General features: G+C 41.8%; 2 protein-coding genes across 2 annotated transcripts; both read left to right on the top strand.

The window, feature by feature from the left end:
* Positions 1-11,640: 11,640 nt before the first annotated feature.
* Positions 11,641-19,039, top strand: LOC136675367 (lipoprotein lipase-like). Its single transcript, XM_066651871.1, has 10 exons — positions 11,641-11,816; positions 12,521-12,696; positions 13,412-13,591; positions 13,787-13,895; positions 15,007-15,240; positions 15,826-16,068; positions 16,483-16,603; positions 16,735-16,911; positions 18,059-18,166; positions 18,342-19,039. The coding sequence occupies exons 1-10, from the start codon at positions 11,726-11,728 to the stop codon at positions 18,418-18,420; spliced, it is 1,518 nt and encodes a 505-aa protein (XP_066507968.1). The 5' UTR covers positions 11,641-11,725; the 3' UTR covers positions 18,421-19,039.
* A 7,374-nt stretch (positions 19,040-26,413) lies between these two features.
* On the top strand, positions 26,414-45,074 carry LOC136675368 (AP-1 complex subunit mu-1). The gene is made up of 12 exons (XM_066651872.1): positions 26,414-26,632; positions 28,815-28,971; positions 29,097-29,164; positions 30,025-30,155; positions 30,387-30,534; positions 31,015-31,141; positions 31,457-31,599; positions 32,212-32,283; positions 32,413-32,571; positions 32,940-33,065; positions 42,010-42,085; positions 43,458-45,074. The coding sequence occupies exons 1-12, from the start codon at positions 26,591-26,593 to the stop codon at positions 43,478-43,480; spliced, it is 1,272 nt and encodes a 423-aa protein (XP_066507969.1). The 5' UTR covers positions 26,414-26,590; the 3' UTR covers positions 43,481-45,074.
* The last annotated feature ends 26,888 nt before the right edge of the window (positions 45,075-71,962 follow it).

Below are 71,962 nucleotides of genomic sequence, written 5' to 3'. Positions count from 1 at the left end.
TCGCTGGTTACAGGTTTAAATAAGTAATGGTGTTAAATTAAGAGAGTATTTCCCAGGCAGACACAGACAGAAGACGCCTGGAGGGAGGAAATCAAAGATGGTAGATCAGTCATAAACATGTCACTGGGATCCACGCAGCAGAGATCAGATAGTATTATCTTGTCCAGCCTTCTTACTCCCTGCAACCAGTAAATAGGCCTTTTGGACCAAATTCTGCTTCAAGATCCAAATAAGAGCAAATCAGGCTTCATGACGTAACATAATAAATGAGGTTAGAGTCTTGTTTTGGTGGAATGAACTCTAGGAGGATACTTGTAAAGACAGGAGCTGTAACAGAGCCCTAAAATGTATCTGCAGCACAAAGGCTGTCTGTAGCCATGTGGAGACCTGTTATATGACTATATCTGCACATATATCTTAAAGGAAGGGGCATATATATCAAAATACATGTACATATATACTGTATTCATATATGTAAGTAAGATATATATATACCCAAGGGTTGCCTGCTCGATCTCCAGGACTGACAGGAACATCCATGGCTGAAGTGCTCTTGAGCAGGGTTCTGAACCCCGAAACACTCCCCGGGTGCTGGGAATGGCGGTGCACCAATCCGGGTGTGTGTTCACAGGCCTTAGTGCACTAGTGTGTGTATGTGTTCACTACTACAGATGGGTTAAATGGGGAAGAGACATTTCGTTCATAGATACAGTTCGTACATTGTACAATGACAAATAACTGCACAATACATTAATATATTTGTGTCTTGACCTGTGGTTTTATGTCAGATTGTTTGCTGATGGACTCCAACTTGCAGCAGTCCACAGAACACTCCAGATGGATCCTTTCAAATCCAAGTTTCAACAAGGACTTCCTCCCACATTCCATGTGAAGAGGGAAAGCGCTGGCTGAACTCTACAGAGAAGCTCCAGTGGCAGATCTATTACTCATGTCTGCTTGTCCAGGGGTTGAATATCGAATCAAACACATGCTTTAAGAATGAATTCCTCCCTGTGAATCTTCAAGTTTAAGCTCTGACATAAAACACAGGCTTGTGTTGTACATCATGCCTAACACCGCTGATCATACCTCACACAAGAGAACAGCAGTTAGTGTGTGAAGGCTTTAGTGAAGGCTAACATTGCTCCAGGCATTCCAGAGGAGTGTGGTGATCTCCTTGTGTAGCCTCTGATTCAGAGAGCAAGGGGCTAGAGTTACATTAGAGAAGACATCTATCAGAAGAAACCCCCACAGGGACGTCTTGCCTCAAAGCTCACTGCCGCTAAGAGCATCTTCAAGTTACCCTCATAAGTGTTTTTAGAGGGTCGCAGAATACACCCACTGTCCTCACTCCAAATGTATTCTGTAACTGGGCTGTTTTAGCATGATTAGATCATGGTAATTCTGTAAACCTCAAGAACGGTCATGTTAAAAATAAGTATGGACACCCCAGAAAAACACAATGATGTGCCAGGTTCCCTTACCATAACATACCGCTTTTCTTCTTTCTGCTGGTAAGTCTGGATGGACAATTGGATTCAACGCTAACATTAGCAACACTAATATACGTACATACACAATAATCGTCTCTCTCTCTCTCTCTCTCTCTCTCTATATATATATATATATATATATATATATATATATATAGTGGGAGAAGAGGGTTGCATTGACAATCCAACACAATGGGCAGCACATTGAACACATTTTATAAGCGGTCAGAAACTTGTAAATAACTCATGAAAGAATAAAGTTACATTAAAACCAAGCAAACCATTGTTTTTCTCGTGAAATTCCAATAAACAATAAATTTGATGTGTCACATGACCCTCTTCCCATTGAAAATACAAAAGTTGGATCCAAAATTGTCAACTTCAAAATGGCCGCCATGGTCACCACCCATCTTAAACAGTTTCCACCCTCCCATATACTAATGTGCCACAAACAGGGAGTTAATATCACCAACCATTCCCGTTTTATTAAGGTGTATCCATATAAATGGCCCACCCATATATGCATATATTATGAACTATGGAGAGGGTACCAGCCCACTTCAGGGCAACACACTCTCCCAGTCACTCACATCCTCACACCTGTGTACACTTTCCCAAGGCCAATCCAACTACAAATGTTTATTTTGGACTGTGAGAGGTAAGCTGGAGCACATGAAGGAAGCCCAAGCAGACACAGAGAGAACACACAACTCCTCACAGACAGTGACCTGAGGCAGGGACTGAATCCTCAACCCCAGAACATTGGAGCTGTGTGGCAGAAGCACTACCTGCATCGCCACCAAACAGCCCAGGACATCAAATTCTAATGTTATTTTCACAAGTATAAGTTTGAATTGTCTCTGCTATCAATATTTAAACTTCATGTAACCAGTTAATCTAGTCACATTTGACTACATGAGGGTTGAAAGAGATTATAGGGTTTTGTAAATTGTTGAACTGAACTGAAATGTAATGAGCTTAGAATTATTTCTCTACAACACTTCACAGCAGTGTTTTCTGTCTGTAACACTCTCCACTAGTCTCTCTCTCTCTCTCTCTCTCTCTCTCTCTCTCTATCTCTCTCTCTCTCTTTCTAATCAGGCCTATTTCAGGATGGATGTGCTGTAGAGTGAGGAGTGCACTGTGCTGAAATCATCGCCCCATCGCTGTCTGTCCCTGAAGGAGAATTGGGATTCCCGTGTCCAGCAGAAATAGGCCGGTCTCATAAACATGCGCTTGTCACAGCCAAATCCTTCACAGTAGCAGCAGCTGTCAGCGCAGACTAAGGCAGAGCTTTGGATGTCTGGCCCCACAGCCTCACGGGAGCATAAACCTTAGGATACAGTTCCACATTAGACTCATTAAGCTCAGTACAAGCCTTGGGTTAGTTTATTTATCATATGAGTACTATCCTAGTATTTCATCTGAGTTATAAAAGGCAAGGGGAGCTTATAGACTCCAATGCAACATCAGTAAGTGTACACATACATTTTCTTATTCATTTGCTGTCAGTATGTTTCGGCCTAGTTCTGGTTCATCAGTGGAGGGTTAAATCAGTTTTGACCACTACCAATCCTTTTCTGCCATGTTCCTTTAGCGCAGGAGCAATTTTTTAAGAAAATGACCCCATTTGTAAGTATTCTGTGACCCTATGTTATTATCCCACATTTTTTCCTATTTCAGATCTTGTATTTACTAAAGTATATCTGCAGCTGAGTATGGCATGGTGGTCCTGAAGGGCATGTCAGTGTCTCCTAGCTCCAGAGTCTCAGGTCCAGGTTTGAATGGTGTATTTTCCCTGTGTTTGTGTGGGTTTCCTCCTCCACGGTTTCTTCCCACAGTCCAAAAACACACGTTGTAAGATTAAATGGAGGTGTCCGATTATCCACAGGTGAGTGTGTGAGTGATTGGTGAGAGTGTGTGATTTTCTGTGGTGGACTGGCACCCTGTCCAGGGTACATTCCTACCTTGTGCTCAATGATTCAGTCTAGGATCTGTGTACACTGATGTAGATTAATCTTTTACAAAATATTAATAAAAGCAGTTTTGAAAATATTAATGCATAAAATGGTGTGGACACTATCCGTTTCCCCATGACTTCATTCGTAAATCAAGTGACCCCTGGTGTAGGACCTCGTGCTTTACCCTCAATTTAGTCCAAATGTCTGACGCCGTCTAGTGGTGAAATATAAACCAACAATTTTCTCTAATTCGCACCCAGTAAACAAGGAACGTCCCTGGACGTTCAAAATAGGTCTAAAAATAGTCTGTCCGTCAAGGACATATTTTAAGCGTCCAATGGACGTCCAAAATCCAATTTAATAAGTTAGTTAAGTGGTGACCAATCGATAACGTCAGTGGACGTCCAAAATGCGTTTTATACAAGTAATTTATTTCGGGACCAATTAATAACATCTGTGGACGTCCATAATACGTCTAATAGTCGTCTTTTCAATGTCTGTGTTTGGACGTCTTTTCAACGTTTATTTTCAACTATAAGAGAACGTTGATTAGACGGAAGTCATTACGTTATTTCAACGTTGAATCAACGGCTAAATGTTTACTGAGCACGGGCTTGTTTCCTTTTTTTTTAGCTTTCAGTGAATCAACCAATGATAATAATTATATAATTCATATAAAATAAGGAATTTAATGAGCAGATGATATTTTTTTTACTATTTTTAAACCAGTTATGTACGTTTCATATAATACAGCCCAGCAGGTGGCGCCACAGGATAAACAGTGCCGGACCGTTCACGTTGTCTCATGCAAAACTTTTAGCCTTCTGCTATCCACTATAAAGCTAGTTCTTCAAAGGTTCTTTAGTTTTATCTAGAACCATGAGCATTCATTGCTACATGCTTGACATCATTAGCACATCATTAGCACATTAGCAAAAGAGCACAACACTTTTTGAAGCTATATAGAACACTTTTTAAAAATATTATACATTGAATTATATATAAAACATTCTCCATTAAACTGAAGTCTGAACTTAATCACATTTAAGTTGAAAAAAGTTATTTGAGTGTGTGTTGCACTGGTAGGAGTGGATCAGACACAGCAGTTCTAACACGCCACCACCACCATGTCAATGCAACACTGATAATGATCCACCAGCCAAATTGTAGCTGCTGTGGAGACCCTGTGACCATTGAAAATCAGGGGTGAAAGAGGGCTAAAAGGCTTTCAAAGCAGAAGGACTACTGTCTACTGTAGAACTACAAAGTGCTCCTGTAGAAACAAGGAAGTGATCATAATATTATGGCTGGTTAGTACCACCACAGTGACTGTTTTTCTGACAGTGCATAGTGATGTTGGCTCATGTGCAGCTGCTTCAGAGCATTCACTTTGTTTCATGCTCTTCTGTGGAGATTATTCAAGCTGTTTGTGCACAGATAAATCCCTAAAAGCTACAGGCTTTTGGATGTATAGTGTAGTTCACAGTAGTCTTAGTGTAGGGTACATTTTGTTCTGAGGGAACCTGGCTGAAATCTGTGAAATACAATGCTTTCATGTGGATAACTGGCTTTGTATTTTATATGACCCTTATACAGTGTCCCTTTAAAGACATGCACCAAGCCTGGGAACAATTATAGCCTGACATTATCTAATATGGAAGCGTTATTTTTACTTAGAATATTTGAATAGCCCATTTTTATAAAGCATTATTACTCAGTGCTCTGTGGGTGGGCCATGACAGATGACATGAAGGAAACATCATCGATGGTGGTGTTTCCTTCCTCCTTTTAACTTCAGTGTATTTTGAAGAACTGAGGTAGTGGTTTAACACCAACCACGGGTTAACCTCTGGTTTGAGGTTTCCACCTCTCCACTCTTTACATTTACTGAATAAATAAGGACCCTCTTCTATAAACATGTTCTACTGGCGAACAGGCCCCAGCTGTTGTAACAGTGACTGTGTGTGTGTTTGTGTTTTGCCAGCAGTACATTTATATAAAATTTATTAACAAATTGTATATAAATCGTATTCTGCTAGCTGCCACATTTGGTTGGATTCAATTTCAGTTTGATTTAATGACAGTTGTTAGCAATAAATGCTCTGGATCATGATTTATAGTAGACTGGGTCTGGACACTAGCATTGCAATGTGGATTGCAGTCTTTCACGTCTTTATCAGTTATGAAATTAACTGCTGCTTACAGTGATTGGCACAGCTCCTTCATTTCATCACAGAAATGTGCTTCTGTGAGGCTAACAGGAATATGCTAAAGGCTAATAGCACAAGCTAGATTTTGTTTTTGTGAGGATGTGTTTGTCTTTGTTAACATAATAGATTTATTAATAAGGTTTATAAAATGTGTATAGCCTAATAACTGCCACAAGGGCCATGTGCAGGAATATTTCAGAAATAATTAACAATTTTCCAAGGCTAACATTGCTAACTTGTATAAGAATTATTTGTAAATACATATCCAAAACCTCCTCCTTGGATCACCACCTTAACGTGGTGGAGGGGTTTGCGTGCCTGCGTGAGCCTAGGAGCTATGTTGTCGGGGGCAATAGCCCCTGGTAGGGTCTCCCAAGGCAAATTGGTCCTAGGTGATGGGCCAGACAAAGAGTGATCCATAAAGACACAGATGAAAAAGACAACGAGGACACAGCCTCCCTTGCCCGGAGCAGGGTTACCGGGGCCTCACCCTGGAGCCAGGCCTGGGGGAGGGGCTCCTTGGCGAGCGCCTGGTGGCCGGACTTTCACCTATGGAGTCCGGCCGGGCTTAGCCCGAAGGGGATACATGGGTCCACTCTCCCATGGGCCCACCACCTGTGGGAGAGGTAGTAATCCGGGTCTGGTGCATTGTGGATCGGGTGGTGGTCGGGGTCGGGGGCCCTGGCATTCTGATCCTCGGTTACTGAAACTGGCTTTTGGAACATGGAACGTAACCTCTCTGGTGGGAAAAGAGCCTGAGCTGGTGCGCGAGGTTGAGAGGTACCGACTAGATATAGTTGGGCTCACCTCGACACACAGTATGGGCTCTGGAACCAATCTCCTCGAGAGGGGCTGGATGCTCTTTCACTCTGGAGTTGCCCAGGGTGAGAGGCGTAAGGCAGGTGTGGGCTTACTCATAGCCCCCCGGCTTAGCGCCTGTACGTTGGGGTTTACCCCAGTGGACGAGAGGGTAATTTCCCTGCGCCTTCGGGTTGGGGAAAGGGCTCTGACTGTTGTTTGTGCTTATGCACCGAACAGCAGTTCAGAGTACCATGCCTTCTTGGGGACCCTAGAGGGAGTGCTGGAGAACACTCATTCTGGGGACTCCATTGTTCTGCTGGGGGACTTCAATGCTCACGTGGGTAATGACAGTGAGACCTGGAGGGGCGTGATTGGGAGGAACGGCCCCGCTGATCTGAACCCGAGTGGTGTTCAGTTATTGGATTTCTGTGCTCGTCACAGTTTGTCCATTACGAACACCATGTTCGAACATAAGGGTGTCCACAAGTACACCTGGCATCAGGACACCCTAGGCCGCATTTCGATGATCGATTTTATAGTCGTATCATCTGACCTGCGGCCATATGTTCTGGACACTCGGGTGAAGAGAGGCGCTGAGCTGTCAACTGATCACTACCTTGTGGTGTGTTGGATCAGATGGCGGGGGAGGATGCCGGACAGACCTGGCAGGCCCAAACGTGTGTTGAGGGTTTGCTGGGAACGTTTGGCAGAGGAACCTGTCAGAAAGATCTTCAACTCCCACATCCGGCAGAGCTTCGACTGCATCCCGGGGGAGGCTGGTAACATTGAGTCTGAGTGGGCCATGTTCCGGACCTCCATTGTTGAGGCGGCTGAACGGAGCTGTGGCTGCAAGGTTGTCGGTGCCTGTCGGGGTGGCAATCCCCGCACTCGGTGGTGGACACCCCGGGTGAGGGGGGCTGTCAAGCTGAAGAAAGAGTCCTATCGAGCCTGGTTGGCTCAGGGGACTCCGGAGGCAGCCGACAGATACCGAGGAGCCAAGCGGCTTGCAGCCTCGGCGGTCGCTGAGGCAAAAACTCGGGTGTGGGAGGAGTTCGGTGAGAACATGGAAAAAGACTTTCGGTCGGCTCCGAGAAGTTTCTGGCAAACCGTCAGGCGACTCAGGAGGGGAAAGCAGTTTTCCACCAACACTGTATATGGTGGGGGTGGGGAACTGTTGACCTCGACTGGGGACGTCACCAGACGGTGGAAGGAATACTTCGAGGATCTTCTCAATCCCACCGGCACGTCTTCCGCAGAGGAAGCAGAGCTTGGGGACCCCGGGGGGGGCTCGTCTATCACTGGGGCTGAAGTGGCCAAGGTGGTAGGGAAACTCCTTGGCGGTAGGGCCCCGGGGGTGGATGAGGTTCACCCCGGGTTCCTCAAGGCTCTGGATGTTGTGGGGCTGTCCTGGTTGACACGTCTTTGCAACATCGCGTGGACATCGGGGGCAGTGCCTCTGGACTGGCAGACTGGGGTGGTGGTTCCCCTTTTTAAAAAGGGGGATCGGAGGGGGTGTTCCAACTATAGGGGGATCACACTCCTCAGCCTCCCCGGTAAGGTCTATGCGGGGGTACTGGAGAAGAGAGTCCGACCGATAGTTGAACCTCGGATCCAGGAGGAACAATGCGGATTCCGCCCCGGTCGTGGAACACAGGACCAGCTCTTTACCCTCGCTAGGATCCTGGAGGGTGCATGGGAGTTTGCTCAACCAGTCTACATGTGTTTTGTGGATCTGGAGAAGGCATTCGACCGTGTCCCTCGGGGTATTCTGTGGGGGGTGCTCAGGGAGTATGGGGTACTGGGCTCTTTGTTACAAGCTATCCAGTCCCTGTACAAACAGAGCAGGAGTCTGGTTCGTATGGCTGGCAGTAAGTCCGACTGGTTTCCAGTCGGAGTTGGACTCCGTCAGGGCTGCCCGTTGTCACCGGTTCTGTTCACAATTTTTATGGACAGAATTTCTCGGCGTAGCCAAGTGGCGGAGGGTGTCCGGTTTGGTGGTCTCAGGATCCCATGTCTGCTTTTTGCAGATGATGTGGTCTTGTTGGCTTCATCGAGCCGGGAACTCCAGCTCTTGCTGGACCAGTTTGCAGCCGAGTGTGAAGCGGTAGGGATGAGGATCAGTACCTCCAAGTCCGAGTCCATGGTACTCAGTCGGAAAAGGGTGGAGTGCTCTCTCCAGGTTGGAAGTGAGATCTTGCCTCAAGTGGAGGAGTTTAAATACCTCGGGGTCTTGTTCACGAGTGAGGGAAAGATGGAGCGTGAGATTGACAGGCGGATCGGTGCAGCGTCAGCAGTAATGCGGGCTTTGTACCGGTCCGTTGTGGTGAAGAAAGAGCTGAGCAGAAAAGCAAAGCTCTCGATTTACCGGTCAATCTACGTCCCAACCCTCACCTATGGTCACGAGCTTTGGGTAGTGACCGAAAGAACGAGATCGCGGGTACAAGCGGCTGAAATGAGTTTTCTCCGCAGGATGTCTGGACTCTTCCTTAGAGACAGGGTTAGGAGCTCGGACATCCGGGAGAGACTCGGAGTGGAGCCGCTGCTCCTCCACGTCGAGAGGAGCCAGTTGAGATGGTTCGGGCATCTGGTTCGGATGCCTCCTGGACGCCTTCCTGGAGAGGTGTTCCGGGCATGTCCAACGGGGAGGAGGCCCCGGGGCAGACCAAGAACACGCTGGAGAGACTATATGTCTCGACTGGCCTGGGAACGCCTCGGTATACCCCCGGAGGAGCTGGCGTCGGTGGCTGGGGAGAGGGAGGTCTGGGTTTCTTTGCTCCGACTGCTTCCCCCGCGACCCGGACCCGGATAAGCGGTGGATAATGGATGGATGGATGGATACATATCCAAAACATTTCACCACCTGCTTAGACTTCATCCAGCACTTTGCCAAGGTTTCATATATATGTCAAATGTTGTTAAATGTTTCATTTCACAGTAACTCAGCATTAAATAAACCGCAGAGTCAAGTCTGAGCATTTTTAATGAATATTTGTTTTCTTGTCTGACTGTCTGTATATAGCACACTGACAAACATCAGTTTTAATGGGAGAGTTCAACAACACAGCGCTACTGAGTTATTCAGGTCATCCAGTTCAAGTTTGACTTAACCCCCTGAGTGTTCTTTCCAACAGAGGCTTTCCAACGCTTGTCTGTTTTGGTGGTGGGTTTTGGCCACCTCTACACTCAGTTGAAGGTGTTCTGAGAACAGTTGGGGGGCTTTGTCTGAAATGTGCTCATTGTGTTCATGTGATGTGAAGGAGGGGCAGGGGTAGAGGCCTATTCCTTTTATCTTATTGGATAGGAGATCTTTGATTGACAGGGCTGGGGCCCTCCAGATACCACTGGAACTCAGTGTGTTCTTCACTGAACGCGATTACTCAATCTTTCCAGGTACTGCTGAAAAAGCACATAAAGGAACATCAGGAAACATAGCCGCATTTGATTTCCTAATGATTTGCCAACTCTGGGTTACATCTGCAATGAAAAACGTGTATCTGCATTTTTGACCATTTGTAGTTTAGTATATAATATTACATCAAATAATTTTACATTGACTTCCTTTGAAATTTGAGAAGATGATTGTCTTCTTCTATACATTTGCTATTTTTGAGAAGATTAAACTCTTATGGGGTTAATGCTTTTTGGTTGGCATATGTCTGAGTAGCCAATTCACCTACCAATGTGTGTCTTTGGACTATGGGAGCAACCTGAGTAAACCCGCGCGGACACAGGGAGAACACACCAAACTCCTCACAAACTGAGCGGAGATCAAACCCACAACCCCGGGTCCCTAGAGCTGTGCTTCACCGTGCTGCCCTAATGAGTATATATGTGGCACCATAAGAGAGAGATTCTTTTATTCATCTTCTGTAACCACTTTATCCCCACTAGGGTCCTGGTGGGTCTGGAGCCCCCTGGATTCACTGGGTGCACACAGTTGACAGGGTGTCTATCCATCAGAACTTGATGAAATAATCTACAAAAATTAATGCTGGTGTTTTTTGACACACAAACGTCATTGTGAACTGCAGGGGCAATAATGCAAACAAAAAGTAAGATATGGTTTCTTTAAAGAATGCTGTGCATGCAGTGTTTCCTGTTTTCTTAGAAAAGTAAGAAATTTGAGGTACACATTCTTTACATTGTGAAACTAATGTAGTAGTTTAGGCCAAAACATATGAGTAAAAAACATTTTAAATAACTACATGAATATAAATCACATAGCCTTTATAAGTAGACCTAAAATCTCATTGGTCATTTATTGTGTATGATGTCAGCAATGGCAAAAATAGTACAATATGTTTTGATGGACTGTCTCACTCTGCACATGTGCGTGACAAGGAAGGACCACATGATAAACTGAACCTATGTGAAATGATTGGATGTCAGGGGCAACCCTTGGTACAGAGACACAGGAATGGAAATTGAAATAGATAAGCAAGTGAAACACAGAGACACTATATGGCCAAAAGTTTGTGGACACCATCCATTCTTTCTTCTGAAATTAAGAGTATCAATAGATGAATTGGGCTTTTATTTATTATGCAGTAACAGCTTTTTTTGTTGTGGTGTGGTACAGCCATACACTACCTTTCACCACATTGTTGTGAAGATTCGATTGCGTTCATTAAGAAAAACATTAGTCAGACAGGGCGTTAATGTTGGGTAACATCTTGGCTCACAAATGTCTGCCCAGTTCATCCCAAACGTATTGGTTGGTGGAGAGTGCTGCAGTGTTTTAAGACAGTTCCAGTGCTCCACAGCTTGGTCCTGGAGGACTTTATACCATGTGCAGAAGGTCTGTGTCCAGAGTGAGGGATGCTTACAAACTCACTGACACTATTGATTACAGAAGACATACTGGATGAGTAATTGTTTAGTAACTTTTGGCAATGTAGTGATGAAGTGTAAGGCTTTTAAACGAATGCTGTTGATAAATAGTGCTAATTTTGTTTATGACGTATTTATAGTAGCGTCGAACTGGAGTGAACGTGACCGTGCCTTGCTGCTGCTGTTTGTCTTTAGGCAGCTACCCTTTGCTGGCACTTGGGTTTTCGGGATGCTTATCCACGCCCCCTACTCAATTTGGTCCAATCGGGAGCGAGAACGAACCGCTTGTTTGGTATAAATCAGAGGGGGGCAGCAGTAGGTTCCCCAGAGGTTATTATTCTGTTGGAGAGTTAGGTTTGAAACGCGCGTTGATTTACTGTGGTTTCAATCCTAAGTGTAAAGCTCCGTTAACCCGTTCGCACACTATACTATGGGAAAAGAAAGTGTCTGGCTGCTGGTCATCGGATTTTCTCTCATTTCATGTGATTCTTTCTCTAATTCTACTCAGGCTCCTTTTTCAAGTAAGTTTATTTATTGTCTTGTTTTTAATTATTTATTATATTTTTATTTTTAATTACGCCAGTCTTGCTCACAGTTTTTAAAATGACTGCTTTATAATATGTACAAATTGTATACAGGTTTTATGGTATAAACGTATGTTTTTTCCTTTAATTAAAAAAAAAAAAAAAAAATTCCTACTTGGAGCTACGGAGTCCTGCCAGTGACACACTTCCGTGATATAATTAAACTGCGCTACTGTGTACATAACTCGTTCCCACGCAATAAATAACGGGTTCCCATATCTAATAACGTATTCCAATACCCTAATAAATGGTTCACACTTATTATTAAGACATTCTCACGTTTAAGGTTATTATAAAGGGATGTAACTAGCAGGTAACAAACCTAATGTCGAATAATTACCTACTAATTTTAGTGGCCAATTTTTATTGTGCAAGAACATGTTGTTTATACATTAAGTTCAAAATAAATTCAAAAAACTTTCCCCTGCGGTGAAAAATTTGTTAATTTTTGCACACCATGAATGTCACTATTATTTGACCCACTATTTATATTCCTGTTTGGATATTAGCTCTGTGGTCAGCTCGTGCACATTTTGGTCACCATATTGTAATGAGGTCACTCAAGTTTAGCTGTAAAGAAGCCATTCATGTCACCCCCAGGTGTGACTAATTATGTCTTGTTTAATTTTTATATGTATTAGATAACACAACTGACTGGATTGAAGACTACAGTAACATTGACACTAAGTTCTCAGTGCGACATCCTGAGTTTCCAGATGAGGATCTGTGCTACCTTATTCCGGGAATTAAAACCACTCTCTCAGACTGTAACTTCAAAATTGACGGCCCAACATTTCTGGTCATCCATGGCTGGTCGGTGAGTTTAGTACAGATTGCAGCTCTTTGCTTGTTGAAAAGGCTGGCAGCAAAAGTGTCATAACACTAAAAAACACATATTTAAATGTTTTTTTTTTAATCTCGAGTTTTGCCAAATGTTCTCCCCAATTATTAGTTGCTCCAGTTCCAATTTTTCACTGGCACACAGTGCTGGAGCAGCCTTGGGAAGGTGGAGGCGAATATAGGCTACCTCTGAGATACACGAAGACATTTCACTGATTCTTTTTGAAATGCCGCTGATGCAACAACACTGACGGGTTTAGCAGGTCATAGGAGAATGCAAACTGTCAAGATATGTCACATCAGCTGACAGAGGCCAAGCTATCTCGCACCTATGGGGGTGAAAGACCGCTGACCCACTAAGAGGACATGGCCAATTGTTTTGTCTAGGTCTCTTGGCCTCAGATGATTGAGACATCTTCTGGATTTAAACCTACAATCACAACCTTTCCAAGATACACATTCCATTCGACAGTACATTCATCTTACATTGCATTGGAAAGGCATATTTTAAAACTATTTAGAACCCAATGCAATGATTTCTATTCATTATTAATTTTCCAATGCACTCCAATAACAATGACTCAATTTTCTTTATTACTACTGACGTTCATGATATGCTACATGATACGTTCATAATAACTACTATTATAAGTAGTAATAAGTATCTCTCTCTCTCTCTCCCTTTCTCTCAGGTTGCAGGCCTGTTTGAAAGCTGGATCCATAAACTGGTGTCTGCTCTGTTTGTGCGTGAGCACAATGCCAATGTCGTGGTGGTGGACTGGCTGGACAGAGGCAGCCAACACTACCACACCTCAGCGGAGAACACCCGACTGGTGGGGCAAGATGTGGCCAAGCTCATTAACTGGCTGGAGGTAAACAGATTAGGAGAGGTTCAGTTTCTAAACTAAACGGATGTACTGAATTTGTGTACAACCCTTTTGCATGGATATAAAATACTACATTACCAACTTATCTTTGAGCACATTTGCTGATGGCTGTAATTGTCTCATAATTTCTGTTGTGTTCTCTTGTGTAATCTCTTGTGAATCTTTTGTTTTGCTGTACAGAGTATAGGTTATCCACTTGAGAAGCTGCATGTTTTGGGTTATAGTCTAGGTGCCCACGTGGCAGGCATTGCCGGAAACCTCAGCAACAACAAAGTGAACAGAATCACAGGTCAGCACCATCAGTTAACATCAGCCTTAAACATGATTAAAGGCTTTTTTGTTTTAGAGAAACAAATATATTGCATTTTTCTCTAAATTGTTGTTTGAATTTCCTTAAGGATATTGCATATTTAAAGGTCATTGGATTGATGATGGGCGACACAGTGGTGCAGCAGGTAGTGTTGCAGTCACACAGCTCCAGGAACCTGGAGGTTGTGGGTTCAAGTCCCACTCCGGGTGAGTGTCTGTGAGGAGTTTGGTGTGTTCTCCCTGTGTCTGTGTGGGTTTCCTCCGGGTGCTCCGGTTTCCTTCCACAGTCCAAAAACACACGTTGGTAGGTGGATTGGCGACTCTAAAGTGTGTGTGAGTGAATGTGTGAGTGTGTGTTGCCCTGTGAAGGACTAGCGCCCCCTCCAGGGTGTATTCCCGCCTTGCGCCCAATGATTCCAGGTAGACCCTGGACCCACCGTGACCCTGAACTGGATAAGCGCTTACAGATAATGAATGAATGAATGAATTGATGATTGCATCCGAAAAATCACCATGTAACATACATGTGGCACAGATATACTTCAGTAGGTTACTCAAAGTATTTTTCAGACAGGAAAATGTGCTCCTCTGTGATTTTATATCCATCTGGATATCTCATGTTGGTGTTTTTCTCCTTCCTACTTTGTGAAAAACGCAAGCAGATTTACTAACATTAAATAAATGAAACTGCTGAAGTTTCCTACCAAAGACAGTATCAGTTTCTTCAATGTAAGAGAACTTTCAAATTCCATGTTCTTGTTCATTTTACTTTAATTTCAAGGAGTCATTACACACATTACACCAGCCATAGTCATGGACGGCGGCACGCATCTTGCACGTTTGTCCGTAATGACTCCCGTACTTCATGATAATGAACCTGGAACCTGGCATCTCTTCTCTATCTCAGTGTCCTTTCACACATTTGGACACCATGTTGTAAAGAGATCACATGATCACGTGATGCAAACATCTGGTTTGGTAGAAAATACAACACACCAGAAAGCCTCTCGCCCGATAGTAATTTTAATGCCCTCCAGGTGCATGAGTTTCTCAGACGTGCACGCACTGATTTCTTGACTTTTGAACCACAGGTCTTGACCCAGCTGGCCCGACCTTTGAGCATGCAGATTCTCTGAAACGTTTGTCTCCAGACGATGCCAGATTTGTGGACGTCTTACACACAAACACCAGAGGCAGTCCAGACTTGAGCATCGGCATCCAAAGAACAGTGGGCCATGTGGACATTTACCCCAATGGGGGCACCTTCCAGCCTGGGTGCAGCCTACAAAACACCATGAGGATGATTGCCACCTACGGCTTTTCAAGTATGTGGTTTTTTTCTTTTGCTCCTATTGATCAGTATCTAATGGGATTTTCTTTTTTCAGTTTACACCCTAATCAGCTCAGTAATCTCAGTATGACACACCTAACTGAAAAGAGTGGGCACATGTGAGTTCAGGCTCTAATATGACCACAAAATCAGAAGTGGACAGTGTTCTTCACTCCAGAGAAGCATGAAGTTGCTATCCAAAGAAAAATATCTTTCCATTTTTGTGGATTTTCAGTTTTAATTTGAACACAGCAGCTGTCCTCCACATTAAAGTTTCATTTAAAGCTCCTCACACTCAGAACTCAGAGTTTAGAGATGAGTATCATAACACTAACCAAATAATTTATAGTAATTTCTGTTATCAGGCCTTATTTATAGTCATATGAAGGCTGAAACATGCAAAACACTGCATTGATTTTATATAGTGTCCTTTACCATGTTGTATGAGCATTCCCAGAACTCCCAGATGTTTCAGAAGACTGTTTTAATCACTGAAGGCAAATGTAAACTAGTTGTTAAGGTGATAAAAGTTAAGTCAGAAAGAGTACTAACATTTGTGTCTCTTCTGCCTTGTAAACAGACATGGACCAGCTGGTGAAGTGCTCTCATGAGCGCTCAGTGCACTTGTTCATCGACTCCTTGGTTAATCAGGATCAAGCAAGCATGGCTTTTCGCTGTAGCTCCAGAGAGGCTTTCTACAAGGGCCTCTGCCTGAGCTGCCGCAAGAACCGCTGCAACAAACTAGGATACAACGTCAACAAGGTCCGGACAACCAGGAGCGTCAAGATGTACCTCAAAACACGCGAGATAATGCCTTACAAGGGTGAGTGTGGGAGATTTCAAGCATTATGTGGTCATACTTTTCTGATAAAACATTCAGCACCAGGGGGAAACCCAGAAAACGTAAATCTTAGATGTGGTTTGCATTTTCTGCTTCTGAAGATCCAAGTAATTAAAAACTGAGGTTGCGTTCTGGGTGGCCACTCCATTATTGTAAAAACACCAGCAGCGCCATCATTTTCTTAGTAAGAGCTTCTTGTCAGTTAAACATCCTTTCAGACTCATAGTACTGAGTTGTTACAGCTGAATTGTGGACAGAAACCTCTGTGCAATGGAAATTAAATACTTGATGGTCCCCCACTTTTGGACGGCACAAATCTGTAGTAGCAGACGTGTACTCTTTCCTCTGTGGACTTGTGTAACACAGTCAATTAATTTAGCATCTGTCTCCCTGCAGTGTTTCATTACCAGATTAAACTGCATCTCTTCAGCCAGAAAAATATGACAATGGAAACCCAACCATTAAAGATCTCTCTGTATGGAACTCTCAGTGAGAGAGAAGATATCCCCGTAGTTGTGTGAGATTGCAGTATTTTTTTTTCTCTTTTTACATGTCTCATTAATCATTAACCAGTAATATTGATATCACTGGTAATACATTATTCCTTACCTTATACGACTCAAACCTTCACCTTGTGTTCTTCTTTAGGCCGAGTATGGTCACCAATTCCACCATCTCCTTCCTAGTGACGTCGGATGTGGACGTAGGAGAGGTGATGCGGCTGCTGATCCAGTGGGAGATGGATTCATATCTGCCTAACTTCTTTAGCACCAATGAGTTCCAGATCCGCAGAATGAGAATTAAATCAGGCGAGACACAAAGCAAGTGAGTACACTTATCGTTAATGGCCAACTGCTTTAAGGTGTCATAGTCTTATATTTAATATCATTATCTATGTTTATCTCTCTAAACTAAATAACACTTTTTTTTAAATACATTTTGAAGAACCTCTTTGGAGTACCTTAAGAATCTACCACTGTATGATTTTTTCAGTTGTGTGTTCTAGAGAATTGAATGGAGTTATTGAATATATTGAGATATATTTTTATTATGTCAATGCATCTAGACACTCAAAGTATAAAAGAGCAGTAATACACTCATCTTAAAAATACATTAGGAAAAATGTTCCTGAACAACAAGAGAACACGGCAAGTCATAAAAAACAATATTTCAAAACGTATATGCAGCACCCTTGACCAACAAAATGTAATAATACTGTGTGTGTAGGAGTAAGGGATGGAGGTATATGCAGGATGCTTTATTACAATACCTAAAAGGAAACTAGACAGAGGGACACTAAACACAAGGGCTAAACTATAAGCAGGGATAAACACTAACCATTAAACAAAGCTAAACACTAACCAGCTAAATACTAACCACTAAACAAAGCTAAACACTAACCATTAAACAAAGCTAAACATTAACCAGCTAAATACTAACCATTAAACAAAGCTAAACACTAACCATTAAACAAAGCTAAACACTAACCAGCTAAACTCTAACCATTAAACAAAGCTAAACACTAAACAGCTAAACGCTAACCATTAAACAAAGCTAAACACTAACCAGCTAAACACTAACCATTAAACAAAGCTAAACACTAAACAGCTAAACGCTAACCATTAAACAAAGCTAAACACTAAACAGCTAAACACTAACCATTAAACAAAGCTAAACAGCTAAACACTAACCATTAAACAAAGCTAAACACTAAACAGCTAAACGCTAACCATTAAACAAAGCTAAACACTAAACATTAAACAAGGCTTAACACTTAACAAGGAATCAAATCTACCGATCAATCTACCGATAGATTGTTGGGTGTTATGTTTATAGTGATATATTTGGATGTGTCAGAAACCCCATAAATGGACAATGTGTAACAACCTTAAAAGTCTTAAAAACCTGTGTTCCAGCTGAACAGACAGTACTCTAGTAGTTTATGCTTGCTTTGTTTGCCTTTACCTTCCAGGGTGGTTTTCAGACCCAAAGATACAGAGTTTGCGCACCTGATACAGGGCAGTGGTTCTGTGATCTTCGTGAAATCCAGTGAGAATCAACACAGCAGGAGAAAGGAAAGGTAATATTGAATAATGTTTCTTATTGTGCAGTTTTTCAGATGAACACCTTTTAGGACAGTATTAGAATATGGAATTTTTACGTTTCAATTTTACAGTGTTTCATTGTTTGAAATGTTCAATTTTGTAAACTTCAAATTTTACAGTTTTGCAAATAATGGATTTCTTTCCTTTCAGGATTCACAGGCTGAAAATGAATGGCAGCTTCTTCAAACAGGACACAGACTTAACTCCAGATGTGGGGATAAAGAGCTAGTTACTAAGCCAATTGAAGAAATGTCAACAGAGAAAATGGTAGTTGTGACCACAAGAAGGACATTTTTTGATGCTGATTGATCAGATCATGATTAGTGTCTTAATAATTGCTGTGAATTTTGACACCATTTGCAGTCAGATTAAAGACATTACTTCAGACACATTCTCTCAGAAGACGGTGTGGTGAACCTTGAAATTAGACACAGAAGTACGTTTCTTGCTGCATGTCTGTGTGGGAGTCAGCATGACAGTTTGAACTTAATGGCAGCTTTTGCAAAAAATGAAAGATTGTTAGAAAACTATTTTAGGTATTTAGTATTATATATTACACATTACATCCTATTATTTAAACATCATACAATGCACTCTCCATGTTCCACTCAAATCTCTTCATATCAACCAACAAAGTTGGTATATGTTATGTAAACAATTCAATATGTAACTGTTGCTACCTCTGCTTAATAGGTCACTGAGGTCATATCATTTTATCATTCAAACCCTATTAAAACTAAACATTACTGTGTATCAGATATTTATATTAGGGAAAATATACATTTTAAATATTTTTGATGGTGATTCCAAATTTTGAATGTTATTATTGAGTTATCAATATCAGTACAATCAACTCTAATAGTAGAGTGTCTTCTGCTCATGACATGTATGATGTTATCTGTGTAATATATCTGTAATATATATTTGTACTCCAACCATGTTTCTTTGATGTAAATATGTTCATTCTAAATGGATAAAACTGGGGTTTCTATATTTGATATTTATAAAATATTTAACGTGGTTCTTGAAAAATATACGTACAGGTCTCAAACGTAATGTGTTATAGATTGCTATAGATTTTATTACAGGACGTTTTATGGTCATTGGTCTAATCCTAACACACTCATTTTGCATAGATTTCTATGTGACCACAAATGATTAAAACACCTGATAGCTACATATTTAATATCTTCTTAGTGCATATGTATACCTATATATTTGAACTGTGAATAAAGCTAGACAACTTTAACCATGCTATATCTATATGGACATGTTATATTTCCAGAAATGCCACAGAAACTCCAGCTGGACACCAGAATACACTGCACTTAATAACATTCATTCATTCATTATCTGTAACCCTTATCCAGTTCAGGGTCGCGGTGGGTCCAGAGCCTACCTGGAATCATTGGGCGTAAGGCGGGAATACACCCTGGAGGGGGCGCCAGTCCTTCACAGGGCAACACACTCTTACACATTCACTCACACACACAAACTTACGGACACTTTTGAGTCGCCAATCCACCTAATCCACCACTTAATAACAATGCACTGAATTTATTAGATTTAAATGTGCACCTAATTTCAACATGAATACACAATATTACACAGGACACACACTGATGGGAAAAATGACAAAAACACAATGAACAAAATTTGTTTTACATTCAGGGCGGCACGGTGACGCAGCAGGTAGATGTCGCAGTCACACAGCTCCAGGAGCCTGGAGGTTTTGGGTTTGATTCTCGCTCTGGGTGACTGTCTGTGAGGAGTTGGTGTGTTCTCCCTGTGTCTGTGTGGGTTTCCTCCGAGTGACTGTCTGTGAGGAGTGTGGTGTGTTCTCTTTGTGTCTGTGTGGGTTTCCTCCGGGTGACTGTCTGTGAGGAGTGTGGTGTGTTCTCCCTGTGTCTGTGTGGGTTTCCTCCGGGTGACTGTCTGTGAGGAGTGTGGTGTGTTCTCCCTGTGTCTGTGTGGGTTTCCTCCGGGTGACTGTCTGTGAGGAGTGTGGTGTGTTCTCCCTGTGTCTGTGTGGGTTTCCTCCGGGTGACTGTCTGTGAGGAGTGTGGTGTGTTCTCCATGTGTCTGTGTGGGTTTCCTCCGGGTGCTCCGGTTTCCTCCCACAGTCCAAAAACACAAGTTGGTAGATGGATTGGCGACTCAAAAGTGTCCGTAGGTGTGAGAGAATGTGTGTGTGTGTGAGTGTCTGTGTTGCCCTGTGAAGGACTGGCGCCCCCTCCAGGGTGTATTCCTGCCTTGCGCCCAATGATTCCAGGTAGGCTCTGGACCCACCGATCTGGATAAGCGCTTACAGATAATGAATGAATGAATGTTTTACATTCACCTGAACATCATGTTCATACATCAACATACTGAACAACATTTTCTTTTCATGGCAATGTAAGAAAACACTAGGTCAGAAGTGGACCTCACATTCAAAGTCATTTTAGAGTTCTATTCCAATGATTCGGCAGCTTTTAAAATATTGGGGGTGAAAGAACATCAAATGTAAAATACACCATACCATTTTTTCATCAACAGGCCACATTTCTTTGCTATAATTTTGGTTTTCAGAAAGCCCTCCACATGCTCAGATGTGTGTGTAGTATTTGCGTGTGTGTGAGAATAAAGGAATGTACGGATGAATGCTCCCTCTGTTTTTCTTGAGAATTTCACACGCCTGTGATTCCATTCAGCATGTGTGCTGTCACTGCACTCAAGCAGTTACATAGTGTATGAGGGGATTTGGGTGTGTGTGTGATGGGGACGCATGTGTGGGGTATGTGGGGCACACACACTTGTTTTGAAAGTATGTGAGGACATGGATTTGCACATAGGTTTCATATGTGTGTATAAGTTAAAAATGTTTGGATTCTTCGGGTCAAATTATGCATATACACACATGCATATGTAGTAGTAAAATATCCACCAATCAAAGCCAATAAATACATGGAATTCATTTTCAGGGAATATATCTGAGGAGATTAGATATGACATATATCTGCTAGCACTTGAAAGGGGAAGGGAAAAGGAAAAGGAAACTAAGTGAAATCTCATGTGCTATGGTTAACTGTTGTAAATTCACAGCTGTTGTCTGAGTGAATGCTCAGTAGAAACAGAACGTAAGTTCGTACAAAACTGGCACATTTGCTTGTGTTGATGTACATATGAGGCTTTAGTAGAAGGTTCAGGAAGCAGGTTGGAATTTAGTGTGTGTTTGTGTGTGTGTTCTGGGGGTGTGTCTGTGGAACAGGTGGTCAGTCTACAATGTGAGAGCTGAAACATGAATGGCACGTTTCATTCCTCAGTGCGATGCACATGCAGACACTCTCATAAACATTATTCAGTAACTTGAAAATGCCTTTCCTAAAGAATATGCAGTGTTTTTGCAACTTAAACCATTTTCAGAATGATATTGTGAGGAGGTTGCAGTAGCATCCCAGGTGGTTGCTAAGATGTTGATATGTGGTTGCTAGGGGTCCCAAGATGCATTATATTGTCCAAACAAATCCCTAAATCCCTAATGCAAATCTGAAATTAATTGTGGAAATTATGTACATGTTTGAAGCTAATGTTATTTACTGCCCAGATAAATACTTTATAAAATATATTTTATGTATTTATAATATAATTGTACATTCTGGTGACACTTAGAGTATGTCATACAATCTTGAACATTTTACCTTGCTGTATTTCTCAGCAGGACTCAGCTGCTGGCATTGACACTGGAATGTGTGTGCAATGCTTCCATCAATCCATCACCATGTTGTCTGTAGCTGCTATCAGATTTTGTTCTAGTTTGCTTCTCTCTTATCACTTCCCCCACCCTCAAGGGCCTTAGGAAAGCTGGTGAGAGGATGGACACACATCCACGAAATTGCTGGCCACAGACAGGGAGGCTAATGTTGCACCAGAGGTCTAATGCTGCAATGGAAGGGTAAAACTGGTTAATGTCAGAGGTATGCTTCTTTATTGTAAAGCCCTACAACATTAAACTGTAGAGCAGTGGAAGTGTGATCTCTGAAATGATGGAGCTCCGTGTAGTACCTCTGGGAGGAGTTGGCTTTTATGATACAAAACTAATCTTCCAACATCAGTACCAGTCAAATCCTCACAGCAATGTTCTAGCAGCTTGTGTATGATTTCCCAGAAGAGTACAGCCTGCTACCGGGACTTTGACTGTTTTCTTAATGCAGTTTCCTTTTTTATTTGATAAAACACCATTACTAGTAAAAGGAATACCAAATTTCCCATAGCTCCCCAAATTAGAGGTGTTGGTGACCTACTGAGGTCTAAAGGGCGTTGGGTAATGGGGGCAGATTTTTTAGTCACGCCATGGGCCTCAAAACAAGGGGAGAGGTCAAAAAGGGAGAGAGAGTGATAGGGTGAAAGAGAGAGAGGCAGGCTGGCTTTTAGACAGTTTGTACATGACAAGTTCAATGGCAAGTAGTTCACTAGGAGTTGTTCCCATTTATTTTGGGTTTCTGGGTGATCTGACTGGATTCACACAACTAGAGAAGGAACAACAGTGCTTTAGAACATCAGTCTTCTAAGTAAAAGCAGTTTAATCAATTCATTCGTTCATTCATTGTCTGTAACTGTTTATCCAGTTCAGGGTCACGGTGGGGCTGGAGCCTACACGGAATCACTGGACACAGGGCAGGAACACACCCTGGAGGGGGCGTCAGTCCTTTGCAGGGCAAAACACACTCACACATTCACTCACAAACTCACACCTATGACACTTTTGAGTCGCCGGTCGACCTACCAACGTGTGTTTTTGGACCGTAGGAGCACCTGGAGGAAACCCACACGGACACAGGGAGAACACACCACACTCCTCACAGAAAGTCACCCGGAGGAAACCCACGCAGACACAGGGAGAACACACCACACTCCTCACAGACAGTCACCCGGAGGAAACCCACACAGACACAGGGAGAACACACCACACTCCTCACAGAAAGTCACCCGGAGGAAACCCACGCAGACACAGGGAGAACACACCACACTCCTCACAGACAGTCACCTGGAGGAAACCCACATGGACACAGGGAGAACACACCACACTCTTCACAGACAGTCACCCGGAGGAAACCCACATGGACACAGGGAGAACACACCACACTCTTCACAGACAGTCACCCGAAGGAAACCCACACGGACACAAGGAGAACACACCACACTCCTCACAGACAGTCACCCGGAGGAAACCCACGCAGACACAAGGAGAACACACCACACTCCTCACAGACAGTCACCCGGAGGAAACCCACGCAGACACAGGGAGAACACACTGCACTCCTCACAGACAGTCACCCGGAGGAAACCCACGCAGACACAGGGAGAACACACTGCACTCCTCACAGACAGTCACCCGGAGGAAACCCACACGGACACAGGGAGAACACACCACACTCCTCACAGACAGTAGTTACAATAATGCAATTATGATTTTTTTTTTATTTTGCCAACATTCTGGAAAGCTTGTGCAGTCTGGCAACATTTCTATAAAAACACATTTGGAGCATGATTGGGTCAGTTCTTATAGCTGTTTGAATTGTTTGCTTCCTTTAAAACTTTAAATAGTGTTTTCACAATGACACATCTCCCAAAAAAAACATAAATATATTTAAATTTTATCACATGGTTTTTTCATAATGAGCAGGCTGAGTCAGTTCGTGTTCTGAAGATAACCACACAATATAATGCCACATGACTTATTTCCGTTGACTTTCACTTCCAATTAAAATGTTCTGATGACTTAGCAGGTCATATTTCACTGGAAAACACCACTGTGCTCTAAGTAACACATGAAATAGGAATCCAGCTTCCATTTTGTGTCGTGGGACACGTGCTTAAATATACCTTGTTGTTGATTATTCTGACAGGTCTACACCTGCAGAAGGAGAAATAGGCCAATATATTGACCAGACCTGTTGAAGTTGCATACATGGCTTCTTAAAGAGATTATCTGAGCCATTGTTTTGGAGATAATTAAACACACAGTAAGAACACACTGTTGAAATCAAACATCTGGTGTGTGTCTTCTATTCTAGAGAAGTGAAAATAATGCACCTCACATTGAAAAAAATCTAAGATCCTGAAAACTAGTGCCCTATATGTTCCTAGTATCATTCCCTTTGAAATTTGGCTGAGCACAGCTATAATAACGTGACAAAACCAGAAAGGTCTTCTCCTATACTGTAGACTAGGTCTTTAAGGTGTGGACATGCTGGCCATACATGGTCTTTGAGAAACAGTGCAGGGAAAGGTCCCTTCTTAGTCATTTTAGTTTCCTAATGCAAGAACAAATACCTGCTGTATGCTGCGCTAAGTTTTGAAAACCGTTACGAAGCCAAAGACTTAGTGCTCTAAGCCGGATTAAAGCAACAGTGGCTCATTTTGTTACTTGACAGCACAACTGAATAAATGAGTTTAAGTTTCAAATGTTAGTGGGCGGAACGGTGGTGAAGCAGGTAGTGTCGCAGTCACACAGCTCCAGGGACCTGGAGGTTGTGGGTTCGATTCCCGCTCCGGGTGACTGTCTGTGAGGAGTGTGGTGTGTTCTCCCTGTGTCTGAGTGGGTTTCCTCCGGGTGACTGTCTGTGAGGAGTTGGTGTGTTCTCCCTGTGTCTGCGTGGGTTTCCTCCGGGTGCTCCGGTTTCGTTCCACAGTCCAAAAACACACGTTGGTAGGTGGATTGGTGACTCAAAAGTGTCTGTAGGTGTGAGTGTCTGTGTTGCCCTGTGAAGGACTGGCGCCCCCTCCAGGGTGTATTCCCACCTTGCGCCCAATGATTCCAGGTAGGCTCTGGACCCACCGCGACCCTGAACTGGATAAGCGCTTACAGATAATGAATGAATGAATGAATAAATGTTAGTTTTTACTGTGTTATCTATGTTTGAAGTTACTGTTGTGCCAATTTAAGTCGGCATGTACAGTCAGGAAAAGTTGTTAACGAATGCCTACAAAAACCTGAATCCCACAAATCACCTCTGACTTCAGACAAGTAACTTATTCTGAACAATTGCATGCGCACCACTTGACCGCTGGCGCCCAGAGAGTTCAGAGTGTACACTGATTCTTCCACCGATATAAAAAAACTTAGAGAATTTTACTGATTTCTCACAACTGAATGATCCATTCTAAGATGTAATGTGGCTTTCAGACAGAACTATTCAAAGTGATGGTGACAGGATCCAAACGTCTCACACTGAACACTTGTTACACAAGCACAGGAAGATATTACACAAAGATGTTTAGAAGAAAACTGCGTAAAACTTGAGATAGCATTCTGTTCCGAAACAGCCTTTTGCAGAAACTGCTGAAATTCACGTGTGGCACAGTGGCGCAGCAGTCACAACTCCAGGGACCTGGAGGTTTTGGGTTCAAGTCCTGCTAGGTCAGTAGGTGGATTGGTGGCTCAAATATGTGCATAGGTGTGATTGAACATGTGTGTGTGTGTTGCCCTGTGAAGGACTGGCGCCCCCTGCAGGGTGTATTCCTGCCTTGCGCCCAGTGATTCCGGGTAGGCTCTGGACCCACCGCGACCCTGAACTAGATAAGCGCTTACAGACAATCAATGAATGTCAGAAAGGTCAGAAAGGTTGGAATGGACAGCGTTAGTTTAAAAGACACTGCCTAGGTGTTAAGTGATTTAACTCATTCCTAGGGTTTGTGACCTAAGAAACCCTGTCTAAATTCCTCCCTTGGAGATGGTCTTGTAACACTGCAGTTAAAAATGTTAATGTTTAGAAATGGCACTGATTGCGTTATTCCTTTATATGTCGTCTAGTTTATGAACAATACCACACAGACACGTTTTCAAGGTCTTTAAATCAAGAAAACTGAACTTTAGGTGACACCTAATGGTGAAACATGGCAACTTACTCAAGAGATTATTACCTATTAAAAAAGATCAGTAAGGTGAACAAATGGTAAATAAAAAAAATAAAAATAAAAACAAACAAAACAAAACACACACTCTTGTTGACGTCTTTTCCAAAGTCATGAATAGACACATATAATATATTAAGTGTGCTTATAACAGAACAAATTACATTGCTTACATGATTATACTTTTTAATGGGTGCAAGACATCAGACTTTAACAGAGCTAGCATAAGTTTGCTACTTCAGAAATGAGTTACAGGTTAAAAACAGGTTAACTATCGAATGTTGGCCGCTCACTGAGTCCTCCGCGGCGGCAGGGGGCAGCACAAGAAGCCGGTACAGAAGACTGTAAACCGGTGGCCCCCAAAATCCCAACATTTACTGATTCAGAGATTTGTCCGAGTCCAGATTGAAAGGCTAACACATCTGTATGAATTAGGAAAGAAGACATTCGAGCATTTGGAGCTGAATCCCGCGCTTCGCTGAGGAGCGGACAGTAGCGGCACCATGTCGGCGAGCGCGGTGTATGTGCTGGATCTAAAGGGGAAGGTGAGATAACGGAACGCTGTTAACTCGCACAGACACAAACTGCTGCTTTTGTAGAAACAGGATAAGCGTCTTCAACCACTATGTACTTTTAGTTTTGTGTTTTTATTCCATTGACTTGCATATTAGAGACGGCGTCTCTACATACAGAGTCTCGCTGAGGTAAATTTGTAGCATAACGGTCCGTTACCCACTGGCTAGCGGCGCTAACGTTAGCTGACATTTCTTCCTCATTTTTCTGGTAAAATGAGTCACAAAAAGCACACGCAAAACGCATTACTGTGTGGTGGAAGCCTTTAACGCATTTTTGTTTTTGTTTTAACGTTTCAGCAGATCAAAATCTTAATATTACCTTTAGTTTTTGACATGTAATTTTGATGTAGTATTTTCAGTAAGGAAAAATCCAAATGTTACAGGATTAAAACACATATTTAATATATTAGTCTTAAGTAGTTTCCTCAGTAGATCAATACAGTTCCCCTCCAGTGAAAATCAAATGTTGAACCGTGTTAACATATCACTGTTGTGTTCTTTACGTACTTAAAGACGTGTGAAATAAGCAGTCGACATCATGGTTAAACATTTCCACTTTCAAACTGCAGTGTTCCAAAAGCTTTCAAATGGGTGAATTCAGAAGGACATTACAAACCTCCTCAACCTGCGGATTGGGACTTCTGAGCTGCAGGTGTGCGGTGGAGTGGAGATAGAGACGGAGACTAATTACAAATTCATAGATCCCTGATGAATAGATCACTGAGTGGAGGCAAAGGTTTAGAGTTACACTACAGTTTCACTGTAAACACACCGCGTCAAAAGTATCTGGCTGAGGGGCAGGGTTTTATGGTAGTAATTATATTCTGAGATATTCTATAAAATTTGCAACAGTTTGCCTCCAAATATCTTCCTAAACTTGCAGTACATTCATTCATTCATTATCTGTAAGTGTCCAGAATCGGTGTGTCTGGAATCATTGGGCGCAAGGTGGGAATACACCCTTGAGGGGGCGCCAGTCCTTCACAGGGCAACACACACTCACACAGTCACACCTACGGACACTTTTGAGTCGCCAATACACCTACCAATGTGTGTTTTTGGTCTGTGGGAGGAAACCGGAGCACCCGGAGGAAACCCACGCCGACACAGGGAGAACACACCTCACAGACAGTCACCCGGAGCGGAAATCGAACCCACAACCTCCAGGTCCCTGGGAGGAAACCGGAGCACCCGGAGGAAACCCACGCCGACACAGGGAGAACGCACCTCACAGACAGTCACCCGGAGCGGAAATCGAACCCACAACCTCCAGGTCCCTGGAGCTGTGTGACTGCGACACTACCTGCTGCGCCACCGTGCCGCCCCACTTGCAGTCCAATTAAAGGAAAATACATGCAACTTATAAATGATACATCTATCTAGGCATGTGAGACTGCCAAGAGTCACTGCCAACAAAACAACTTCAAAAAAGCCACAAAGTATAATCTGGAACTCCACTGTGTGGGACAAACCTCATATATTTAACACTTATTTAAAATAAACCCCTCCAGGGTGTTTTCCTGCCTTGCGCCCAATGATTCCAGGTAGGCTCTGGACCCACGATAGTGATAAACTGCCCATGCTGGTTTGTTTGCCATATATCACTGTGGTTACTCTATTGTTTTGCATAGTTCCTTGCACTGCTGACCCAATAAATCAAGGTCAGTTCAAGCTGTGACTGTTCTGACTGAAGCAGGATTGTGAGTCTTGTGACCACAGATGGTGTTTGTGCAGCCACTTTTCTTTGAAGTTTGTTCTTTTTTCCTCCTAATAAAGAGACACACATCCCCAATCCTTAGTACATTGTTTATACTGGACACGTTTAGGACTGAAAGATAAATAGTTTTCATATAGAAATTTAAAGATTGCAGTTTTCTAATTACGAGCGCTGCATGTTTTATTTATTTATTTTTGTTACATTATAGACTACCTTATCAAGAACAGTTTCCTAAGCTTTAAACAAGGATATTTACTTTAAAAACTGAGGCAACCAAACAGTGGCCTGTGTTCATTAAATCACTAAATAAATGACAGTCTGACACTCTACATTCAGCTCTCATGTTTATGAACAGGGCTGGAGTTTTGTTTCATGTGATCTTTCTCTCTTTCTCTTTCTCTCTCTCTCTCTCTTTCTGTCTGTCTGTCTGTTTAGGTCCTCATCTGCCGTAACTACCGTGGTGATGTGGACATGTCTGAGATTGAGCACTTCATGACACTCCTGATGGATAAAGAAGAAGAGGGAACTCTGTCTCCTATCCTTGCCCATGGAGGAGTGAGATTCATGTGGATTAAACACAACAACCTCTACCGTATCCTTCCTCTGTTAGTCCATCTCCAAGTGCCTGGAGACCTGGAGTGTTGATTTATATTCAGCTTAATTGCTAATGTATATTTTCAGGAGGATGCTGTGATTTCCCTTAACTCTGGCTTCTAGTTGTTGCTACATCTAAGAAAAACGCCTCGGTTTCCTTGGTTTTTTCCTTCTTGTATAAAATTGTGCAGGTATGTTTACATTAATATCAACAATTCTGTTTTGTTTAAGTAGAAATTAGGGCTGAAAGATGAATAGCTTTTTATACTGAAATTGAAATTTGAGCTGCAGATTTCAAATAGCACTATCTGCAACTTAAATTTTTAGGATACATTAACAAAGAAAAAATGGAGATATTCTTCTTAAATCTGAGAGTTACACCAATCAGGGGCAGTGAAAAACGTTGTTGTTTACATTAAATGAAGCCCAAATAATGAGTCTAGCTCTCTATATTCAGTGTTCAGTACCTTGTTGGTTTGAATATTAAAATAAAACTGGATTTTAATTTATAGAAACTACTTGCAATTGAAATAAAAGTATTACTATTATTAGAAACATTTGCCTGAAAATGATCATTAATATTTTGGAGTAATAAAACTACACGGCACGGTGGCGCAGCAGGTAGTGTCGCAGTCACACAGCTCCAGGGGCCTGGAGGTTGTGGGTTCGATTCCTGCTACTTGTGGCTGTCTGAGGAGTGTGGTGTGTTTTCCCTGTGTCCACCGTGACCATGAACTGGATAAGGGTTACAGATAATGAATGAAAACACCTCTTTTAATTTTGGATCCAAAGAGAAACATTATTTCCCAATGAGTCATCCAATGTTTGGTACCAGTTTGCTTGGTAAGCGTAGGTTATGAGATCTCCATGTCATGAGTTTAAAATAATGCCTTAGCCTTGTGGTCCAGTTTCCTAAACAAAGATTAAAGTTAAGCCTAGACTGATTATGCCTAGCCTAAGCATGATTTTTAATGGTGAAGACAAGTGGCCTGAAACTAGGACTAATGCCTCTTACTGGCTCTAAATGTCTAACTGTTGCTTCTGTTCGCAGGTGTTCTCGGAGTATTTTAAGGAGCTGGAGGAGGAGAGTATCAGAGATAACTTTGTCATTATTTATGAGCTGCTGGATGAGCTGATGGACTTTGGCTACCCACAAACAACAGACAGCAAGATCCTTCAGGAGTCAGTATTTTAAAATAGTTCTGTGAAGGGTTTTCCCTCTAAATGAACACCACCTGCAACATGTTTGCTTCTTTAGTTTAGCTTTTGAGCGTTGAGGCAAATGTAGCTGACAAGTAACGGAAGATCCTTTTTAAACTTTTTCCACGTCAGCGATATTAGCTGTGAAGTATTTTGGGAAGTTGTGCATAGACTTTTGGATATTTATGGATTTTTTTTTTAACTTGCATTCAGATATATAACACAAGAAGGGCACAAGTTGGACACAGGTGCCCCACGGCCTCCTGCTACAGTGACCAATGCTGTCTCCTGGAGGTCAGAGGGCATAAAGTACAGGAAGAATGAGGTTTTCCTGGACGTCATTGAGTCTGTCAACCTGCTGGTAGGAACGCTGTATTTAGAAAGCCTTCACAGTCTAAACAAACACAGAAATCCATCACAACAAAGTGGACACTGCTGTTTTTGTACTGGAGAGGAAAGTAAACGGAGAGAAGCTTGTAGTATTGTGTATTGTGTAACAGACCAAGTGGCCACAATCTGTGCTTAGTTTTCTCCTCCTGAATTGGCTGGAATCTTTCCAACAGTCCCTCTCTTTTAGATGTACGTTGGTGTAGTGTCTTTACTGTGATGGTACCAAATTAAAACAATTCACAGGTTTATGTATATATTTATATTATAATATATATATTTAAATTATTTTTAATAATTGAGCAGAAACATATTTAGTAGGATGCTCCACGTATTTGATCCTCTTGTGGTGTCAGCAGTCCTATATTTTTTTTGGCTGAAAGAATTTCATTATGTGCTTCCATCACTGAGAGCTGTGCAGTAAAATTTGTTTCATTCTGATATAAATTTCCAGGTGAGTGCCAACGGAAATGTCCTGCGGAGTGAGATTGTAGGCTCTATAAAGATGCGGGTGTTCCTCTCAGGCATGCCTGAGTTACGCCTGGGACTCAATGACAAGGTTTTATTCGAAAACACCGGGCGTAAGTTAAAAATAAAAAGATTTCTTTATTTATTTATGTATTTTGACCATTCTGTTTTAGCTTGTAAGATTATGTTTGATAATGTAGTAGTGGATGGCCTGACAATGAAAACAATCATATCTATCAAGGCTTTTGCCCTCTAAATTGATTTCAAAGAACCTTTAGCCTTTTTGATTCCATAGTGTGTTAGGACGTTGACACTGAGTTTACTTAGTGCTAATAAGTGTAATATAAGCTTCTTGTTTAGGTTTTAGTGAGCTATTGAAATGTTATTGTTCTTTACTAAAATACATATGTTTATTTTGGCAATTTCAGGAGGGAAGAGTAAGTCTGTGGAGCTGGAGGACGTGAAGTTCCATCAGTGCGTGCGGCTTTCCCGCTTCGAGAATGATCGCACCATCTCCTTCATCCCTCCAGACGGAGAGTTTGAACTCATGTCTTACCGCCTTAACACACACGTGGGTATCCCTGCCAATTAAGCACACCGACATACACTGCGTGGGCTAAGTGTCAGACAAATCCCCCATCCCTCACACATGCTTGTATGCTATATATACTGGCCATTTATATGGTCATTAAAACTATGGCAATTGGTGTTTCTGTGATTAATGACTTTTGAGGCCAACGAAATACAATGGTATCATACAACCACAACTTTGTTCATCTGTGCATTATGTGCTTTTAGTGAAGGTTAAAGCTGGCAGTAAATTTTAAACAATGAATGAACTGAACTACTACTGAGTATACAGTCATAAATTTGCTTAAAATGAACTTTTGAAGGTCTCAGCACCAGTAGAAGACTCTCTTGTGTAGTGGACCAATCACAAATCAGCAGTTGAGTTGCATTATAACCAATCAGCTAGGAGGACGCCTCACAGTGAAAATTGTGATGATTGCTGTCAGTTACAGTCAGGGGGATGTTGTGTTGCTCTGCAGCTTGTTTGGAGTATAAAGCAAGTTCAAATTTGAATTGCCTAAGCTTTTTAAGCAAATTCTACATCAGATTTTGATTCATGCCCTTCTTCAAACTGCTCACACACGCTGATAAAGTGCTGTACTCTGTTTTCCAGGTAAAGCCACTGATCTGGATCGAGTCAGTGATTGAGAAGCATTCGCACAGCAGAATCGAGTACATGATAAAAGTCAGTTTGTGCTCTGTGATCTCTTATTGTCTTACAATTCAGGGTTTTTGTTTTAGATTTTGTTTATTTTTTTTAACTAAATAAATATTTTTAAATATATTTGATTGATTCTCTTTTCTTCTCTTTTAGGCCAAGTCTCAGTTTAAGCGGCGCTCCACAGCCAACAATGTGGAGATCCACATCCCTGTGCCCACAGATGCAGACTCGCCCAAGTTTAAGACCACCGTGGGCAGCGTGAAGTGGGTCCCAGAGAACAGTGAAATTGTCTGGTCCATCAAATCTTTTCCTGTGAGTACACACACACACACAAACACTTTTAAGATAAGTTTGAGATAAGTGCTTATTTCTGTACATCCATTCAGCCATACTTCTTGTATAGACCACATATATAAGTTTTTTTAAATTCAGCAAATGAAGTGTTTGTGTTTCTGCATTAAAATAAACAGGAATGAAATGTGTTTATCTTGTGCATGTAATACAGATGTGTTTGGGAAAACTGTTCATTACAATTTCTCTTTTTATTAACTATTAATCACATTCTGTCTTTAATGTATATTTTTAATGTAGGCTTAATATAAATAGTTTTCATTCTCACAAAGGATTGTGATTTACTAGTGAAGTTTGAGGTCTGTTAATTTATTTTCAAACTCTCGCAGGGTGGTAAGGAGTATCTGATGAGAGCTCATTTTGGTTTACCAAGTGTGGAAGCGGAGGATAAAGAAGGAAAGCCGCCAATCAGTGTCAAGTTTGAGATCCCCTACTTCACCACTTCTGGAATACAGGTGTGTGTCACAAATACTAGTCTCATTCAGCCATCTGTAGTGGATTTATTTTTCTTTATCTGACAGAAGAGGGCGCCATAGCCCGTTGTCTCATTCTTTGTGTGTCGCGAGTGGATCACAGTAGGACAACTATGAAATAGGAGTGTAGTGATCTTATGTTTGGCATCACTAGATGGCATAGGTCAACTTCTCTGCCCTCTGGGCTTAAGCACATCTGACCAGTCATTGCTCTGAAAATCAGACGCATCATGGTTTAGTTTCCCAGACAGAAAGCAAGTCTTTTCCTGGACTGTGCTAATCTGGCTGTTTTATAAGCACTGGAATCAGCTTTTAAAGATTTACCCGTGACCACGTTGCAGCAGATTTCTTATATATCATAAGAGTCAATGTTTGTAAAAGGTTGCACACCTAGTGTTTCTTTTGAAATGAAAGCTGTTAAGCAGTGGGTTGCTTCATTAACAACAGGTACTCCTCTGTAGGCTTTTAACTAGATTTAATTGATCAACATAAACATTAGTGAGGTCAGGTACTAATATTGGATGTGTAATTTTGGATCACAAAGGACGCTCCCACTTGTCCCAAAGGTATTAAATGTTATTAACATATTCACTCTAGAGAACACAGTGTGACTGCTCTAAAGCTCAATGCTGGAGGGCTTTGTACTTTTCTAGACAACCCTTAGTGAGCTTTAAACTACTTGCATTTCCTTGTGAGTCTCCCATTGTGTTTAGTGCATTTCACTGAGTTTTATACAAGCAGAAACTGGAATGTTACTTTATAACATGTTTGGTGTGCAGTATGTTTGGCAGGCTTCGAGATAATAGATAGATTTGAGACTATCAAATCTTTTTTAGCCTGAAACCCTAGCCCATTTTGTTTAAGCAAATGTGCCGCTTGATCTTGTGGCAGGTGCCGTTGTACCTTAGGCACAGTGTGAGGCCTGGAAGCCCTGAGTATTGAAACGCTGCTGCACTGCTCATTCTGATGCTGCTCAGAAGAGCTCTCTCTGTCTGTAAGTCTGTGTGTGTTTATATGCCTGAGCCAAGTTTGTGTCCTGCCCGGCTTCAGAAAATTACACCGCTGTGAAATTATCTAGTTTGGGAGCATGTTTGAACTGACTGTTAGGAGACTCCTCCACTGCAGTGGCTTTATGGCAGTTCAGATGAACTTTAGAATTTTCTCTTAAATCCTTCGTACGTTGCTTTCAGGGAATCTGCATATGCTGCCTTTTTCCAGTCTAGCTTTGGCAGTGTCAGCTAGCTTAAAGCCCAAGGATGCCTCTGCTTTCTTTAGGATCTTTCTTTCTAATATTACAATGGAAGTAGTGAACAGTAAAAGAGTAAATGTTATTTGTTGCTGTTCTAAAATTTTAATTATTTTAGAAAACTTTCACTTTTTCTATTCATTTCCTTATGCAGCAGGTGCTAATACTTTTTCCTTTTAAATAAGCGAGATGTGAATTGTCTTAAACTGTGCTTTTTAACTGTTGGTCATGACCCAGGTGAGGAATGGCAGTACGTTGCCCATGGGTGAATTTTGCGATGATTAATGGGCTTCTTTACACAGATCTCTGAAGACCAAGGAAACATAGATGAAGTTCTTAAAGTGTACACAGGCATGTTAATGCTGTTTTTTCAGACCTGGCCTGAAACTCTCAAGCTCTGTTTATATTTAAAAAAAAAAAATGTAACCAGGCCCAGTGGCATATATGTTTTGTTATGGATGCCTTAAACATCAGAACAATCAGAACCACATGTTTATCCCTAGGGTTTATTTACTTTTTTTTAATGCTTAGAGTTTTGAGGTTTGTTGCACTTTGTCCATGAGTTTTAGAAGTTTGTTGCTGTTACTGCTAAGGATTCCCTCACTTTGGGATTGCTTGCAAAGTTTCATGGTGAAATATATCAAGCGTATTATATGAATCCATTCATCGGCCCATCAACACAAGGGAGACAACAGTGATGTGATGTAAAGTAGCAAGACACATTTGGTTAGTTAATTTACCTGTACATGATAAGTAATGATTTTCTGCTTGGATCAGTTTAATGTGAGCTCTCTCATTTAGGTACTTGAGTTGAAACCTGTAAGAACTGTTGGATTAAAATAACAAATGACTTCTAAGAGCAGTCGGTGCACTGTTTAATTGGATGATTTGTGAACAGTCGTCAGTGCTGTCAGCTGTGGTGTGAGTAAAGTGTTTTGTAATGATGTGTAATATTCATATGATACTCACTGTCAATCCAACAGGAATGCTACAGGAATCATAGGAATGACATGGACTGTTTCATTTCACAGCAAAGGAAAGGGGCTTAATGGTTTGATTACGTTATTAACCAAATAATAGTTCACAGAATTATTCATTATTATAGAAATAAGTTTTAGATATAGTCCCGATGTTTAGTTGGTCTGACGACGGCTTTGTTTGCGTGTTCCCTGAGCAAAAGTTCGAGATGTCTCTCATCGTGTGATAAACAGGAAAGATTTGGCAGACACCTTTCATCTATATCTTGTCTTTACAGGTTCTCTTGGCAGATTTAAACGTTTGCTAAAAGACATCTTGTAACAAGCCTCAGTCAGCTGTAATATTACATAATCTCTGTGGCACGTGTTCCATGGGTGTATTTAAGGTGATGAAGTCGGTCTTAGTGGTAAATGTTCGCAGGCTGTTGCTATGAACCACATGAACTCTTTTGGTTTAGCCGCAGGTGACAACTACTGACCCAAACTCACGCAACAAGAGACGAGTTATGATCCATACTGCTGGCACTAAACCAATTATCCACTCGTCCTTCTATTACAGAGCTTGAATAATAGGCCGGTTCCTGTAGAAACTCTTACTTACTCTTCTGTAAGCTGAATGAGAGCAGCACATTATGAGCAAAAGTATCAATGACCTTTTGATTATTTTGTGATTATTTTGTAATGTTTTAAAGATGTGGTGTTGACTCAGCAGCGTGACATGGTTAAAGATCAGCCTGTGGTATTTTGGTGAATATAAATACCGTTTGTTGAAGTACATGAATAACTTGGTTTATCATAACAGAGTAGTGTGTGGGTTTTTGGTTCTCTGCAAATTATTCAAAGGTAGTTGTGGCCTAATCTAAACCTTTAAAATGACAAAATCACAGTGTATTTATTTTGGAAACTTATTGTAGCTTAGTTTCACCGTTCATGTCACCTTGCCTTCAAACACGACACGCTGTACTACATTCTATGTGATTCTTGAAGTAAAAAGACTAAAGGTTTGAATAATAATAGCTGCTTTTGAAGGAGAGGACAATAGTACATGTTTCTATAGCAGCATACAGCTTGTAAACAGCTGAGCTTCCACCAGCACTGCTAACACATTGATTCAGTCGACTGGATATATTTAAAACTAGACTAATGGACATACTTTGAGGACGTGTATTTAAGTATTTAGAAATACTAAAGAATGTGAGAGTGCTTTAAGAGCAGTTTGAGCCAGCCCCAAGTTGTTTGTTTGTTGTTGTTTAGATGGGCACTTATTTTATCTTTTAGAATTCATTTCTTAAAATATTCTAGTAATTTGGTGATTTTTCTGACCTTTGTTGCAATAGTGATTTAGATTGTAATTAGGTTTGTGTGCGTCTGACTGGGCACACACTTATACATAAGCTAACTGTTCCTATTTAAAACTAGATAAGACTTTAATGGTAGCTAAAATTAAAAATTGAAGAATATATTTGTTGATTTGATTGTGTTATACAGTATGAGAAATGTGAATTTTTAAAAAAATTAAATGTAGAACCGTATATTATCCTTAGCCTTAGAAAAACGAAACCTAGTGATCGATATAGTGTTGCCCATTCGTACTAATAGTGGCTGCATGCTATAGCCCTTGGCAATATTAGTATCATAGTTGCAGATGTCTCAGTAATTATGAACAAACAACACATTTTGTAGCTGTACAGCATACTAAGGTTTAGGGCTGTTATAAATGTGACAAATGGATGAATGGAGTAAAGAAGAATGTTATAGTGACCCCCAGCCAAAGCTGCAGTCATTGATCATGAAGACTGATTGTGAGTCTGCAGCTGAAAGTTTGGCTGAACCCTGTTTGCCCTGCCTCACTCTATAGAGTTCTGTATGATCATCTTAAAGGAGCCAACCGATCTGCTGCTGCGGCTGATCTTCCTCCACCAACACAATTAGAGTTGATTTTATGTGATTTTGAAAGGGAATGAATGAATTGGGGAGCCAGAGGAGATTTCCTCTCTTTTGTGGACCAAGTTGTATTAAGCATCCCACACGGAACTCAAAGTCACCAAACCTCTCTGTTAACTTGATTTTCTCCCATCAATGAGCAGGATTATGAGGGGGAAAATCAGTCATTTGTCAAATCTAATAAAGCAGTTAACTTATGTGAGATTTCCTCTTCCTAATTTTTCCAATCTTCATTTATTGCTGTTTTCCACTATACGCTCTCAGCTGCCTGTTGTGCTCGTCTGTTCTGTTTTTCTTTTATGATATTTCAGATTGAAGCAGCCATTGCTTACCTTTACTTTGGGCAAATGAAATATGGGCCTGTCCTTGTAGGAAAGTTTTAAGAAGTGAAGTACCTCCTAGAATTGTCGTGCGACTCTTACTCACAATTCGTCTTTAGGATATGCTCCACATACTTCACGTACTTTTCTGTACAAATGTAATTTTATGTTTAATGTTACTCTGAGGGGAATGATGGGCATGTAATTTGATTTGACATTTCTAGATAATGTAATCAGCTGCAGTGTCACTGCTCTAACTACATAAAGTTGTTTGAGATGTGACTTGGTTAGAGGCAAGTGATAATTTAGGCGTGCAGTTTGCACAAGGCTAATCCAGTAAGCTTGTTAGCTCCTTTATCATCTCAGCTCCAGGGCAAAAACTTAAAAAGAATACTTAGGACGCCAAGCATGTTTTGTTTGACAATTGTGCAAATGAATCTTTTCACTGAATCATCACTGTAATAACACATCAAAGTACTTTGTACCGTTGTGCTTGAGACCTCTGGCCTTTTAAGGCCAAGTTCTTTACCTTGTGTTTGCCACAACCTTGGCAGGTTCACCAAGGTCGCCATGGCAGCGCTCTCCAGTGTGAACTTGCTGACTTGCCCCGTTCCCATGAGAGTGGAATGAGATGAAACCTCAGGGATGCTTTGATAACCCTTACACTCATATACACTCTCTCTCTCCCTCTGTCTTTCGTCTCTCTTTGCCTCTTTTAGTGTTCTACCCCTTTTACACTCTTTCTGTTTCTGTCTCTCTCTCTTGCGGTCAGCACGTCTGTCTGCCCTCTCTCGTTCCCGGCCTTTGCCGCACCCACCCGCGAGCCGCCGGAGCGCTCCTGAGGCGGCGTTCTCCTGGCCAGCCACTAAACCAGAGGCCAGGCGTCAAGGCCCCAGCCTTTTTGGCCTTGAAGTGGCCTGAGATAGAGCGTCCCGTCTGGGGTTAGCATGCAGGCCACAGGCCCTGCACTAACTGAGCCGAGGAGACTGGTTGACGCTGGTGTCTGACATGTCCTGGGACCTTTACTGGTGTTTTCGCTTGGCTCTTGAACACACAAACACATGCTCGTACATCAGCAGACACTGACTACAGGCTAGGTTTTTTTTTTTCTCTTTTCTTTGAATTATTTTCTTCCAAACCTTACTATATTTAACCTGCTTTCTCTGTGGGCGTGCGAGTGCAGGTTAAAATCTTTATGGGTGGCATTTTACTGATCCCGTAACAACAGTGCGAGGCAGAATAGGTCTTAAATTCATGATACTGCTTTAAGCGATTGGCAAGGTTTTTCCCCACACTGAGCTACCGATTGGTCTCGTTGGTGAGGGCAGACAGGACAAAAATGTGGTAAATGACAGTTTCTCTCACACAGTGAGACGTCACCCTTAGCAGCTAATCAGTCTCCAGGGCTGAGACTGGCTTTAGATTAGAGACCTGTCATTTTCGTGCAGTTGCTGAAAAACGCAATGGGGTTTTAAACATGCATTTTAAGATTCGACATCTTAATTGCTTTTTTTATGCGCTGGTCTGAGGTTAAAGTTTGGCCACTGAAACCCCAGGGCACCTTGACTGCCTTAACTAGTATAAATACTTTTCCATTTTTCCCCTTTATTGCATTCAGGTAAATTTTATATTGACTGCACAACTAGACATTTTTAAAAGGCACCTAGTCAACATCTCCATAAATAAACACAAAGGTTTCTTGTTAGTGCAGTTATTCATATTTAAATGAACAGCCTAAACACAGACTATAACATAAACTGTGTCCTAAGGCTCCACTCTAAAAAGTGACAAACAAATAAAGGTGCAAAGGTACATTTACACAAGGCCTTTTGTTCTTCCTCAGTGGATAGTACAACACCAAACAGTAGTGATATTAATGTTATATTATTAAACAGGAATCAAGTCTCTTTCCTGTGCTGTCAACAAAACACACTCAACTGACTTTCAGAATCGTTGTTTTTCATCTGATATGAACCATGAGCGGGTGAGGCCTTCCAGTCCGTTTTAGTGTGTTCCATATTGTTACCATTGTTCGTGGTTATACACTGTTGGGTTTAATCATTGCAGAGGTGCTTTTATTGTACTTGAATGTAACTTAACACATCGAGTAGCGAACTGTTGCTGCCCAAATAAAAATGCCTTTAGTGGTTATCAAAAGGGACTCCCCAATGCTACCAGTGTTCATCACCCACCTGGATGATGCAACTGCAGTTGATCCTCTCCAGCACGCTAGGAGAAGAGGCAGATTGACAAACTCAATTAAAGATGGGAATAATTAAGAGGCTGGAAGTGACCAGAGTTAGACTCATTCATCATGCAGTCTTTATTTGTTTATTTATTTATTTTCCTTCCTCCAACTGGCTCATTACTACATACAATGTCAACTAGTAGATGTACAAATCAAGTAGTTTCCAAACTTTTTTTTTTGTCTCTCCATTTTGTAAATAAGAATGAGGCCCCCCCACTCTGACACAGTGCAGTAGATGCTCCAACATGCTTCATTCATTTGCCCCGCTGCGCCCTCCCATGCTTTTTTTTTTTTTTTTGGTCCCGATTCTTGGGTCTAATGGCTGATGTCACTTTAGTCACTGTATTACTTATGCCTTAGTTAGTAATCATACTATAGATGACATCTCTTAAGTCCAGATGAATTTTTATGACAGTAATATTAGCTACACACTGTAAACAGTTTTCTTTTTAGACATGTTTTAAACAGTGTAGCTGTGTTTTACAGGCTTACTTTTACTGCGAACATTGATTTATAGTGTCTAGAACTTGGGCCATCTCTTAAATAGCCTCTACCCACTGGCCATACACAAGCAGCCCTAGAACGCTGACTCAGCAGCAGTATTCTCCAGTGCTGAGGTGGAGATTTACAAGCACAGGCTTTTGGGAGTATATGTATGAGTGACTAGACTGCCTGTCTGTGACCGTTGGGACAGTGACAGTCTGGCGGTCTCTCTCCCGACTGCGAGCATGCTCTGTAGGCCGCAGCGTCTACTAAGACATGCCGCGCTAATGAGAGACCGGTGCACAGTAAACACACACACAGTCTTAGCCAAGCCACCTTAAGGGCTACACACAGTGTCCCTGAGCTTGTCTTGTATGGAGAATTCCAGTAAAGTCAGACTTAATCCTCTGGAGTCCTTTTGACAGTGTACCTCATGGCTTTTTCTTGTAACCCCAGCACAAACTTGGCACAGGACTACAGGACCTGAGTGGAGCCATGACCCAAACGCTGCCTGCCGAGAACCTAGAGGACCTAACCGCTACATTCACATACACTCTGGCCCAAAATGCCGTGAAAGTGAAAGCTACATTTAGATATTTAGAGTTGTATGGCCACCATGCCATTCCACTTGTAGGTTAAAAAGGGAGGCCCGTTAAGTTTTAAATAGTGCCCCGCTGCACCCAAGGGTGGCACTGCTCCGACCCACTCTACTCCGTGCACAGCCAGCCCAAAATATACGCCAGAGTGTCTCCGCGGAGGTGGTTGTCCAGGGTTCTCCTCCAGTTTTGATTGGAAATAGTCCTGAGAAAGGCCATATTTAAACTGGCCTTTTTAAAGCCCTGTATTGATGCATACTGAGAATATGGATTTTTTTTTTTCGCCCCAGAAAGTCCTTGTAGCTATTTTGCCCATATAGATGCTATTTCAGACGCTTGGGCTATATTCTCCAAGGACAAACACAAACATCCCAGCCTCAAACTTTTCTACAGATGACAGAGCATGCATATGTCTTGGAAGGACATTGAAAATCTCTCTTTATCCAACAATTCTCTCAAAATGCCTTCTGTTCTTGACTCGGGATCCATTTACTCCATCATGAATTTGTTTGTCAGCTCTTCCCAAGCTTCATATTGCCTTTTCAGCATTTTAATTTTTTTCTTCCCCTGTTTGGGCCAATTGTGCAACTACTCCAGTGATGCAACGCATGGCTGGAAGGGCACTGTGGGTGTCTCAATATCTCTGTACAGAGAAGGTGCCATTTCCTCAATCTCACTTCTTCAAACACTTCCTCTGCTCGTACACATTTGTACTATTTTCCCAGGCTCTCGTGCCAGTGCCAGTGTCATGGCCACTAAAGGATGTTTCTTTGAGTACACACAATCCACGTTGATGCATAGTCTTTGAGTTCCTGAAAAAACAAATTATCATTTATAGTGTTATTGCAATTCAGAGGAAAATGTTTAATGGCAGTTTTTGGCCAGTGTTGACATTTTATTATATTATTTTCTGTAAGTCAAGCTCAATCACACCCGCATTGTTGGAGAGCTTGAATGCGTAATGTGTCCGTATCGAAGTTCATAAGCTCAACACTTAATATATCAGGTTTAATTCATACGTGACTAAACATATAAGGTACTTATTGTAATGCAATATGCTGTTGATTTGACTTGTAAATAGGGTTCTTATTGAAGTGGTTTATATTCAACAGGTGCGTTACTTGAAGATCATTGAGAAGAGCGGATATCAGGCACTTCCGTGGGTACGATACATCACCCAGAATGGAGGTAAGCAGAATGGATTTGATCACATGCTCATGTGCTCACTCTGACACAATCCTCCTCATATCAGATAAAGATTAGATAATTCACTCCTCGTATCACAACAAGATTCCTGATAAAGCAAAAACCAAAACAAAACGCCGGTTCTAGAGGACAGAGCTGTGAATTTTTCAGTCCGCTCATGTTTATATTAGATATAATGCGCGAATAATGTTTTATTTTTCGTGTAATGCAGAGTGTGAAAAGGTGCTTACTACAAACACATCCTCCTACGCATGTACCATTTCTCACGCTCAACTTTCTCCAGATCTATATTTGTCATTGTTTTTAAGAGTGTTGCAGGTATTGGGCAACAATTAAGCAATTTGGTAAAAGTCAAATGATAGTTAAACTCTGAGATGTAATGTTCTGTGAAAAGAGGATGTTTGAGACAGAGGTAGAGTTCTGGGCCCGGCAGCGGTGCCATGCTGACAGATGTTTAAAAGATGGAGTAAGAAAGTAAATTTTGTACCTTGTGCAATTTGACAGAAATGACAGATTGAATAAATAAGGCACTGTTCATGAAAGATCATTTGTCTCAGAGAGAATTACTCTAGAAAGAAAATACCAAGCCTTCAATGTTTAAATAATATATACAAGGCTTTAGAATCAGCTTGGTGTCGGCAGATAATTAAATTAACCAATAAATTGTTGTAAGAGATGTATCTCATATTTAATGCCATTATGGACATATTTCTGATATTTCAAAGCAATTTTAATGATATTTAAAATGGCTCTTGTTCCCTGGACAAGCAGTTGAGGATGTTTAGACAGCTCTGGTCCTGAAATGTCAGCATTTTTACTTTATTCAAAACCCTCTAGTAATAAATGTAAGGTTTCTCATCTTACTGTGAAATGTTAATGCTCTGATTTTAACAGTAAATTTAAAAGCTGTTTAAAATGTAATCAATCATAAGAATTTAACATGAAACTAAATGATAAGCTCTGGAAGGAGTTATTGTCATTATCTGTGCATCACAACTCCATGTTGTTTTCTGCTGGAACAAATACTTGCATTTAAAAATTGGAACCTCCTTAGACACGTAATACAATAATAAAAAGCATCAGCATAATCATCAGAGTTGAGGCAGATGCAGCTTGTTTCCTCTTGCCTTTGTTACCCACCTCTCATATCCTGAATTGAAGCCAGTATCATCAGGTTATCTTGTGTCTCAAAACCCAGTCTTATTTTGCAGTGTGTTCTTGGACGGCTGGGTGGAAAAGCTCAGCTGCTACAATTAACTTTTTAAACCAGCCCCCCCTCTCTCCCCCACCCCTCGATTTCCTGCCATTCTGAACACTTTAATTAAACATGGCTCATTTCCTTGTTTCTTTGCAGACTATCAACTCCGGACCCAGTAGTAGAACCTCAGCCGTCTCCTGCAGCAGTCTGTGGGCCTGGATGTATCTCTCTCTCTCTCTCTCTCTCTCTCTCTCTCTCTCTCTCTCTCTCTCTCTCTCTCTCTCTCTCTTCCAACCCCCCGTCTTTTATTCATTCATTGTCTGTGCTGCTGTCTAGACCTGAGCTACTACTGTCTCTGCAGTGTTTGAGGAGGGGAAACAAGTGGTTTTGTTTTTTCAAAGTAAGATATCTGAATGCTACACTTTGTTTGTAAACGGACAAACAGCGTTGAGTGGAAACTACAGCATATGTCCTCTAGGATATATTACGTGTGTTTTTAAATTAGACATTTCCCCCCTTTCATTACATACAGGGGAGGGACACACTGTAAAATATTCCCCTTTGGTTAATAAGCCTAATAAGATACAGGAAATAAATCAATTGAAGGTTTATGTGTCAACAATGACCTGCCTAAATAGAAAAGAGACAGAATACCACAGATCTTAATGGGGCATTTGTACCTGTGTGACCACAGTAGTCACATTTTCATGTTCCTGCTCAGAAGTCCCTCAAACACTGCAAGTATCTCAGGGCTGCTGTGGCTCAGACTGTTTCCTGGACCACCAGTGTCTTTCTCTGTGTGTCAGTCAGCGGATATCATGTTCATTTATGATCAGACTGTATCTTAGCCTCATCTAAGATGCAGTTCAAAACAATACAGTAACATTCTCTGCAACATTTCAGTGGCAATGGTTAGGGCCTTTTATCATTTACTTCTACACTTTACAGAACTGTATACGATGCTATTTCAGGAGGGCAGAACTAAATATATACCAAGGGTCCTACGTCCACATTCTCCTGCTAGTGTAAGATTATTCGGTTAAAAATAAACGGCCATTATAGCAGTGTAGAAATCAATCAGTCCGTTTGGAGAAATGTGAGACTTCCGTTGTCTCACGGTTACAGATAATCAGCGTGTATGTCAGTTAGTCGCATTTGCATGCAATCGTCAGATACCAATTTTCTCATAGTATTCTCCTAATGTATTTTTCATGTTTTGTTTATTGTGGTTACACTGTGTTTATTAGTTATTTTAATTATTTCAAGTATTTTTTGGTTCCAGTATTACTGCAGGTAGGGGAGGTGAAGTTTATTATTATTATTATTATTAATAATATTTTGTTGTCACCATTGACAGTGCCACCCTTATGTTTACTTCTAATCTTGACAATACAATTATTCACAAAATAAATGGGTTTTCGCTGCCATTAAAAAGAAACAACATAGTGCCATGTCAACATTTAGGATTTATGATTATATTAAATCTTTCTTTCTTTCTTTCTTTCTTTTCCTGCGCACTCTGTTACAAATTAGCGGCGCTAGCTATATGTATATCTATGTCTACGTGGTGCCGCACACATTTGAGCTGAGAATACAACTTCTCCTGATCTATCCACAGTCCTAAATATGGGAAATGTTAAAACAGCTACGACGAATAGTGCATGCCCTCTGTTTGGCAGCTGAATTCAAACCTGAAAGGCATTGTTCTGTATTTTTCATGTCTCTGAAACGTAATGTCTGTAGATCTGAACTAAGATAAAGCTGTTTTCACAATATTCCATGTCTAATCGTGTTTGGTCCTCACCGTTATGTTTAAAATGATCATCTAAATCAGAATGTAAAATGCTGATTCATTCTTCGACTTTTAGAAGGTGTATTTTTTGAGCTGTGGAGCTACTCAACTGTACAGCGATAACTTTGAGGTAGCAGAAGGCTTCTGTGCCACTTTACATGTCTGAGAGGAACTGCTGTAGCAGTGTGTGATGGAGATTTGTTCAAATTTGGGAATCGACCAAGATTCAATTGTTGGGAAAATTGGGTTTAAAAAATACATTGAATATATTCTTCAGTCTTATTCCTCAGATGGAGCTTGGTTAAAAACAAGCCAGGGATTTTTGTTAAAAATGCAGTCCCTTAATCAGAGATGGGTGCCATGTTTGTAGAAACACCTGTCCTCTATTGTAATGTAATTTAACTGAAAACGAATGTCGGGTATAACTGTATAATTGAATAGTTACTGTATAGTCACATCAGAATTCTAGAGGCCAATGTCATAACTAGATTTCCTAAGACGTCTAAACAGTGGCTGCATGAAAAAATATGAATGACATTTTTGTTGGTTGACCTCATATATTGAATAATGTAAATTACTCACTTCCAGAATTAGTGTGCTTTAGTATTCACAGTGGGGTCTGACTTTATCTGAATTCTTGTGTCATTTAATTACATCACTTTCTAATCTAAGACATGAAGTGTAGCAGCAAAAGGGAAGTTTAGAAGAATGGCATCTTAGTCAAGCAGTGGTGGGACGTCCTCTATAAGAACGTACATTGTTCACACGCTGCTGGACTCAGGTCTGCCATGAGGTCATTCTTCTTTCCAGGCCATGAGCAGCTGTTGGACAATAGTAGCTCAAGGCTTTTGATGTAATTTACCGTCACCCCCCCCCACCCCCCAAACACGCACCTTTGTCTTATGGACAATCCTCTTTGGCTCTGCTCTAGTAGTTGGAATATTTGTTAAAGTTAGCTCTCCAGGCCTGGGGAAAGAATGCAGCTGTTCTTTTAGATGAGTAAAGGACGTTGTGGTCTATAAAAAGAACATCGTGATCTATTTAAAAACATTGATAATTCAAATGTTTGAATTGTTTGAAAATGTATTTTAGATTTATAGTTTAAAAATGTTTAATCAGTATAAGACGGTTATGATCTGTGGACGTTCTTTAAACTTTGCTCTTCACATTCCCACATCTCAGTAGCAGCTCCAGGCTTTTGTCATTGTCTATTGTCTGTACAATTTTAGTCATTGCTAATTCCACCTAGTAGCAAGCTCTCTCCAAATCACACAGTGCTACTAAGCTGGAAGGCTGCATATTGTCGCTGTCCAAAGAAAAGCATGTATCTCCAAAATAGTAACTTGACAGCAGAAGAGGGAAAAACAATTCTTAAATTTCAGTGAAAGTCAATGTAAAAAAAAAAAATGATTCAAAGTAATTTTGGAGCATTTCTATTGGTCCATTCAACTTTTAATTTGAACACTGAAAGACAGCTGGTGTAGTACACAAAGTAATATATATATATATATATATATATACACACACACACAGTGGAACCTCTACCTACGAACTTGATCCGTTCCATGACCCGGTTCGTAAGTAGAAAAGTTCGTTTCGCGAGTCAATTTTCCCCATTTAAAATAATGGAAAAGCAATTAATGTGTTCCAGCCCTCACCCCGAAAGTCACCCTTTTTACACTGATATATGTTTACAACACTCTCAAATTAGTAAAAAAGTACATGTAGCATTACTAAAAATAAAAAAGAAATACAGTGGTTACAGTAATAAAAAGAAATAAAAAAGATTTACATATACAGTGGTTACATATCGCTATCGTGACGACTGGCTGGAGGAGTAACACAGGCACTGGCTGTATGACGGGAGGTGGGTGGTGGGTGAATGTGGGGAGACGAAGCGTAGATACGGTTTAACTTAGCACGAATTTCGATGTCTGCTATTTACACTAATGCTAAATTGCTAAAGCTACAATTTGCTAATCTTAAAAGCTCACTCCAGTCTGGGGGCGCTGGGAGACTCGCCTATTGGGGTCAGTGGCCATTTCCAGCCGCCGGCTCGGAGGAGGCTCGGGTTCGTTTCTAGAGTCATGGTTCGTTGGTGGAAAATATTCAAATGCCCGGTTCGTATCTTGGAAAGTTCGTTAGTATAGGCATTTGATATATATAAAAATAAACATGATTTTCTTTGAACAGCAACGATCTGCTTCCTCCAAGGCATGTGAAGCCAGCCGCATCCTTCTTTTCGAACTGCTGCATACGTTAGCGTTAGCATTGGTGAGCACCAAAATGGCCCCCGCGCATCAAACCTCATTATTTAGTCAGGAACTGTTAAAGTTGGTGCATCAATCCATTGGAAGATTCTTTATGGAACATGTGTTTTATATCTAACTGGCAATTTTTGCAGTGTGGGGTTAATCTTGTTTTAAAGCCACATGTATCCACCTGCGAGGCGTGTTTCCTTTTGAACTTGGCCTGTAACATGCTGTACAGACAGCTACTTTTATAAATGACTATCTTTATTCACTGTAATGCATCTTTTGATTGACAAGACATAATTATCACATGAACATCACTGTTACCGATCTTTTAGTTTTGCTCTAGGCCGTGTTTTGATGGCGACAGAGATATTTGACACTCGTGTCCCTCATTGATCACAGTATCAGCCCTCTGTGACCAGGAGTTTTCACTTGTAGACCAGATATAATTGCAGACTCCATATTTTGTGTGGAATTTGGCTCATGAGGAAATGTACTCATTGGGGCAACACACTTGGCAGCTGTCTTGCTGGACGCCAACGTCCTGACGTCACTCAGACTTGTCTTTGATTGACAACACTTTATTTTTCTTTAAAAAAAAAGGCACACATTTAAATGTGGGTGTTTATTACGCTGATGTGATGATCTGGTTCTTGAATGCAGAGGGAAAACCCGTTTTCACTTTTTTCATTCCCCCCCCCTGTAAAAATTTCCATTCCATTCTTTTGAACTCTTAAATCAGGACTCCGATCATTTCCATTGAGTAAATCTGAGTAACTGTAGACATAAAATGAAAAGAATTTGAAGAGGTACAATCCTTTCCTTGGATGAACCCTTTCGGTTACTTCAGCCAAGGAAGATCCAGGAGTTTCTCACTTCTGCCATTGTTCCTGATGCTTGGCTCCACCGCACCTGTAATCTGTGCACAGCTTTCAGTATTACAAGCCAAAGCAAATCAACCTGGAATGCACATCATGTTCAAAAGCAGCGGGTTCTCAGTTCAGTCCTTGAGCCCCGCTTCATCTCTTGTTGTGTTCAGATTGACTTGAATCATTACCAGTATTCTATGGTTCTTTATTACTTGGGTTGGGTGTGTTTGGTGGTTAGAATAAAAATGTGAACAGACTGGCGGTACATGTTCTATTGGATTTACGGACTTTTATCTGGAATCTTTTCCCTCCAACAAAGTAAAATAATAAATGTTCTGCCAAATAGAGGTAATAAAAATAAATAAACAAACATTTATATTGTACACCGTAGCCATGTTTTAAAGCCAAGAACGCAGTTGCGGTTGTCTGATGACGCTTGTGTTTTGTAGAATCCTTCAAATGCCGTGGGGGATTGTGACTTTGGAAAACAGAGACGTTGGGGGAGGTGTTGTGGCACCATTGGTTTTAAGGAAATGCAAATTTTCATGGAATATTTTTGAATAAAACATTTATAAAGTCACACTGGACAACCTGAGATTGCTTGGAAATGAAGTGGGGTGATCTGGAGCAGCTGCACATGAGCCTAAGGTCAGTATGCCCATTGCCAGGTGTGGAATAAAGGAGTGTTTAGCCTCTCAGCGTTGTGTCCTCAAGCAGTGGAACCTGTGTTGTCTGGGGTGACAATCCTGGAGTTCAATCCTGTGCCTCTGGGATGAATTGCAGAGGTATTTATTATCCATTAATCCTTCACTATCAGTGCTCACAGGGCTGTTAATACCCTTTATTGAGCAAGTGGCAATAATGTGTACATGATTCAAATTTTTTATAGTTTGGATTGGACGCAGTCCTAATACAATTCTCAGATCTATGTAATGAATGCTGTAGTTAGTTCCCATGGACTGAGACTAACACAAGCACTGCCCAGGGCTTGGCTCAGCAGGTTGAGAGAATTACACTGAAAAATATTTCACATACTTCTTTAAAAATATGACTATTCCACCAAAGGTCAACTGCCAATCATCAGCAGGAAAGTGAAGCGTTTATGAAAGAGCAGCTGCACCCATTTGCACCTGTTCTAGTAGCAGACAGTGTGTGGGTGTGAATAAGGAGAAAGGTATCTTCACCTGTGCTGCGCAGATAGACCTTGAGTACATGATGTTTGTGCAAGATGTTTATAGCTTGTGTTCATGTTGGATCCAAGTGGGCCAAAGTTCTTATGGCACAAACACACCCAAACTTTGTATAGTGTTATACTTCCTATACAACAGCAGCCGAGGAATACAATGAATGCAATACACTTTGACTTTGCTCTTAAACATGAATCCTAAAAATACAAATACCTACAGATAGAAACCTGAAAAACATGTCTTTTATCTCATAGAGTCCTCATGCCAAAGCTCTGGTTCTCTATAATCATAGGGATATCTGGTCCCCACTAAATGATATAATACAAGGTTACACATTCAAGCCCACAACAATGCAGACCCTTCTGGCTACACTTTAACCAGCAATAAGGGACTGGAACTCTGACTGTGACTTTGTGATGCTTGGCAAAGTACATTTGGCAAATACTAGAGAAGAAAAAAAAATATGGCATGGAATATGGCTGGAATAACACTGGCCTAATTTGATTTACATAGTAAAAACACTGTTTAAACATGTACAAGTCCTGTAGGCATGTGTATCCAGAGCTGTTTTTTTTTTTTTTAAATAAAAAATATAAGTAACTCCTTAGACTCCACGAGCCACCAAAGAGGCCCTTATAATGTAGTTACTAGACATGAAAATGCCACCGGTTTCTTGGTAAACTACAGTTAGTATTCACCTCAATATTATTAGCCTAGCATAGCATTAGAATAGTATTAGCATGCTACTGAAGACTGAAGGGTAAGCTAATGGGCTACTGATGTTGATAGAGTTGTAAACACATACGTGGCTGTAGAACTGTGCTGTTTTATTCAATTCCTTTTATTTTTAACGTCTGACAACACGCATGCATTTAAAATGAACGCATTCTAGCCAGAATTACAGGCTAGCCACCCATCCCATCTTAAATCGTGAAGAGCCCCGTTCTACCTTAAATGGTTCTATAGGTGTTTATAAATGCTTTTGCCTCCACATTAAATTGTGAAAATGTTCTGAGAAACTTTAGCTTAAAGAGAACTCAGTAAAGTTCTGCTGCCAATATTGACATTAAGTTCGTTAAATAGTTATAGTTTAACGTTATTCAAACGCATTCTCCTTTGTGCTGTAGAAACTATCTGAAATAAACATGCCTCTTAAAAGGGGGCTTCAATTTAGTCTGTGCTACAAATATTCCACTAAAATAACAATGTATGATTATTAATTACATGTTGAATAAAACGTAATAAACTTGTTTACCATCTTTATCACACAACATTTACAGCTTTACATAAGGCAACACAAAATGACTTTCCAGTCATAGTTACTGATGTTGGATGATGAGTTGCAATTAAATAAATCAACTCCCCTATGTTACAGATGGTGATCTAAAGTTAAAGGTTTGTTAAAAAGTGTTCAGTATCTGAACATTGTACGGTGCGGCCTCAATATCAGTGTTCTTCATTATCTGAACTGTGAATGGCACTGTGTTACACTCGGGTAATAGAAACCCATCTCAGGTCATTACTAGTTAAAGTAAGTCAAAGGCCAGGTCAGAGTTTAAGCCAGACGGGAAACGTATTGTAGACTATGAGTTTATGGAGGATATCTCCATTTCCATGGAGACATATCAAATATAAACAGAGCGCTACAGCATGGCCCTGCAGATTACACAACAGCCGTTCTAGAAACGTCACTTTTTCCATAGTTTACACACACGCAACTGTACACAGTGCAGGTTACAGCATGGCTAACCTGAAAGTGATTAAGTGCACATAGTAGAGTCATATGAAAACTGGACTGGCAACAGTTTTGGTAACACGTCAATGTGGCTATTTGTTTGGCTATGTGGTCTAACTCGGTTTCTTTTGGCAGAGCTGCATAAAAAGACCGTGACCAGCCAAACAATGCTTCAGATCGTTTTAAAGCTTTTGTGCATTGCAGTTTTTTTAAGTAACCTGATGCTTGTTTGCGGATTAGGCCTAGTATTGCACGACAGGCTGGAAGTGATGTTAAGGTATGTGCTATCGTGAGGATTTTCGTACAAAGGAGTCCCCTACGGCTCTGCCTTTTTCACGTCACAAACCCTGCAACACGCGGAGTCCCAGCCCTGCCCTTTGGTTCCCAAGGCAACGGCTAATCAAAACATACACTGTGTGGAAACACTAAAGGGGCATAAATACAGCAACGCTGAGTGGAGAGGTGTCTACCTATTTGAACCCTATTTGAAATCAGGCCGGCGCAGCAGGTAGTGTCGCAGTCACACAGCTCCAGCGACCTGGAGGTTGTGGGTTCGATTCCCACTCCTGGTGACTGTCTGTGAGGAGTGTGGTGTGTTCTCCCTGTGTCTGCGTGGGTTTCCTCCCACGGTCCAAAAACACACGTTGGTAGGTGGATTGGTGACTCCAAAGTGTCCGTAGGTGTGAGTGAATGTGTGTGTGTGTGTGTGTGTCTGTGTTGCCCTGTGAAGGACTGGCGCCCCCTCCAGGGTGTATACCCCGCCTTGCGCCCAATGATTCCAGGTAGGCTCTGGACCTACCGCGACCCTGAACTGGATAAGCGCTTACAGATAATGAATGAATGAATGAAATCAGGCCGATATCACTGTGAACTTGCGTAGATGCTCCTTGACCTGTGGGTCTGGCCACACCCACCTGGAAGAAACCAGCTGCAGAAACACTGCAGAGTTAAAAAAATAAATAAATAAATAAAGGAGATGCATGTTTTTGATTGGAATGCAATGATATGATATTAAAGGAAAAAACTCAATGGAGTGGGTTATGTCAGTGGTTCTCAAAGTTTTTAGACCAAGTACCACATACTGTCAAATCAAAGCCTCCACGTACAACCTATCAATCCTATGTCTTACACAAAATATAGAGCGAATACAAATAATTAGGCATAAACCGAATGATTTAAACACAATTATACATTTATGAGCACATATACAATAGGTGAAAACAGAGTGGCGCTTGAAACAGGTGCTCCCAGCGGCTCCCAGCACTTGTATCAGTAGGTGAAGGAGGCGTGGTGCTGTTAAACAGTGTTTTAGGACTCTAATGACACACAGATTGGCCACATCCTTTTCCTTCGGTTAAGTGTTTTCTCTATTTATGCCTCTAGATTAATCCTTCTGGGCTTAGGAGCATTTCGTGGGGTTGGTCTCAGGTTGTTTTTCTCGTTTCCATGTTGCTGTTTTTGCAATAAAATCAAAATTACTCACGTCAGTCCCTTGCCTTTGCTTACATTAATTAAGAAACTGAAACTGGGCTTTTGACATATTGTTTATTCTTAGCGCATGCTGTATTTGACTTTACGCAAACTAAGCTTAATTATGAAACATTTTGATTTATGAAAACCATGAAATATTTTGTAGTCACACCTGCTGCTTCATGTACCACTAGTTTGAGATCCACTGGGTTATCTGAACTATGACCGAACTATCTGTCATTGGTCTTAAGGTATGAGATGGGGGCTTGGGACCAAAAGGTCAATGGGCTGGGGGTGTGGGGGTGAAGGAACAGTGCTTTGTCCTCCCTCAACATCCATGGCTGAAGTACCTTTGAACAAGGCTGCTTCCCACCGTGTGCATGTCCAAATTTCATTGTACTGCTGTGCAATGTTTCTTCTGTTGAGTTACAAATATGTAATATAAGATTTAAAATCCCATTTGTAATGGTCTCTTGTAATGCTAGGCTTTTATAGAACTGTACTTAGCTCAGATATTTCAAATGAATTACCAGAGGGAGATAAAAACCGAGTGTTTGTAATGATAGTGAGAGTATGCCTATTGCTATGGCATTATTTAAGGTGGTTTGCTTAAATAAATAGTGTTTAAAACCATGACAGACATCCTGTTAAACTATAATGTAGCAGGATTAGCCCCAGCACACTACTTCACAGTGAAGACCCACGTCAGTGAGCACTGTCCCCTAAGGCAGAGCCTTTCAATCCCACGCCAGAATTCTCCACACAGCACGCGGTAAATGAGGGGTTGTCCACCTGTTGCCTACAGAAGAACATTCTTCTTCCAGACAGACCTCAAACGACACCATTTTCTCAGGCTACTTTTTAAGTGAGTCATGAATCCTTCTGCCAGTCTTTATCTTCTCAGCAGAGACAGGTGAGAGACTTCCCTCCCCCTTTACTCCAGGGCCCTTGCTGCTGACGTCACGATGGAGCTTAGAGTGGCTAAGCCTCAGGCACGCGGGGCTTCCCTCAGAGCGTTGCTAGGCAACAGGAGCATGAACACAAACACAAACACACACAAAAATGGGGCTTCCGTGTGCTTGGAGATAACGCTATGCCACTCACTGCATTGCCCGCTTTCGCAAGCCTTCCGGTCCATAAACAGGTTTATGGCCCTTAAGGAGGCTATTTTTTTTATCAGGTGACTTGACTGATTAGCACAACTTTTACTCCCACACTCAGCAGGTTACAGCTACAAACACAAATAGTTTATAGACGTAGTGTCACACTAATTCTGCTGTTGACACAATACCCATATAAGGAAATCCGGGAAGAGGCTCAAACTGTTTTCAATCTCACAAGAACCCCTGAATTACAAGGAACAATGTTATACACCGTTTGCTCAAATATATTTTAAAGACCACTCCCAATGGAAAAAAAAACCCAAAACAAAACAACTTTTTACTTTGTCAATATGTAAATATGTTGTTTACACATAGATGTATGCCAAGAGGGATAAGCAGTCCACTCCATTCCTCCATTCATTGCTGGTCCGGGGCCTACTTGGAATCACTGGGTGCATGACAGGAACACACCCTGGACACTCCACTTCATGTCTGAGCATTTCCACTAACAATCTGCAGTGTTCCAAAAACTCGAATGGGAGAAATCAAACAATCAGGGTTTCTTACGTCATAAACAATTATAAACCAGCTGTGGGAATTGATTTCCATATGATTAGCAGAATGCTAGTGTGGAGAAGCCAGAGGAGAGCATTTGCAAGCGAAGTTTGAGTACTTTTAAAACGTTGGAAGAGACGTGTTTTTTTTCAGGTGCAAAGTTGCTGAAGGAGAAGTGAGTTAGTGAGTTTAAGGGCTTTGTTTGTGTAACTTTCATGGAACTTTTCCCCAGACTGTAGGCCTCTCCCAAAATCTAGTCAGCTGCCTATGTAGGAACTGACTGCATAGACAGCTGTTTAATTTGGCAGCGTTCTTCATGATGCAGATTATTGAGGTGCTCTAGTTAGAGAGCAATTGCATCACGGTATGTTCCCGCCCACCGCACGCAACCGGTGTTTATTTTTTTAACCTTGGGGGCTAGCGTCTCTTCAGCGTGGTGGATTCTAATCTTCCTGATTTTAATTATTTTTGCTCGCTCTGGGAGGACAGCGAAATGGACGGGAGTTGTTCTGGCGTTGCATCATGGGATTGCCTTCTTGGAGGAAGGGTTCCATGCTGCCTTTAAATACAGCCGGATTAAGATATTTTAGTAGGCAGCATAATGTGGTATCTAAGAACCGGGACAGCCTACATGTCACCAGCACGCACACTGACGTAAAATGCCCTTTACACTGTAAGAAATTGCTGTAAATTTACAGCTACAGTATTTTACTGTAAGTCACAGTATTTACAGTAAATTATTGTATTATTCAATTACAGTAATATGCTGTAAATTTGAAATACAGTAGTGTTCCTGTAAAAATATGGTAAATGCCTCAGAACTCTGCTGCTAGTATTTTACTGTAAAATTTACAAGAAATTTTTTACAGTGTAGTTAGACAGCACACTAGGTTTTGGGACAGACCTTTTGTTTGGTGGTTTCTGGTTTCAACATGAATGACTGAATTACTCCAGCATTACCATTTGCCACTGTGTTGTGTACAGTTTACAGATTACAGTACAGTTTAATCACTGATTGGACTAGGATTTCAGTCAAGTGAACTGTTGTTAGGGTCTGCCCACTGCTGAAGCAGGCGCATCTCGTATGCACAGCTTTTATCATTTCTGTACTGGACAATTGAATATGATCAAACATCTGTCTGCCAGACACACCTGGCTAGGAAGTTATTAGAATGCATGGTCATTAGACGGCAGTAGACACATTGCAACATGTTAAAGATCTTAAACCTCAGACAAGCACACTGTTAATCTGTGGTCATTACACGCAATTTTACTAAGACTCAGTAAGACTTCCATAAGCTAAGAGATTTCACTAATGCTAGTTTGCTACACGGTAAACTACGAAGAGAGCAAGAGCACCAGAGCTGTGTCGAATGAAAGATCCAAGGTGCAGCCAGTCCAGACTTCAGACGTTTAAATTTGAACTGGGTTTCCTAATTTTCAATGCTTAAGCACTGGGTAGATCACGCTCTGTGTAGAAAATATTATTTTTTGGCATGTTTTCATAAAACATGCACACATAACCATGTTTCATATGCAGATGAGATGTGAGACACATTCAAATTTGAACAGTAGGCCTGGGAAAGGCTGGATCTGGCTTGGTATTCCAGCTTTTCCAGGACATTTGAAGCCCTGGCCAAGAATGAGTGTCTGAGTCAATCACAATTTGCCCTTCTTTTGCACTCAAACAGCAGCTAGCTTGTAAAAGCCTGTATGCCTGTTCTGATCAGGGGCCTAACCACCATTCAGCGCTCTTATTAGGACGGATCTCGGCCTATTCTTCTCCAGCTGGAAGCTATGAGCAGTTCGACAGCTGGAGGAGACTCAGTCACTTGTCAAAACCCCTAATTCACTCTCCAATGGGCCGCAAAATCGCTTTTTTGGTTTTTACTCATTGCTACCGGCAGAGATTCTTTTCCCCCCCTGCTTTTCCGCTTGGGAAATGTGATTGGCCTTGGATGGCATCCGACATACTTCTTCATACTGCTTTCCTTCTGCAGAATTTCTTTGGGATTTTCTTTTTTTTTTCTCCTCCCCTTCTCTCTTCTTTCACAAAACCCCTGGTGATATTTTAGCACAAGTGCATAGCAACAGCAAAACAGACGAGAGGGTGGACGAATTCTTGCCCCGACCACTTTTGTGAATTACTGATGGTGTAAAAAGCCGCTGCGGCTGGAAGATTGCAAACAGGCGGCGTGGGGACGCAGCATGCTAAACCAGGCCCTGAAATAGGCCTGTTTGTTTCTGTAGCGTGCCCAAGACACATGTGTTTGACATCAGGGACAGGCCTGAGACCTCGCCGGCCTGCATGGACACTGCAGGACTTTTTCTAATTAGTTGTCCAGGGAGCTCTGTGCCCCTCTAGCCACATTTAACAACAGAGGATCGATAGAAATTGAAGTGAACTGAAAACAGCAGGTTGGCCAAAATGATATAGAAACATTTTGCTGGGAATGATTTAAGTTAAGGCCTATTCCTCAGAGCTGGTTCAGAAGGTCTCTGTCCCTTCAGCTTGACCAGACAAAGGCTTAAATCAGTTGAGGCATTGGCGAGTTGTTAGCCGTTAGCAATAAAACATTGCATGTCATTTTTAGCTGCGTGAAACTCGTTTAACTGACACCAGCACCAACCAATTTATGTCTTTCTGGGGGTGTATTATTCCATTGCAGCATAAAATAATAAACCAGTCTTTTTTTTTTTTGCAACATCGGTGCTGTAGCTGAACTTTAGGAAATCACGCCACACACTTATGGTCACAGATTTATTTGGATTCCCATAAGTGAGTCACTGCTGTGGATCGTATCATTCCCTTGCCGTGAGTGTATCCACGCTGTCTGCCTTTCATTGGTGGTACACTGGGGTATTTTAAAGGTACAATCAGGAAGTTATTTTTGGAACAAAATCACAAGTAAATTGACCACTGTCAACCTACTAATTTTATACACAGCACATACAAAACAGGCCAACCTGGCTGAGCGAGACGTCCAGCGGTGACACTGAACAGGCCTGCTGGAGAAAAATGAGACATCCGAGTCAATCCCTGCATGAATAACGACCATTCCGAGATGACCATCACCAATTGTGAAGGAGCAAATCAGAAATTTGAGCCTTTTAGCCAGTTTACTTTGGAATGCAATGTGAAAACTGGTGACAGAAACCTGCAATGGCTTTGTGATAAATGATAACAAAAGTATATTTTAGACTTAAGAAATCCAGATGTTATTCATCTCTCTGCCAAATTAGTCATCTTCAGTGGAAGCAGCACAGAGCTGTCAACGTTTCTAAAAGTATATTTTCAGTTCTCTTTCTCTTTCTTTTCTCCCTCAAATCAAACAGCGTGTGTGTTATTGGCATAGAAACACAAAACCTCATCTGAGGTGTTCTTCAAAGCAGGCTTTTAAAGTTTATTCAGATAACCTATGCCTCGAGTTAGATGTGTCCAATACGACAAGAGCGGAGGGACGTTCCTCAAATCTGGGCTTAAGTTGTCTCTGACTCATAAATTCTGCTTTCTGGAATAGACCACAGATCTGTGCAATTCATGTTTATTGTTTATTGCTGTCATCATTAATATTCCAGCAAATAGTAAGAGCTCACCAAAGTCTTTTAAATCAAAAGTTTGTCTGCCCCATAACTGAAATTCGCATAAAATAAATAGTCATAAAGTTTAAAGCTCTCTCTCTCTTTCTCTCTGCAGTCCCTCTCCCCATCTGTTTCTTTTATAGTCCTGAGTCCCTCCACCACATGACAGCAAAGTTAACTGCCTGAGCGACATGTGTACGGCCGCCATAATTGAAGCCCCGCGCCTCTCCACTGCCGAGCGTGTGCCACAGAGCCCCCAGAACCCAGCGAAAATAACCCCCAGAGACACATGCTTCTCATTTGATGGGGTTTTGGCAAGAGTAGGGGCATTGCTCCCATCACTCCCCCCTCCCCTCCTCCCCCCACCAACCCAACCAGATTCCCCCGTTCACTCACTGCTGTTTTGATAATGCACAAAGAAAGTAGCAATCTATAGACGATTTGCTCAGAACGGGGTAATTATGTTTGAGAGGTCGGTCAGAGGGGTAACAGATATTTCTCTGGTCAAGGCAAATTCAAGGGTGAAGCGAAAATAGAAAAATCCAAGCCACATCAGGAGGATCTCCTTAAATAGCGCCCACAAAAAAGGCTATTTATGATCAGGCGCCTCAAGCTTGGGGTCTACCGACATGGCTGCAAAAAAAAGGGCCTTTTATGAGGGAAGGGTATATCGCTTGAAGAATAATCCCCCGTGGAGGTCTTCTTCAATCGACTGATTCCCGGATAAAACTCCAGAAATTTCTGTCAGTTCAGAAACTGTTGTTTTGTAATATATCAGGGTCAGAAGGTCCAGTCTGGCCTAAAGGTGAACACCAAAGGTCAAAGTTCAATGCCAAGTCATCAACTCTCTTTCTCTGATGAGCGTGGTCAGTATAGTTTAGATGCATGTGAGTTCCTATATCATGCTATGGCCCCATGTGACACACTGAAGGAATATATCAGCACCTGTTAGACCAGATAAGAAAAGCAAAGTCATGTTACCTCCCCAACTTCCCAGACCTACTCAGGTTCCAGAAAACTCACTGCAAGTGTAAAGTGACTGCGAAGTTCATAGAATGTGTCTTGGAATTGTTCCTGGAAGAGTCCTGGAATTAGTCATGCCTTGTGACATTTCTATCATCTTCAATCATTTCATTAAACCAGTCCATATTCCTGTAATTTAACTGGATTACACTGAAATAAATAAGGGATTTTCATTGGCTTTCAATGGTGGTCAGTAACATACTCCATGTAGGTGATAAATTGTAACATCTCTTTACTAAATTGCTTCTACATTTTCAGAGATTTTCTTTCACGTCTCTACATTTCAGTATAAAATAATGCAATGTTTGCTCCACTGCTGCCTGAGACAGTATTTGATGACACTAAAGTGGTTTAAAATCCTGAGAATAAAGTCCTGTTTTTATTTGACAGTTACAATAAGGTACAGCAAGTAAATTGAGACAAAGCTGGAACATCACAGTCTTCAGGATTTGAACAGAAAGCTTGTTGGCTGACGACTTGGTGAACTTTCTACTCGGGGTCAAAAGCAGTTCATGCACACGTCACATGTCACACAGGTGTTCTGACCAAATTAAGTCTTCTCCTTTCAAGTGCTTTAAGTAGCGGCCGTAATGCACTCTCTATCTCAGTATCTCACTATCTGCTCAGAGTTTGGATGCATCAGTTACAATTCAGTTCCTTTCGGCTCTAGGGGCCGAAGTCAACGAGGGAACGCAGCGCCCAAAGCTCAAACGAAGACTGATCATGCTGGAGATGTTGGAGTGTTGGGGCCATAGAGAGGGTCACTAGAAAGAGGCTGATGAGAGCCATCTGAGACCAGGAGTCCAAGAGATCACAACTGGCCTGGGTCTTACAAGTGGTATTTGGTGTCACGTGTCTCAGAAGAAGCCTCTTGTACTCTTATTCCCAGCTTGGTAGCATTATATGTAATTGGGGGAGACCTAGTTCATGGCGTGGTTGGCAAACTACATAAAAATAGTAATAAATAAAGACAGGAAAGTTGAAGGAACTGGAGCAGTCTTTCAGAAATGCTTCACTCATTGTGCCACAGGTCATACCGGGGGAGTGTCGCCTTGCGTCATTGCCACGCTTGCCAGCCCTTTCTGAGCCTGGTACCACTGAGTGTGAAGGGTGCCAGAGGCATGGCTATGGTGGCCTTCATGCACAGAAGTAAATATTGATCCATTATTAGTCACCAGGCTCTGAGCCAGCTACACTCCCTCTGCTCCTCACGCACCTTCATTTCCTCCTGTCTCAATATCAGCCATTATTCATCCAGATTAAAAGTCGTGCTAGACTTCCTTAAGCACAAATACACACCAAAAAAAAAGGGAGAACACACCAAACCTCTCATATACAGTGACCCAAGATATGATTTGAATCCACAACCCTGGAACAGTGGCACTACTTGTTATGGCTAATCCTCTAATGCAGTAGCTGTTAGCATGCTCACTGTTTATATGTTTTTTAATAGACATTCACAACCTCTTTAGGCTTCACTCATGTGTGACTCTCTCTCTCTCTCTCTCTCTCTCTCTCTCTCACTCGCTCTCTCTCTGTGTGTGTGTGTGTGTGTGTAAGAGAGAGATGTACTGGAGATCACAGAAGGGCTGTCATTAGCATGTCTCCAGGCTATAGCTGCAGCTTTGATCCTGTAAATCAGATGGTATCAGTGGCTTCACTTCACAGCCTCTTAGCCCCCCTCCAGCAGTGACACAATTAAAGCCAGTGGAGATCGCTCTGATCATTATCTCTCATCAAGGGCCTTCAAGGCTGAAAAGACCACCAAACCCTTTGGCTGACTCAAAGGATTGGCTGGAGCCTGGGAGATCCCATGTAGCTAATGCTACATCTAAGTCTGGAGGTTTCCTCAGCCTTGTGGCTTTGGATCGGACAGAATAACTAGTCAAAAGCACCTGCCACAGTCATCTGTAAAAGCATTTCTGGCAAAAGAGCCTTGAATAAGAGAGCGAGATGGTGTAAGTCTTTAGTAATTCCCCAGATGTGAAGCTTTGCCGGGCCAAACCAGATTCACTCTCGCCGTCGACCTTCGTGGTGAGAGCGTTTAGCTCATGCAGCCCCTATAAAATTAATTTATCTCTGCTCTCCGCAGTCCAAAAATATCCAGCCATTGGAGATGATACACGGAGCATTTATGAAGTCATCCCAGCAGATTTAGGTGACAACACGTCTGTTCTGTTTTGAAAAAGAGTCATTTTCAAAATGTATGATTTGTCAAAGCCACCGTGAGTTCTGCATTTTCATTCTCACTTCTTAATAAATTCAATATCTCACACTGTTCCCTTAATCTGCCCAACAGTGGAATCGAGGCATTTTAGTCACTTTTTGACTTTGAGATTATTTTATTACTTGGTCATTTCAGACTTCAGAAGCAGAGCCACACTAACGTTATCACCATTTTAATGTGCTACTTTTGAGGTATAATTATTTTTAACTCTACAATCCCAGTGGGAGAATTTGGCCCTTGAGGCTTTTAAAGCCATTTCCATATTCAGATAATTCTCTTTGACACGTTTAACTGTTTTCCAACCTCACTTTTAGCTGGATCTTGGACTCAATTACACTGTCAATGGGAATTCCTATTTGGAAATCCTTTAAGTAGAGTCGAGTAAATCCAACCCTGTAGGGTCATACTGCTTTGTTCAGTATAAGATAGCTTCAGCATTTTCACTGGGGTTAGAACATAATCTGAGGTAAACGTTTACACTGTCATTTAAGTCTACGTGTGATCTAACATTTCTTGGGTATCATTGTGTATTTGTAGTTGATTTTTAACTATATTTAAACTTAAGCTTACTTAAAATTGAGTTTTTTTTGTTTTATTCCTATTAAATACTGAGCTCTGCTGTATTTAAACAGTCTCTGCTTTTCAGACCGAGGACCCAATTAAGGGTCTGGCTAATTATTCTTAGCTAAAATGCCTTTAATATTACATTTCTATTTTGTTGTTTTAGAATGGGGCGGCACGGTGGTGCAGCAGGTAGTGTCTCAGTCACACAGCTCCAGGGGCCTGGAGGTTGTGGGTTCGATTCCCACTCCGGGCGACTGTCTGTGAGGAGTTGGTGTGTTCTCCCTGTGTTTGCGTGGGTTTCCTCCAGGTGCTCCAGTTTCCTCCCACAGTCCAAAACACATGTTGGTAGTGAATTGGCGACTCAAAAAGTGTCCGTGAATGTGAGTGTGTGTGTTGCCCTTTGAAGGACTGGCGCCCCCTCCAGGGTGTATTCCCGCCTTGCGCCCAGTGATTCCAGGTAGGCTCTGGACCTACCGTGACCCTGAAGTGGATAAGCGGTTACAGATAATGGATGGATGTTTTAGAATGACAAGCATGGCAGTTCTCTACTGAATCTACAGTTGTGGATTACATTCTGTTAATGTACATTCTGTTAACTTGCTAATGTAGCTAATGGAACCCTAATAATGCCAAAGCCTTACACATGTATATTAACCCAGACATTTCTAGCCATTACCCAGAGGAGCTGTATGTATGAACACAAATGTCCATAACAATAAACATTACCTGGACTTTATCCTGGCAGCTCACTAATACAATAAGTAAAGTCTGAGTGAGCCCCTTTGAATAGAACCAGTCATAGCCCATTTTCATGGGTGCTGAAGCACCCCAAATTTGAGTCCTAAGTACCCATAAATATATGTAAGTTTATCTCTCATAAGCTCTCATAACCAAAAAAAACAAAAATCCATATAAAATACATATGGTTTAAACAAAATATAACAAGGAAAATAGAGCCATCCCCCTGCCCCTCCTCCCAACCACATGGTATAATCCACTCTCTCCTACCCACCAACCCCCGCCTCTCTTCCTGAAGCCGTTCGCATGCACACACACTCACAGGTGAGTTCAGTAAGTGATGTTAGTTCTGTTAGTAGTTAGTGATGTTCTGAACAATTCGTAATGTTTACCATAAACTTACTTACTTTTAATTGACTTCATTTTTAAATTCAATTTTCAAATGGACTCTTACACTAGGCCTCTGGATGTTGAGCAGTGTAGGCTTTACCAGATCCCAGTACTGGAAGCAGCCTGATTTATGGCCATTCTCGATCAAACCAGCCCATCTTTGCACTGGTATTCGTGTTATTTTTTTGTTTTTTTTTTGATGGTCTAAGCATTTCTCTAGAGAACTTCCCTGGTGCTGGTTTCTTGAAGCACATCCTTGTTTTCCAGGGCTGCAGGAACGTTTTCTCTGCATTTTATAAGACGGAAAAATAATAACAACTGCAACATTCCTGCAAGGGCTATAATTTTCTTCCGGCGAGCAAAAGTTGCGCATTATGGTCTGGGTCACAGAACACATCACAACCCGTCATCAGGGCCATGCTGGGCCCCAGCGGTCAGCCACATCACAGGCCACGGTCGCGACCAGTGGAAAGGCCCCGGCTCTTCGCACAAACACGACCAATCAGCGCCCGGAATTCTGCCTTTTCTGTACATTTGCCCCCTAACCACCATTTCGGCTAAATACGGCATATATTCCTTTTAAATTACAGCATGCAGACCCACCCCTCCCTACAATTAGCATGATTTAGACGTTGATGGACATCCTAAACAATACAGACCAAAACCCACTGCAAGAACTGGAATTGGAAGGGGACTGGGAGTCGGAGGTGGGGTTAGAGCAGAAAATTCTAGAAAGCTAGAAAAGATCTGGTATCGACAAGACGCAATGCACCGTAACAAGGCTAGGTTTCTCCAGTCAAGCCGCAGTGTGGAACAAAAGAGAAGCCACAAGCCTAAGACAAAGGCTCTTCAAAAAGAGCATTACGTGGCATTCACAATAGACCCTGTTTACATTACAGCATGTGACCTGCTTCAGGAGCTGGGGTGTAAATAGGCCTGACTTCACAGAGTGAGGTTTTGCACAATAAAGTCTTTAAAAAAAAAAAAAACAACAACTTTTGTATCAGTTTTTGTGGTGGAACCAACCCGCGGTCAACGGCATAGCCTTCAAAATGGACTCCAACCTCAGTAAAGGATCCCAAACCAAACATTACACCTCGCTCAGTCTGATGTTCTAATTTGTGTTTACGTCCCGGCTCCAACCTACATTTTTATAGCAAACTATCTCTTTTTTTGAACGAGGCAGCGCAAAGTAAAGGTTGTTATGGGTTATTTTGGTTCGCTTGCAAAAATAAATGCAAACACGCAGCATGTGGGCAAATTTGTACAATCTCTCAAGCAAAAACATCAAGACACAGTCAGGCTGAGGCATAAAATAGCACGACATATTCAGAGGTTGCACCCATTGCTGAGACAGGTGTTCAATTTGTGTGCACGCAGAAAAGCAGTGCCAGCTGAATGCAAAGCACTGGAGCGGCAGCACATGAACCTACGATTACAAGCATGGGTTAGAGGGATATACATCCCCCAGCACTGGACAAAGAGTAATGGAACTGGCAGTGTCTCCTGGAATGATGGATTGCCATCTTACACCTGTGGGAATTGCAGTTCAGTTGTATTTGAATGCAGTCAAATCCTCACTAAAATGTTCCAATGTCTACTGTAAATCATTCTCAGAAGAGTAGAGGCTGTTACTCAAGCAGAGGGGAGAGGGTGGGGGTTTGGAGGATGGCCAACGCTCAGATGATAAACTTAAATTCCGAAGAAACATTAGATGAGTGGGTTTCCACAAGCTTTTGGTCATGTACCGTAATTATGCCCACCCTCCTGAGCAGGTTGCAATGTTTGCTGCTGAATATTCGTGTGAGAAATGCAACCAACCAATCTTCCTTCCACTCGTGAGCAAACGTGGTGCCGCCGCTTGAGCAAGCAGACGAAGAACTCATTCACCAAAATCCTCCGTCTCTCCATCTCACGTGTACTTTGTTTACTCAAACAGGTTGCAACGCATCCTTTAGCCACTACGTAGCGACTTTGTCGAAAAACACAATAGCTACATTGCTCAAGATGAGTGAGTTTCACTACAAGCTCTAAGCACTGGGGATTAAACTGGTTTTGGATTGTACACACAGATTTATGAGGCAGTCTGCCCTCAGACATTCACCAAACCCCAGCTACTTTTGAAGAAGAAGTGCACAAACTGATTACAAATATCTGTACATGAACATCACAGATTTACAGCATGAAAAGTGGCAATGGACCAGGGGCTTTTCCAATAGCTTCATGATAGCGGCCCGTGTAAACAGTGAGGTTGCTTGATCAGGCACGGTTCCATAACTTCTAGAAGGATTACAACATCAGCAGTGGCAGTGGTGTAATGTGGCTAATAAGAAAACAGTCAAGTTCAGGTTAGATATCCACATCTCCAGAATCAACCAAGGTCATTTAGTTTCAGCTTCCGTAGATGTGATGCGCGTGTAACGCATGTTTGGCGGACGTTAAGGAGATGTGTTCCTCACGAGTTCAGGGCGATAGTCACGGCTGATGGAGACTGAATAGCTGGGAACTGTCTGGCCGAGCGCCCACACGTGGGAACGAGTGAACCACACAAAAGACAAGTTTAATCTAGCGCTGTGAGAATATGGAGAAATATGCTAAGCAGCTATTTGTGACACGCCTACTCTGAATAGGAAACTTCTCAGTGGAAAAAGCCACACAGATTTAGTTTTGACTGCGAAGATGCCCACGGTCACATGCAGATATTTCAATGGAGCAAACATTCCTGTTGTATCTAAAACATCTTGTTTAAAGGTAGGGAGTGTGAGCAGACATTTAATTGCTCGTGACACCATTGTCTTCTTGATTTTATCAGGAATGACAGTGTGTTTTGTTGACATTCCTCCTGAAGACCTGCACGACACATCGGATTATCAGACATTTGTTTTTGGATAAAGTTGCCTATTTATTTATCCATGCCAACTTTGTTTTCTCATTAAAGCAGGATAAGATTAGGGACGTATTAGACTTATTCTGGTTTTTAATATCAGTCGATTTGACAGTTTTTCAGTGTGAAGCACAGAATCAACTCTCTCTTTACAGAAGTGGTGACTGGGGTTTAAAGGTTTTAAACTAATACAGCCATTTAATTTATAAGGCGACATGACCAGCAGGATCAAATATTAGTAGTACACTTGGAATGCTTTGGGATAGGTTTGAGGAATGTTTTGCCTTACAGTGCCCTGCGTGTACCCCTCCATTACAGTTCCATCTCAGACCTAAATGTTTGGGATGTCTGGTTCCAATCAACATCAGTGTGAACATTTCCAACTCTTTTCTAGAACAGAGCATTTCAAAACAAACCGTTCTGATTTGCTTACACGGTAACCGTGGTTACAAGGAAACGCTGCTAGGATAATTCCTGGATTAAGCTACGCTTTAAAGCTACATTCTGATTTGCTTACACGGTAATCGTGGTTACAAGGAAACACTGCTAGGATAATTCCTGAATCAAGCTACGCTTTAAAGCTACATTCTGATTTGCTTACACGGTAACCGTGGTTACAAGGAAACGCTGCCAGGATAATTCCTGAATCAAGCTACGCTTTAAAGCTACGTTCTCATTTGCTTACACGGTAACCGTGGTTACAAGGAAACGCTGCTAGGATAATTCCTGAATCAAGCTACGCTTTAAAGCTACATTCTGATTTGCTTACACGGTAACCGTGGTTACAAGGAAACGCTGCTAGGATAATTCCTGAATCAAGCTACGCTTTAAAGCTACATTCTGATTTGCTTACACGGTAACCGTGGTTACAAGGAAACGCTGCTAGGATAATTCCTGAATCAAGCTACGCTTTAAATTCATGATTGTAATCAAATAAAATTTAGTTAACATTTACGAGCTCAGTCTGTTTACGTGCTCTGATGTGTCTACGAAGCCCTGTGTCTGTACGTGAGTGAAAAGACAAACTGGCTTGGTCTGGTATGCTAGTCTTTTACTCTCTCTCTGCTCATGGCAGAGGTGTATGGAGTATTTTTAGACAATGGAGAGAACCTCATTGAAACACTGAAAACCATGAACCGAAATGATTCCTGCTCCACAGGTGAGTAATATTTACTTATATTCGCTGTTTCTGATCACGTAAGGTGGAAATGTCTCCAAACATCGGGAGATAGCTAACTGCATTAACGAAAGTGCTACCAAACTAAACAAATGAGTTTCTATGGTAATTCAAACATAGAAATTCAAATAAAAAGTTACAGCCGCGTACAAACAACAGACGTTTTTATTTCCCCTCAAACACACTTTTCCACATTAAAAGACACTTTGCTTCTGAATGTAAACAACTAGAGAGAACTGGGTTTGCCCACAATCTCGGGTAATCAGTTTTATACCAAATCTGTTGGAAGTTCAAATTCGCACCTGTACAAACACATTAAAAAACTGTACTCTTCTTAATAACCCAGTTCAGGTTTTTATAATCATCCTGTTTTGATTTTGTAGAAAGCTTACACCCTTTAAAGCCTTTTAATGTGGCTTAAACAAGTTTAATAATGACTCTGTAAAGTGTATCTCTGAGCTTATTTCTACTGGCCCTTCATCATCAAACTACATCTCAAACAGCCTCTAAAGCCTTTAAGAGCCTACATTCATGTTCCCTGCCATTTCTGGCCCGCTGTCTCCAGGGCAAATGCAGCGATGTTGGAGCGTCCAAACTGTTTGTAGTGATACACTGAAGGCACGAAGTCCACAGCCACCACATTAGAGGAATTCCAGCATCACTGTTTACACTGAGGGACAAATGCAGGCATTGAGGCGGCCGTGGGCTCTGAATGAGCTCTTTCTGCGCACACACATACACCACACATCCCCTGTACATTCCCCCGGCCGCTTTCATTTAACGTCCAGCACACCGCCACTTCAATAAAATAACTCGGTTAATGACAGCGCAACATTCGGAGGGGGCCCTGACCACCACCACCTCCCCCCAAAAATAACACCACTGCCTAAGGTGACTTTTGTGTTTTTGAACCCATAGTAAAAGCTACATTTTTGACATTTTTCGACCTCCATCCGATTTCTCCACAAATATTATTACAGTTTAAGTTCTCACAGTCCCCTGGAAACACTTTAACAGCATTCTTAATAACAAAGCTTCATAAAGTTCTCATGGTCTTGAACTTGTACATAATGTCTGTGAAGGTTCTTTAAATGTTATTAATGAATAGTTACTTTTCTTACAGAGTTGGATTGTTGAGGGGTAACTAGCATTTACAGATAGAGTTTCTGTATTCAGGGCCTTATTTATATGACGTTTGAACAGATTTCATTTTAAAAGAATCTAAAAAGTAGTGATTTATTAAATGTGAGTTTGATGTACGTGAAAACCCAGGATTGATGAATGTTGACCGTCTGCGCCATAGGCATTTCAGTGAGTTATTTTAGATAATTTCCTTGCAAACTTACCTCTAGAACTAATTTAAGATGAGATGCAGGTATATACTGTAAACGAGGCCTGAGGACTAGGCTTGTTCCTTGTCTGGGAAACCACCACTAGATGTTCAAGAAGTTACTTTTCTTTCCTGTAAAGGTAATTTAATGTGATTTTCAGAGAAGAAACAACACAGTTCCTCTCTTATTCCCATCTCTGCTTCTTCACGACTTCACTGGGAAGCTTCTGAAATCTCCTGCATTCCGGTAGAGCGGCATGTGAAGGCAGGATTTCTCTCATTTCTCAGGATCCACTGGCTATTTTCGTGTCTTCTTTATAACACTTTAACTTTCAGTTTGCATTTACAATAACAAGTGCAGTGCAGTCTGGCAGGCCATCCTGCTTTAATTATATAATACCACAGTGCCCTCCCCTCTCCAGACCCCCTTCCCTCTACACACACACACACACACACAGACTCAGTGAAAAGAGGCATCGCATTACACCACTCTCTCGTATCCGTGCCCTCCACCATGTAATTATACAATCTGCAGAAAACATTTATTTTTAGGCTTTGTAAATGTTTGAGTTTTGGCTGTGGACTTTTGAGGAGCAGAGTTCCAGGATGGTTTCAGCATGTTCCAGTCTAAGCCTGGTCAGTTTTTAAAGTCGGAGCATCTCACTGCACTTGCTGCTGACCCTGGAGTTAAACTTTACATAGGAATTCTGTCTGTCTTTTAGGTTAAATATCAGCACACTGCACTCGGTACACTGTGGTGGTGCCCTCACTGGTACGTGTTCACTATATGTAGGGAATATAATTGTCCCGTGTTCTATATTAATTGTAAGTTTTACAGTTTTGTTCATTTCACACTCCAGTTTCTCTAGGGTTTGTGTTCTTAATGGAAAAGATAATTTAATTTTAATTAATTTTAAAGAACACAACTGGACTTTAACACCACTTTTGTAACGTTAAAGGTATCTTCACACTGTTTGTCCCTTAACTGACATAATGTACTTGCACAGTACCTTTTTTTTCTGAAAATGTGCAGTGCATCCACGCTTTGTTACTGCCCACACAAACTTTGCATCAACATTTTAGTATTGTTTTTAAAAAATACTATAAGAAAGTGACAACTTTTCCAACAGTGATGTATACTTTATAAAAAGATTACTTCTGTGTTTGTAATAATATAAAGCTAATGTGGTTGAGGGCGGCACGGTGGCGCAGCAGGTTAGTGTCGCAGTCACACAGCTCCAGGGACCTGGAGGTTATGGGTTTGATTCCCGCTCCGGTTACTGTCTGTGAGGAGTGTGGTGTGTTCTCCCTGTGTCTGTGTGGATTTCCTCTGGGTGACTGTCTGTTAGGAGTGTGGTGTGTTCTCCCTGTGTCTGCGTGGGTTTCCTCCGGGTGACTCTCTGTGAGGAGTGTGGTGTGTTCTCTGTGTCTGCGTGGGTTTCCTCCGAGTGACTCTGTGAGGAGTGTGGTGTGTTCTCCCTGTGTCTGCGTGGGTTTACTCCAGGTTGACTGTCTGTGAGGAGTGTGGTGTGTTCTCTCTGTGTCTGCGTGGGTTTCCTCTGGGTGACTCTCTGTGAGGAGTGTGGTGTGTTCTCCCTGTGTCTGTGTGGATTTCCTCTGGGTGACTGTCTGTGAGAAGTGTGGTGTGTTCTCTGTGTCTGCGTGGATTTCCTCTGGGTGACTGTCTGTGAGGAGTGTGGTGTGTTCTCCCTGTGTCTGCGTGGGTTTCCTCCGGGTGACTCTCTGTGAGGAGTGTGGTGTGTTCTCTGTGTCTGCGTGGGTTTCCTCCGAGTGACTCTGTGAGGAGTGTGGTGTGTTCTCCCTGTGTCTGCGTGGGTTTCCTCCAGGTGACTGTCTGTGAGGAGTGTGGTGTGTTCTCCCTGTGTCTGCGTGGGTTTCCTCTGGGTGACTGTCTGTGAGGAGTTTGGTGTGTTCTCCCTGTGTCTGCGTGGGTTTACTCCAGGTTGACTGTCTGTGAGGAGTGTGGTGTGTTCTCTCTGTGTCTGCGTGGGTTTCCTCTGGGTGACTCTCTGTGAGGAGTGTGGTGTGTTCTCCCTGTGTCTGCGTGGGTTTACTCCAGGTGACTGTCTGTGAGGAGTGTGGTGTGTTCTCTGTGTCTGCGTGGGTTTCCTCCGAGCGACTCTGTGAGGAGTGTGGTGTGTTCTCCCTGTGTCTGCGTGGGTTTCCTCCAGGTGACTGTCTGTGAGGAGTGTGGTGTGTTCTCCCTGTGTCTGCGTGGGTTTCCTCTGGGTGACTGTCTGTGAGGAGTTTGGTGTGTTCTCCCTGTGTCTGCGTGGGTTTACTCCAGGTGACTGTCTGTGAGGAGTGTGGTGTGTTCTCTGTGTCTGCGTAGGTTTCCTCCGAGTGACTCTGTGAGGAGTGTGGTGTGTTCTCCCTGTGTCTGCGTGGGTTTACTCCAGGTTGACTGTCTGTGAGAAGTGTGGTGTGTTCTCTCTGTGTCTGCGTGGGTTTCCTCTGGGTGACTCTCTGTGAGGAGTGTGGTGTGTTCTCCCTGTGTCTGCGTGGGTTTCCTCCCGGTGAGTGTCTGTGAGAAGTGTGAGGAGTTTTTTTCTTTTCATATTTAGGGTTCCTAGCATAGCTGTAGTTTTCCAGCTCCACAGTGTTTTTTTCACCTAATCCTCCAAAATGTTAGGACTTTTCAACATCAGAGAGTTTCAATGGTAGTATTTTTAAATCAAACTTATAATTTGATACCAATTTACATATTTTTGATTCCATATTACAGAACTGTCCTGCAGTTCTCTTTCATAAACTGTAGATGATAGAGATCCTGAATTTCAGGCAGGTATTGGTTTTGTTTTACTGTTGTGATGAAATGAGTCTGTTGATATGGGTTAGGATTTACAGTGGCGAGACTCAGGGCATTAGCATCAGCCAGAGAGACCTGTATAGACACGCACACACACACACACACACCACACACACACACACCACACACACACACACACACACACACACACACACACACAGATACATTTGGCTGCAGATTAACTCCAGTAAGGAGACACTGTTACAGATATAGCTTTGTTTACCAAAGGTCTCATAAAGTATTTAACACATGTCAGGTGTACTGGGTTCACATGAAGAGATGTGTGAGTGTGGCTGAATGTGTGTGTGTGTGTGTGTGTGTGTGCAGCAGGTGAGTGCCACTCTCTCTAATCCTCTAACACTCTGTCCTTACACGCCAGTCAACTCACTCAGTGCTAATGAAAGGACAGGGAAAGTATAATTCACATCATTTTCACCTTCTGATTATAACTGACGTGTGTTGTTTATCCGTTCTTCATGTACCCAGAAAGACAATTTGATTGTACAACTCAAACCTGGACCTACACACAATACACACACACTCACAAACACCCATGACATGCCCTAGAGATCTTTACATGTGAAAGAACCCCATGTTCCCATTCCGTGTAAAAGGAAGGTGAAGAACTGAGTGTTTCCAAAAGAGTCACGTGTAAATAAATACATTAAATTCATTTTGATCGCACAGCTTGTTCTGTACAGTTAGGAACAATGAGTTTACAATTAATTACCCCATTCATGCTCCACCCATACATGCGTTCTAGCAAATATGAAGTAGATCAGGTTTAACAGGACTTTGACATTTAAAAAAAACGTTCTATACAATGACGAATAAATCATTTAGATTTGATCACTGCAAAGTTTATTAACGTCTGTACAGTGCCAGTCAAACACAAAGACCCTTTACTTCACCTGGCAAGTAAATTAGACCCTTATTCTGTGATAAATCTG

Source organism: Hoplias malabaricus, chromosome X1, assembly GCF_029633855.1.
Source record: "Hoplias malabaricus isolate fHopMal1 chromosome X1, fHopMal1.hap1, whole genome shotgun sequence".
Taxonomy (NCBI): domain Eukaryota; kingdom Metazoa; phylum Chordata; class Actinopteri; order Characiformes; family Erythrinidae; genus Hoplias; species Hoplias malabaricus.
This window is presented reverse-complemented; position numbering and strand designations above follow the sequence as displayed.

Coding starts and splice junctions, on each gene's coding strand:
- LOC136675367 (XM_066651871.1), top strand. CDS start 11,726: ATGGGAAAAGAAAGTGTCTGGCTGCTGGTCATCGGATTTTCTCTCATT. Junction 13,592..13,786: donor AGCTCATTAACTGGCTGGAG/GTAAACAGATTA, acceptor TTTGCTGTACAG/AGTATAGGTTATCCACTTGA. Junction 18,167..18,341: donor CACAGCAGGAGAAAGGAAAG/GTAATATTGAAT, acceptor CTTTCCTTTCAG/GATTCACAGGCTGAAAATGA.
- LOC136675368 (XM_066651872.1), top strand. CDS start 26,591: ATGTCGGCGAGCGCGGTGTATGTGCTGGATCTAAAGGGGAAG. Junction 29,165..30,024: donor TCTTGTATAAAATTGTGCAG/GTATGTTTACAT, acceptor TTCTGTTCGCAG/GTGTTCTCGGAGTATTTTAA. Junction 33,066..42,009: donor TCACCACTTCTGGAATACAG/GTGTGTGTCACA, acceptor TATATTCAACAG/GTGCGTTACTTGAAGATCAT.